Consider the following 70,831-nt stretch of genomic DNA (forward strand, 5'->3'; position numbering starts at 1 on the left):
CGTGCTTCCCATCGGACCATGCTAGGCGACCAAACGCATTTCGACTCTTCGGTGATGAACCTAGAGACGTAAACGTCACCGTATAAGATTTCTTCTCGTTTTCCTTGAAACCAAGCACTTCGGGTTCGACTGAGATCTTAACGGACGAGGTGTCCGAAGTCACCGAGGCATTGTACGCTCCAGCTGCCCCCACGTTCAAGAGAGTCCGCGTGTGTTTAACCACATTGGTCCTACCGCCCGATTTAAATACCACAGCAAATGAAGGGTAATTGAGGTCACTTACACTGTATTGTTTGGTTGCGTCGCACTGGAATTTTCTTCTTGCCACGGTGTTGATTTGTGCGTCTGTGTAGTTCAACGCGCAGAGGAAACCCAAATAATCATCGAATGCCACATCATACACGAGTCCTGGATTAAGGGCTGAAACTGGATCCACGTGTCCAGCGCCATGATCGAACGGTGTCGATGGTTTTTCTGTAGCACTGTCTAACATTTTATCACCGTTCTTGTAAGCTGTATAGGCGGTAGTCATGAGAGCCGATCGAATTATTGCCGGGCTCCACTCGGGGTGAGCCACCTTGATCAAAGCAGCTATCCCGCTCACGTGAGGACAGGACATGGACGTGCCTGATATGATATTGAAATCCACGCGCCGAGGATCGACGGTTAATCCGGTAGGACCCACGGATTTTGACCACCCTGCTAAGATGTTAACTCCTGGCGCGATGAGGTCGGGCTTCAGTATCTGAGGCGTGATGTCATTGGGACCCCGGGAGCTAAACGCTGCAACAACCGGTGATGGCTGAATTCCTAGCTTTGTTCCTTCAAATAAAATCTTCACCGTTGCGTTTGTATTGGACCCGATATAAGTCTTTATGGCGTCGCCGGCTTTTTTACCTACCGCCGTCGCAGGCAATAGATGGGCGTCGGCCACCAGTTCTTCGCCATTATCGTCGGTGTTAGCTAACACCATGCCCAACCCACCAGCTTTTTTCACCACAAATCCTTTCTGCACCCTAGCATTCTGTCCACGATCGCATAACACAATCTTTCCAGCAACTTTATCCGGCGTCAAGGTACCCATCAAGCACAAATTGCCATTGGTGGCATTGCTCACGTTGCCAGCGTATACAAAGGGTAGCGGAGAATCGGGTAAAGCATTACCTTTATAAAGAGAGACCCCTGAATAGTTCTTTCCGTTTCCCAAGCTGACGTAAGCCGGAAAATCTCGATCCAGTGTGCCAGCTCCTACAGTAGTAATCCATGGCGCTACATTGGAAAGACTAGATGTGCTGGGGCCAGCATTTCCCGCAGAACAGGAGATGAAAATCCCTTTCTGCATTGCCGCGAAAGCTCCAATTGCTATATTGTCTTGGTAATAATTGGCTACTCCGCCTCCGAGCGATAAAGAAAGCACGTCAACGTTGTCGTCAATGGCCTTGTCCATAGCAGCCAATATATCAGAACTGAAGCAACCTCCAAACCAACAAACTTTGTAGGCAGCTATTCTGGCATGGGTAGCCATACCACGCGCCGTTCCTGAAGCATAGCCAAATAAATTGGCACCTTCAACTGCCGAACCTGCAGCTGTAGTCGCAGTGTGGGTTCCATGGCCATCATCGTCTCGTGGCGATTTAGACTCCTGAGTTTCGTTGATTGGACCCATCGCGGCCTCATAGCCATTTGCAAAATACCGGGCCCCAATCAATTTCTTATTGCAATTTGAGGTAGTAAAATTAGTGCCCGTTTCACACTGGCCTTTCCAGCCGATTGGGATGGGTCCGAGTCCTGTATCGTCAAAGCTCTTGCTCTCGGGCCAAACACCAGTGTCTAGGACTCCAATGATTACATCAACATCCGATTTAGACTCAAGTAACAAGTCGGCGATTTTATCAATCCCGAGGAACTCAGGGGTTCGAGTTGTGTGTAGCTCGTACCTCGTCTCCGGCAACACGGCTAGAATCCCGGGTAGACTCTCGAGTAAGCGAGCTTCTTCAGGAGTCAGTCTGGTTGAAAATCCATGGATTGCGTTGTCGTAGATGTATAGCATTGCAGCTGATTGAGACACCGATTTCAGAGACGACTCGTACCAGGTTGAATGATGCTCGAAAGTCTGTGGCATTTCGGACTTGGCCAAGTGAACTATGTAAGTACTTCTCTGGTCCTCTTTCTTCTCCGTTTTTGCCAGGGACTCACCGCAGAGAACCTGAATAAGAACCAAGAGAATCACAACGAGATATTTTCTGAACGTCCTCATGCTAGCTTCTTTTTCAGGATCTCCGGAGAACTGAACGAGAGCAACGTAAGAGAGAACCTAGCTTAATTTACCAAAGGCCCTTTGCAACAGTAGAATCAATTTGTGCAGAGTGTGAGAAAAGGAAGAGGTAGGCGTTTGGTCTGCATGATGGAATTATTGCATTTGATCCCAAAGCAGAGGAAAGAGAGAGTGGAGGATAGTGGATCTTAAACAGCTAATTATCAGAAAGGAGATATTATTTTCCTTTCCTCTCGTGCGTTCCCACTCTTCTCCACTTTCTTATCTCCTGCCAGTGGACGAAAACTTTTTCATTTTTTCTTGTGTAGATTGGAGACCCACTACTATTCCTACCATAATATGTGTGTTTATATATACACATATATTATCAGAGCAGTTTCAAGCATCTTTTCAAGTGAACATGTTGTTCATACTCTCCTGACTGCACCAATCTAGTAACCTTCTACCTTTCAGTTGCAACAACAATGGTCCGTTACTTATCTTTATGTTCGAAATTTGTGCGAGCGAAAACTGAAAGAGGGGAGAGCCGCAAAAATATTGTGAAATACGCCTGCTGGTTCACGAGTATCAATCTGTTGCGGCAATTAGACAATCCATCACTCCATACTTTTTCCCTTTGTAACTTGCAGAAGGAGACCAACGTCTTCTTTCTGCACCTTCTCTGTGCAGACCTGCCAACAGATTATTTTACTATATTTTCTAATGTAATTTTCCTTAATTCTGTATAAGTTTTTATCAACTCCATGGCTTTTATTACTTCCCTTAGCTCTCGCTGTAGAAAATGATGAAAGTGGTCTGAATCTACTCACTTTTAATAGGTGGTTCAATTATAATTATTGGAGTTTATTAATATTTAAAAATTATTAATATATATTTTTTACAAAATTCAAATCAATCTATATTATTAGAACATTTCTTATATATAATATCTCCTCTTCGAATTTGAAATTTAATATGTTATAAATATTATATGACAAAATTTTTAATATGGCGATTGTTGTAGCACCTGAAATACCCATCCTTGAGTGTAAACATATCTCCATCCCAAATAAATAGTATTACTTCGTGACTTGGTGAAGTGGGGCTAGTATGTGGGCCACGCATCTCGAGCATTTTGTTTTTGCAATTTTTTTTTTTTACCAGCGCATCTTGGGCATTTGAGGCTTTGAGCAATAATTTGTTGATGGCCGATTGAATGGTTTAATGTCTCTTAGATGAGATGAACCAAAAGCGTCGGATTTAAATACTTCATCTCCATCCAGAGTTAAAAGCATCGATCAACGTTGTGCTGGAAAACGCCGCTGGTAGCGTCCTTTCGTCGGTTGTAAGAAATTTTTGGTATGCTTTGACTGTCAAAAATAGAGATTGCAAATAGATCCGATATGACTTCGTTGTTTGTTATCGGATAAAATTGAGTTTGAATAAAATTAATTTATAAACATAATTTTAAGTAAAATTAACATTTATAGTATAATAAAGTTGATTTAAAAATATGGTTTTATATAAAACTGAGTTTTAATTTGTTATAACTCAACATTCCCTCTATTTTTGTACTTCCCCATTTCAGTTTAGAAGATAATTTTAGAGGAGATTTACTGACTCAAAATATAACATAATTTGATGAAATAAATTTTCATTAAACATACTTTTCAATGTTGCTGTTTCCTTCTTATTATATTCCCTCTTTATTTAATGTTTATATTAAATTAAGGATGTTTTAAAAAATTAATATTTTTATCTTGAAAAAAGTTGTAGAGTGTATTTAATAGACTTTATTTTTATGCATGATTTTGTTTAAAATAACTTTATAAGTTATGATGGAGGAAGTATCGTTGCGAGCTTTTGGCTTTTACTTCATTATAACCAATGTGCATTTAACATTCACAGGGGTATACATTGATTTATAATTTAATCTTTCCTTTCTAGACTTTGCAATAAAAAAAAGGGAGAATCGTACTAAAGTCTCCTCAACTAACATATTTGCATTAAAAGCTCAGTAAAATCTAATATTATTCTACAAGTGCAAGAGCCTTTCTTGCAGTTAAGTATTTTGTGAAAAGACGAATTGCACTTTTATAAAATAAATAGATATTTTGTTAAAAATAAATAAACTTTGATTGTTATTTACAAATATTTTATTGTAAATTTTATTTACATAACTTGTAAATCTTTTCTTCTCTGACAAGTGTAAACTACGTGAATTATATAAAATAAATGAGCCTTTTGTTGTATAAATGGACTTTGAATATTATTTACAAAATTTTTGTTATAAATTTTTATTTGGATAATTTTTACATTTTCTCTTATTCAACAAGTATAAAGCACATGGACCATATAAAATAAATAGACGTTTTGTTATAAACAAATGAACTTTTAATGTTATTTATAAAGTTTTTTGTTATACATTTTATTTGGATAAATTGTAAATTTTCTCTCATTTAACAAATATAAACCACATGGATTATATGAAATGAAAAAAAAAATTTGTTGTTAATAAATGAACTTTAAATGTTATGTATGAAGTTTTTATTGTAAGTTGTGACATCCTGAAAATAAACCCCCCAATGATCAACTTAATTATGGGAAATTTAAGTAAGATTTGTAAGGTGTAGGGTCAGAGAAGGTCAATGAGTGTCTTGGTTGTAATTTTAGCCATAAATTTAAGCTAAAAATAAAGTTTCCCGCTTGGGCATCAAAGATGAAGAAAAGCAAGGAGAGAAGCCTCTGCGCCACATGTCGTGGCACATAAAACCAAAAAGCATGAAGTGACTTTCTCTGTACTATAAGTTGCGGCATGTGTGACATGCACCATGATGCATGGGTTATTTTTTGTAGAAAAGAGACGTGAACAAAATTAAAAATAAAAAGAGGAAATGAGAGAAAAATGAGAGAAGGAAAGGAGAGAGTTTGGGCTCTTATAGGGATGATATTGTAGAGGATTTGAGAGGGTTTGAAGCTCCCAATTGCTAAGGTAAGCCCTTCCCATCATTCCATTTCCTCTGTACACTAGTTTTTGGTTAGGGTTTGTAAGTGGGAGATGATTTTTATCCATATAGGTTATGGGTATAAACCCTTTGACTTAAATGGAGTTAATATAGGTTGTTTGTGGTATTTAAACTGATGATTGATGGTTTTACACACTATTGGTTGGTGAGGCATATTTATGTTTGAAAATAGGGCATTAATTGTGAATGTTTGGGGTTGTTGCTCGACATTAATGACACTAGAAATATTTTATAAAGTTAATGGGAGCTCAAGAGAATTAATAAACACAATAGATATGCCTAAATATAAGAAATAAGGATTTTCAGTATTTTAAAAATGAAAAATAAGAGTTAGGAGTGTATATTTAGTAATATTCATGAGGTGGGACTTGATTAATTATAGATTAATTGTCCGGGCACCATATTTGACATGGAAGCAAGTTATTATGGGGTAAATTTTTAACCTCTCAAAGGTTTGAGATAACTGAAGAGAAACTTATATTGGGTAACTAATTGTTAATTGAGTTATAATGTGAAAATTGATTTATTTACATGTATGTTTGAAATCGTGATTGTAAGTGCATGCCAAGATTCATGAGAAAGTGTATTGATTGTACTTTGATTAAACATGGAGTTGACATTAAAAGATGAACAAACTATAGTAATATGTTGGAATGAGGAGTTTACAGTATGTAATGTGATAAGTGTGTGTTGTGAAGAAAGCTGTGCTTAAGTAAAGTGGAAAGAGTATGTGATATGTGATAATTGATGATGCTCACATATGTCAATTGATGAAATAATTTTTAAAACAATAAGCTTGTTATAGTGAATTACAAGCTTATGTAAATATGTATGTAAGCATGAGACATTACATGATCATTCGACAGGTTTTACCCAGGGAAAGTAGTAGATAAAATTCATATGATATTTTTAGTTGCCTTCTAGTGCACGAAGGCTAGCTTTATTCTACTATTTATCGAGAAATAATCTCATAGTTTGTTAAGAGTCGAGCGGCTTAAACCTAATTATCTTTACTTGTTTGTCAAGAATACTAGTTTGTGTATATAACACCCTAGAGATTCAGGAATAGGAAAAGTTATAGTTTGAGAGTGAGTATATTAATCTTTGGTTGAATCACTCCTTACAATTAGTGAGCTTAAGTAATCTAGTCACACAGACAGAGTCCTTATTAATATTATAGCTCACGGTTTCAGTTAAGAAAATAGGAAGGATATAAGGAGAAATTGATCATATATATGTGTGTATTTGACATCTCACATGATTGATAAGCTTGTGATAAGTCGGGATAGTTATTGTGCCATTGTCATATGATTGTTTGTACTGTGCTAATGTGCATTGAGATTGTAAATTGGGTCATTATCATATGTTCGTTAGTACTGTGGCAATGTAACTTGTGATTTAAAGTGGGAAACATGAAAATGAGTTTAATTGTGAAAGTAGAACTCATGTCATGTGTAATCTCATATTTTTGAATATTCAACTCCCATTAATGTGATTTAAATCAATTGATATGCAACTGCATAGGGTAGATGTATTTTGGTTATTGAATGGCTATACTCACTTCTCTTTTTTAATATTTTATAGGCTCTATCTCTGTTGTGAAAGGGGAAAAGACTTTAAGGCTTAGGAATTTAAGTATTCCTATTATAATGCCTCACAACTTCATTTATTTTACATAATAGATAGTATATTGCCAATTAGAATGTATTTGAATACACTTGTTCTAAGTTGTTACTTATAATTTTAGGATGCATTTTGAGCCCTAAAATGTTGTTTATGAGATTATTAAGTGTTAATGGGGCCAAAATACTAGTATAAGTTTAAGAACTATTGTCATACTGTTGGAATTGACAATGATTGATTTATGCAATACTAAAACCTCTCCCTATTATTTTTGGTATTAAAAGGGTTGATGAGTGAAAATTTAGTATGAGTGAAATTATGTGTGTGTAGTGCGTTGTATAGGTAGTCCTAAGTTTATTGAGTATGTTCTAGGTGTTATAAATAATTTTTGACACATGTGTAGGGTTTTGAACACCTTTAAATTGTGAAAATTGTGGAAAAGTTTGAAAATATATTCGGATATCCATCTTCCTTGTATGACCTAATTTGAAAGTAAAACCTATGCCACTAATTAGTTTATAAAAAGAGTTTTTCATAAACACCTAAATCACCCCAAATAAATATTGAATGGAGAAGTAGGGTACGTCAAAAGTTGCCATAAGTTTATGTCATTTGATAGTAAAATGCTATCCAATATGTAAAACACGCCTTGACGCATGGCACTTACTCCGCAACATATGTCATGGAGAAGAACAGCCACAGCGCATGTGAATATGTTGTGATGTGTCCCCATGTTTTTCATGTCTTGATATTTTTCAATTGATGTTAAGTCTTTTCACTCTCATGAAATATCCCATACTTTTAAAACATTATTCTACTCTGATTTGATATTTTTTAAATGTTGTTTAAGTATTATGATTTATAAAAAAACTTGGGATTTCATTTATAATTATAAACTTAGTAATCTATTGAATTAGTCCAAAGATTGCCTTAAATTTTAGAGTTAAGTGTAAATTAGTAAAGGTAGTCTTACTAGTTTACTAGAGATTTTACATAAGTATCAACTAGGTAACTTATAAATTTCCTCACCTCTAACAAGTATAAATCACATGAAATATGTGAAATAAACGAACATATAGTTGTTAAGAAATGTACTTTAAATGTTATTTATGAATGTTTTGTTGTGTATTTTACAAAGGAACAATTTTATTTTTTTATCAAAACTTAATTGCAAGTAGAGTCTTTGCCTCTTTGGACCTCCAAAATTGTACTACATTCTATTCGGTCTTTTAGTGTGAATATATTGATTTTAAAAGTCTTGCAATTCTCCCATAAAAAATAGACTTTTATTCATCGATCACCATAAATAAAATAATTAATGCACATCCTGCTAAAATAACAAACTTAAGAAATTTTGACAATAGAGACCATGAAACTTTCAATTTCTTTCGGTTATTAATTTAGTTATATAAGTTTATTTTTTTGATTTAGTTTGTAATGTTTCCTTACATTATTATATTAATTATTTAATTTTTAAAATATAAATAGATTCTTAAATTATTGTTAAGTGTAAAGTATGTTGATTCGCGCGTGAACACATATATATAACTAAATGAGATAAATTAACCATTCTCAAATCAATTTGATTTTTATCAACTTAATCCATTACGTTATGCTTTGTTATTTTATTTTTATTTTAGATTTTTTAGTGTATTTTTTTCTTATCCAAATAATTGCACTTTTTTTCATTAATCTGTGTGATATTATATTAATTACTTATATCAGTAAATTTTATTGGTATTACATTCTCTTTAAACAATAAATCAGTAACTGAGACAAATTTAAAAAAACCAGCTACATAAAAATTTAATTTGAATATCCAAATCAATAACTAAAATAAATTAAGAGATTAAGACTTAAGAGTTTTATTAGCCTTTCAAAACATATCATTGGAGTTTGAGTTAAGAATGAAATGAAGCGGGTATGTTCAAGTGCACAAACTGGGGAATGCATCTAAGTTGTCTACTGTATTCTTGGTGTAAATATCTTTTAAAAAGGGTTTTTGATCACATTTAAATTGTTATCTCAGTTGCAATATACTATGCCTTTTTTCAGGAATAAATATGCCTGGACAAAAATAATTGTTGAAAGTGAGATTTTAAATTTAAAATCTAAATCCATCTAGTTAAATGCCACATCAATTCTTTTTCAGTGAAGATATGCATTTATCATAACTTTAACTTATTTTAGTAAATATAGTTTATTGATTTATCGATTTTAAATCTAGTTAGATCATACTTAAAATTTGGATTTAAACCTGCGCATTAGTTTGTAAAATTATTAGCTATAGCTTTAAATTTTAATAGAAGCTATCAACTTATGTAAATAGGTATAAAATTTACTCATTTCATTTAAAAATGTAAGACATTTTTTGAAAAGTTAAATATTTAAAAATATAAAATATTTTTAGTCTTTTGAGATGTAATCATTGTACTTTTTTAAAAATAAGTCTATTGATAATGACTTTATGTTTATGTAAAGTGTTTAATAGGAGTAAATATAAAAAAATAGAGTTAGTTTGAAAGTAAATAATTATTTTATTACGAGATAAAATTTAATTAAAAATATTTTATATTTTTAAATTGAAGGAGTAAGAATCAAGTGGCCAATTTTTTTTTTCTTATGCTACATCTCTGGTTAATTATTTGTGAAGAACGATTGGAACTTGCCAATTTTTCCAGCAGTGTCATTATCAGACGTGATGTGCCCATCTGAGTGGCTTAAATAGAAAGAGACATTTTTTGTTTTTTGATTTTGTTTTGTTTACTTAAATAGTTGGCACTCATAAGTCATAAATCCAAATCATTAGATGTCTAGAAGAAAAGGAGGTGGAACCAATGCAATAGTAGTGAAATGGAAGAAATGATAGAAGCCTATCATTCTTCTCGACTTGGCAGAACTTGCTTATTTTATCACTGCATCCCATTATAATCAAAATCCAAACCAAATTATCACTGCCATTATGCTTGGCGAGCACCTGATCATGGTGTCCGGAGTAGCCTTCGCTTAATCATACCAACTTTATATTATCCAGCCGGTCTTAACTCTTCATGGTAGTTACAGGCCTAATCTCATATATGTCTTGTTCTTATCCTGTAAAGAATCTTTTCCCCTTATATAGATGGACTAGAGAAATTAATTAAGGACGTATGATAATTAGGATCTCGATTGAGGAATGAGATTTTTTTTTTTTTTGCGGGGGGTGGGGGGAAGCAGAGAAAGGGGGAACATATGATGCACACGTGCTAATAAGGGGATACTTTAGTCTGAAAAAGTTTCAATTCCATCTATATAGATTTTGCTAGAGTTGGGAATAAGGGTCAGTTTATAGGCTCTGTTTAAATAAGTATTTGAGCGTTAAAAATTATTTTTTAAATGAACCGGGCTTGAGAGCTTAACCCTGATAAGTCCTGTAAAAAAAAGCTTGGGCCTGGGCGGCCTTCCAAACTCTGATAAGCCTGATTATTTTATATATATATAGATATATATATTTGATTGATAATGACACGATTTGGTTAATTTTTATTATAAATAATGAAGAAAAAGTTGTAAAGGTAATTGATATTGAATTTTCACCTCCATCTTTAACAAATACACTTACATCTGAGGGATCTAATATTTTATTTATAAATGACGAGGATGAGGAGGATTTGGGTTTTGATTGATGAATATATGTTGTTTAAATTTCTAAATATATTGTTTAATTTTTAAAATATTATATAGATTTTAATTTTTTTAATTTTAAAATATTTTAATTAATTTATAATATTTAATTTTATTTTAATTTTTTATTTTTTTAATAGGGCTTTCAGGTCCAGCCCTAAACCTTTTATATAAGGGCCAAGCCTAAAAAAAAAATAAGAATATATAATTGAGCTTAAAGACTTAGGTTCTTAAAGGCTAGGCTTGCCCGCATACTTATAAACTTATAAAGGTTAGGCTCGTTTATACTTTCAGCTATAGGTTTTGCTTTCAAGCGAATTTATCGTGCCAGGCACTATTAGTGTGTTTTCTCAACATTAATTCCAATTTTCCAATGCTTTCTACCAAACATGGTCTTAGCAAGTGATGTAGGGATGGATGGGGGTACACGCGTAATAAGAAAATGCTGAGACTTTTAGAATGTGGCCGTGCAATCTTGATCTATTCATTAAAACAAATGTTGATTACTAACGGGCGGGAACTAGGAAGGGCAGAGATGATCCTGCGTTATGGAAAACCCTCCTCCGGGAATTTTTTTTTATTTCTTTATTGTGTTAAGGAAATATTTTTTGAAGGAGAAAAATATTACTTTGACCCCTCAATTACTCTTAGTTATCTCTATTACCTAGTAGTAGATAAAATATAAATGCATTTTTTAATTTCTTTTAATATTTATTATCAACCATTTTTCTAAATCATGAAAAAGTTGATTTTTATAGGACAAAATTTAAATATTTACTCTTATATACTTAATATACTTCTATCTAATCAAACCAAAATAAGTAGATTCTATAATGATATTAATAACAAAAGTTTTTCATGAAATAAATAATTTATAAATAATATACATGTGTTGATTCAATTAGAATTAAATTGTCATGAGCATAAGCCCCAACGGGAAGCCTACTCCAAAAAATTAGTTCCTTAAGTGGGAGAGTTATTTGAACTTATAAACTCTAGTTATCTTGTGAGGCTCTCCAATATAGAACTCATAACATGAACACCCTAAGTTTTATTATTAAACTCTCGAGTTAACTTTTTGAGTTTATCATTTTTACGTTTTTAACTTATAAAATTGTATTAACTAACTTATAAACTTGGCTAAATATAAAATTGATTAAATTCATGAATTGACTTTACGAGTTTACTATTTTTATATTTATAGTTTACAAAATTATGTCAACTCATTTATAATCCTAGACTAAATGCAAACTTGCCAAACTCATTGATTTTTTTTTTTACTGAGTTGAGTGAATTAGGTATATGCAGTGTATAACTCAGCTTATAGAAGCAGTATGATCTTGTTTAAAGAAAAATTAAATTCAAGAAGAAAAAACTAATATTAGCAAAAAAGAAAATAAGAAATGCTAAAAATAAGTTTCCCTATTTTAAAATTTCTATATCAAGTATAATAATTCATTAATGAAAATTGAATTAATTTTAATAATTTATATCATATTTTATATTTTAATTATTTAATCATATACTTTTAATGTATATTTATTAATAGAAGTAACTCTTATGAGTTTACGTCTTTGTCATAAGTTTACTTAAACTCACAAATTTAACAACTTTGACCAAGTTTTTCCCTTTTTATATATTCTTTGCCAAGCTTTTTTTTTTTCTAAAGTTTTGAAAAATTTATTATCGAAAACTTTTCAAGTTAAAATATTGATCATGATAAAAATAATGATATTTTTACTTTTGATTTCTCAAGTTATATAAATTATTTGTTCTTAATTTTTTTTATCAAGTCTATTATAAAATCATTTTTAATTAATAATAAAAATTAAAATAAATTATTCTAGATATTATTACAAAATAAATTAAAATATCAACCCCTAAAAAATAATATATTTAAAAGAATATAAGAATAAAAATATATTTTAACACATTATATTTTAATCCCCTAATCCTATGGTATAAATTAATAATCTTTTTCATGCAAAAAAAAAGTTCCTTTTTGCTATAAATTGCGATGTGCAATTACATTTTTTTAACAGAGATACTGTAAACAGATAAAAAAAAAAAACTAAGATGCTATGCTATGAAAATTATTTTTCAAAATACTATATCTAAAATCATTATTATATTGAACAATTTTCAAAATTAATTACACCATGAACGATTTCTTTAATATAGAATCTCAAGTGCAGCAAAACTTATTCTTGACATGAACAATGTCTAAATCTCATCCTTGCAATAAATGATTTATTTAATGATTTAGTAATTATTTGAATAAAAATAACGAGTAAATAATTGAAGAGGAAAATGTTAATAATTACACGATGTTACTAATATAATTAAGAAATTATTATAAGGTGTATTTAATTAAAAATTACCAATAATAAATAAATAATTATTAGGTTTTACAAAAATTAATAATAAATGATTAAATTATGCAGTGGAAGAGTGGAAATTAATATACCTCATAAATAATGACTTTTGATACTACTTCTTTTTCTTCTTCTTCTCATAAATTGTGGCTATCGTTATTGTTGTTGTATATTACTCTCTTTTTAAAATTCAAGTGTTTCATTTATTTATAGAGTCAATATATTTAAATCAAACCAACATTATTCAACTAAAAAAATTGATCGTCCAGGGGTGACACATGTTTCATTTAATAGTATACTATATTTAAAAGTAGAAGTATTGTATTTAGCCAAAAAATAGTGTAGGAATTTCAAATAAAGGTATGAACGATTTAAAATGAGTAAGAGTGGGTGAGTTGAGAAGGGATGACAATGAAGGTAATATATAATAAGATTCAAATTGAATAAGTTTGAAAAGGGTGAAAAAGAGTGATGATAACAACGAGAGAAAATAAAAAATTATTATAATTAACTATAAATATTACGCCACGTCAATAAAAAAAAGTTGAAATCATTATTGACTTGAATAATTTTACTTTTAATTAAATAAAAAAATAATTGTTGATTAAAAAAATATTCTCGACTTAACTGACTTCCCTGCAACCATGAACTTATTTGCAGCCTGAATGATTTTTAATATAGTATTTTAATAAATATTTTTGAGGGTGATGGTTCAGCATTTAAATAATTTCTTTTAATATTTATAGTATATCAGTTAAAAAAGCCTGAAATTACAGTCACGGGATCCCCGTTGGCTGCAAAGTGCACAGGCATCTCAAAATAGCTAAAAGGCAAATATGGCCACCCTTTGCCTAGTGCACTTCTCGGTGATCGAATAATCGCATCCGGACGTTTTTCAGATAACGTAAACACTTCTTCCACTCCGCTCCCTGTTCATGAACTACGGGATGTGCAACATCTGCTCTTGGTACTAAAATTCGTTCACTTAACAGCGAAACCAAAGGAAGAAATCTGGCTTTCCTTGTCGGATATGATCGATCCGTCGGAATCAATCACTGGCGGCCAATTTCTCAAATATCATTAATACCACACTGCAATGAGTCAACGCATTATCGCATGTTCCTGTGTCCAATTTGTAGAGTTCAGGGTTTCAGTAGCAACTCAGAGTCAGCTGGGACCGATTTCGCGGCGGAAAATGCGTACGAGCTGTTAGGAGTGTCACAGACCAGTTCGTTTGCTGAGATCAAAGCGTCTTTTCGCAGATTGGCCAAGGAAACTCACCCTGACCTTGCTGAATCAAATAATGATTCATCTGCGTCGCGACGATTTGTGCAAATCCTGGCCGCCTACGAGGTGCCGTGTTAATATTTCAATTCAAAACTATTAAATTCCACCAGGCAACTTATTTAATTCTACGCCAAGCACAATTATTTCCCTTATGTGGTTGCGTAAGGTTATGCTCAGTTTTTTTTGGAGGACACCAAGGTTGTGCTCAGGGCCTCCTATGCTCAATTGAATTCGTCAGGAATGAACTAAATTCTTAAACTGATGAGGCCTTGGAAATTGTCGTGATAATTATAATATCCTTGGTTCGCACCCGTGCTTTGTTCACTTCGTTTGAAATGAATGTAATTCAACAAAATGTTATTGGGACATTTTTGGGTACAGTTCTTACTGGGAAATCTAAAAATGGAAGTGTTAGGTGTTACAATCCTAAGTTACTTGACATGTTGGTTTTCATTTTGGATATAAATATGCAAGTATATCAACATATGAATAAAATGCGCGCGCGTGTTACGACATGTATAGAAAATTGTAGAATTCATGAGTCATGGATGGTGCAGAATTTAAATTTCCTGTAATGCATGGAAAAACAAGTAAAATTCATGACCAAAGATTAAGCAAAGATGAAGCTTCTATCAAAGTTTAAAAATAAATTAGTAATAACGACCATCATGCAGTCTGTATTATTATTTCCATTAGATAACTAGTTTGATTAGATCTTAGAGACAGAAGAAAATCTATTAGCTGAACAATGCATCAGAACGAGCTCATCATGACATCAATACAATGTGAATAGCAGTCTATTGCTGATGCCCGTTTCATATCAATGTTACTGGAAAGCGTTGCAATGCCAGCAATGTTGTTCATTGTCTTGCAGATGTTGTATGCCTTGGTTTTGGCTCCTAATTTTTTTGGTTTTATCTATCTCATTAGCAAATGAACAACTATCTAGTGACTTTTACTATTAGCAATATTGCTTACCATTGATATCAAGGTCTGTGCACGATTGCACATAATAAGAATTGGATTTTCTTTGGTATAGGATTTATTCTTAATTAACAGAATACTGTATGATGTATTGCAGATTCTATCAGACTCCAAGAAGAGAGCTCATTATGACAGATACCTATTGTCTAAAAAAAAGCTTGTGGTGAAGCATACTAGGCAGGGTTCAAAATTGCACTTCTATAGATCACATGAAACAACATCCAAGGAGATGGAAGTTGTTGAGTGGCTAAAGTGGTACAGAGTAGCTATAAATGATATTTTGTCAGACAAGAGGGTAGTAGCTGGAACAGGCTATTTTGATGTACTTGAGAGAGATTTTTACTCAGCAATACATGCGGCTTACTTTGGCCCTCAAATTGAGTCAATGGAACTTCTCCCTGAGTGCTTTGAGGCTGAGGAAAGGTCCTCTTGTGAAACACCAGAGGTTTTGCACTTAGTTTCAGGTCGTGATCTTTTTGGGATGGTTTGCCTAGCCAACAAGAATCCAGAGATATCTTCCACTAATAATGAGAAGTTAACTTCTTTCAGATCCTTCTATCCTGGCCTATGTCAATCTGTAAAGGATGCAAACATCCACCTGAGTGCAGAAGTTCCACATGACTTTGGAATTCCACAAATTCATGACTCTAAAATATCAAGTCATGTATCAGATGCATACAGAGATCTAGAATTGCATGTCTCTGGAAGGGTGGTTGCTGTGGCCTCCAGGGTCCGTCCTGGCAGCTATTCTGACGCTGAAGTAGCAGAAGATCGCATTCATGTTTATCTTAATTCAGATGAATACACCAAGCATACTAACAGCTGTGATTCTAAAAGTTACTTCACAAGTAGTTCAGCTGTTGGACGAATTCATATAGGAACCATAGCTGGGCTTGGGACGAGTTCAGATGAAAGTTGCTGTGATGTCTATGACAATATAGGGGCCAAGACTCATGTGATTATGAAACACAGGACCTTGCTGGTTTGTAATGCTCCTGGCTTACCATAACTAGAAATGCTTTCTACTTCTACAATGCCACTACATCTTGTTGGTTATCATTACTAATTCTTTCATATATGAGAAGAAAGAGGTCTCTGTTTCAGACTCTTGCTATAAATGTACTATATGTATTTTCAGGTGAAGCATATGCACTGGTATCAAGTTGGAGAAAAAGTTTCCATTTGTGAGTGTAGATGCACTAGAGCGAAGTTACCACCAAGCAAGTAAATCTCTGTTACCTCGATTAGATCCAATTGATATCTGACTAATAACTATGATTATTGGTCAGTACAACATAATCTTTCTGTAACTCTTTGGAGTCTGCTAAATGAATATATTCTAAGGACGTCTGTTCTCTTAAGGTTATAAATTTTACTGAAGTATCTACAGAAGCATTTTTCTTTCTTTCTTTCTTTTTTTTTTTTGAGAACATACCAGGGTTTAACCATGCACATCAATCTTCCTCTTGCTGTGTTTGCTGGTCTGTTTGAGTTTGTTTTGATGTTGTTGGTTTCTAAACTCTTCTATAGGTCACCATCGATATAAAATATTTACTGTAGTTTTAATCAATTTTTATAGTTAAGTGAATTTGCTTTTACCATTTTCTTATTTCAGTTATATGGAAAATGGTTTTGCTATATACTGAGGTAAAAGGACCAATTTGTTCACACATATGGTAAACATTGCTGGTAATGTTATAAGTCCTAGTTCCATAATCCATTGTATGCTTTACACATCTCAATAATTGATGGAGTAATATTGTAGATATTGCTCACAACGTCTTTCTCTATGGTGATCGGTGATCCTAACTGTAATTGCAGCACCCTTGGCGCAGTCTCTAGCTCATATTCATTTGTTCTTGGCACCGCCAATTTCTATTTAATAGAGACTTTTTCATGCGCTTATATACTGTATAAAATCAAACTGAGAATTTTTTAACCCTTAATCGACAGATTTTGGCTATTTGAGCCTCGTTGTGGAATGCATGACATAGGGGGTTGGTATGTTGAAACATATGGCAAAGATAAGGAAGGCCGAATAGTCACATCACAAAGGCTATGGGATGGCTGGGATGATGGTCATCATTTTGAGAGGCGAGTCTTTTTGCTTCTGGCGTCCACTTTTTGCTATGACATTCTAAGTTACCACTAAATGGTACAAAACTTAAGGTTTTTCTTATAAAACTTTTTCATTCAATCATTGCTAGATAATGATTACTTATAAAGAAATGCTAAGATATTGATGGAAACACCATGGAGTTTCTTGAATTAATTAAATAGGGTGAAATCGGGTATTCTAGATTCAATCTCATTTATTGTCAAACAATTTGATGCCTATTTGACATGCTTTGTTTGGACTGGCACTTGCACACCCACAATTTTATTTCACATATTTATTACTGAAAATTCATTCAGAATTGTTAGTCTACTATTAAATAAACTTTAGCTTAGTGATGTTTAACCTTTGATATTTTGGCCTCTTCTTTTCTCAATAGCAGTAATACAAGTCATCTTCGCAAACCACATTCTGATTCGTCTTAGATATTTGAACTGGTTTATAAAAATTTTGGAAATCATGTACATTGTAAGTTACCGACTTTTTTGTTTCTTCTACCTGCAGGAGACTTCATCCAGCAATGTATCTACTTGCTCTTGCATATAGGACACTTGATCTAGAAAATGCCAAAGTAAGAAAACAAACATTTAGGAAAGCTGTAGAAGGACAACTGTTTAGAATCCTTCATTGGTGCAAGAGACTTGTTTAATGAAGAAACCTGTTGCTTGGGTAACGAATCTATTGCACTGCTAGATCATTGGATAGATTAATGGATTCACTACTAATGTTTATTTAATGATTTCAGAAGAGTTGACTCGTGAAGCAGAATTGATGCTTGATTCTGTTGCCAATGTTTACAAAATGACTCTTGGGCGGGGGGCTCTTTAAGTACTCTAAAAGGCAACTTACTGGATTCATCTGAGTTTTGTTTTCTTGAGATGTTTTTTTGTGATACCCGTGATGTTGGATATGTTGGTAAAATAACATGAATAGAGTCAAAGGATTGGCTGCTGGTGTTGCTTTAATGTTTCAGGAACTAATGTACTAAAGCCAAGTTACACTGGTGCTGATTTTTCGGAAACTAATAGTCTCTCATTGCCTGGAAATGTTGATGAAGAACGTCAGTGAAAATGGAAGATAAACATGTTCGGCATTTCTATTGGCTGGCATGGCACCTTGCTAGATTAAATATTCTTCTGCTTACATAGACATTGACCCCAAAGGTGGATCTGCCTTTACAGCTATGATTGGTCTTGCTTTTCTTGTTCACATTGTTCTTATAAATAAAGTATGTATTTCTTTTCCCCTGCACTGACTTCATTTGCAAGTAGTCGATATGGCATTCATTGATCCGTGTAATTGCAAAACTGGGCATTCTATTTCAACATATGGTTGCATTTATAATCTATCAAACGCCTTTAAATGGTTCTTTTTAACTAACGGAGTGAGAAATCATAAGCTGCTTTAACAAATTGAAATTGGTTGATGTGCATGTTATTTTTGGCTTCACTTGAGTAGATCCTCCCATTTGCAGTACTGGCCACCTGCCAATGCTCGATAAAATCTGTCCCTGCAGTAGACGGGTCTTCCATCAGCAGCCTCAGCAGCAGCAGCTGCTAGATCATCATCAGCTATCACCTCTACTGGCAGTTTCAGTAACTCGTCTTTTCTACAACATTTATTAGACAGTTGTTACGGGCACAGTAAGAATAAGCTGGATTGTTCAATAGGTTCTTCATTTGTCGTTCTTTACCTTAAGTTGAACTTTGTACTGACTTTTGGATCTCGAAAATTTGATGCATCTTCCTTTGTGGCAAAGGAGGTTTGTATTAAGTTTTCCACTGGTGTAGCAAAGATAAACAACGTGGCTCCAGTAACAAGTAATGCTCCTATCCCCACTAACGTTTGCTTCAGCAGTTTAATAACTGGTTTAACCTGTAGACATGTAATATCAAGTCCCTAGTCGATATAGAAACCTTTGACACTCTGTAACAACTTATTTTCAGAAAAGTTTCCCCACATCCTTCTCAAAAAAGCATTGCCCCTGCTTGCACATGGGTGGTAATATCGGTGGACACCCATGGGAGTTTAACTTTGAATGTAGTTTTGAAACACGCTTAAAATATCGATTGTTTTTAGGGCCTGAGCTGGAAAATATTAAGTTTAACATATAGCTTTTCTAGCATACAACCAAAATCTGTTTGCGTAATAACTAAATGGTAAATGCCATGACAATTTTTCATAAATTGGTACCTTGTAAGAGCCCAATAGTCTATCACGAGCCAGGATCTACAGAGAAGGGTAAGACAAGTTTTCAGCGAACCATGCATGGAATGAGATAAGTGACGTACGTCAGTGCTGCTTCTCGTTGGTGTCATGAAATTTGATATTATTTAATTTGTATATATATATATATATATATATATTTATTTATTTATAGAATGTATAAGATAAATAGATGCCCATGCTAACTAGATTTCCTTCCCTACTTTTCGTTTCTTGACAGCATGCGTTGATCCATCAAGAAATGTGTAATAATTGAAATGACTTAGTATATGTTTACTGTTTAGTTTCATATTGAAAGTAATCAAAACTATGAAACCATACACGCTGTAATTGCTTATCTTCCTTCAACTAGATCCCACTCTTAAGTCTAGCTTTTTATGAATGGGCAAGTTGGTATATACGCAAGTAGAGATACCATACCTCAGGCGGCTTCACCCACATTTGCCCATCATACCATCCACTTTCTTCATAAGGAATGACTGCTGAGAGAAGTCGGTCACCAACATAACTCCATCCCTGGAATTTTAAATATTAATTCAATGATCCGGACATTGTTAAAGATAACAAAGCGTTAGAGTCTAGCTACAGCCACCTTATGTATCAGCTATGGTCTATGATGTGAACTGTGAAGGCATTACTTTTTAGGATGAATAACTTGTTAAATTATAATTTGGCAATAATAAATACGATGTTCACTTCGACAATACATAAGGTTTACAGTTTTACTCCATGCTAGCAAGTCTAGGTTCCGATTTCATGATTCTTCCACCATGACAAGTGGGCGTTTGGTATAGTCCGTATGTGATGTTTGAAGTTGAATAGCATTAGCTGAAGTAATCACCCTCAAATAATTAAATCATTCGTCGGCCTTGCCCATGGTCGAAAGTAAAAGTATTGAGAGGATTTGGACTTACCAGATAAATCCTTAAGACAATCAATGATACAATGAAGAGTGTTCCTGTTCCAGAAGCTAGTATGAATCTTACAGGGTCCTGCACGGTTGTAAAACATTATCTAATGTCACAACAATCAGGTCGATATTATCTTGGCTTCTTCCTTACTTTAGAAGGATTAAAGCTCGCAGCAGCGATTGGCGCTCCAAGGACTGTGAACACCACTAGCCAGAGCCCTCCTAGGCGAAGGAAGAAGGACCCTGGTCCCAGTTCGCCCCATGAATACAGCACACTACTCTTCAGAGATGAATACTCGTTTACCTATTACACAGACAGTGAGAGCAGCGCTTTCATCATAGTACTGAAAACAATTTTAGCATATCGACTTACTCTTTTATCAACAACGAAGAGTTCTGGGGATTAAAACTTTCAGCTTTGCATGCACTGATGCACCAAACATCCGTGAAGGGACATGGTTGGTTTAATTGTTTTAGATGGTTTTGTGCCACAATGAAATTAATAAACATATATAAAAGGATGCTATATTTCTCTTTAATTGAAAAGAAAAAGTAAAGGACTACCACTTCCATACATACCGGTCTCTGCTCGAAAGGGACCTCAATTTCTAGCCCAGGATCCCAACTGCGTCCTGGAGATCTGCTTGTTTCTCCATCCATCTCATCTTTAATGGCCTTTATGGATATCAGCTGAGACAGCTTGGAAGCTCTGTGATTATGGATGATCAACGAGCCATAGCTGCTTCCTGGTCTGACTTGCCTCGCACTTGGTATTAAAGAGCAGTAAACATTGAGTCTGAGCATTTACTTCTATGGAATTTAAGCGATTGTAGTGTTGCAGGGTTGCGTTCTGGTACCAAATCTCATTCAATTCTTGTTAGGAAGGCGGAGGAAGACGATGTTAAGCTCACAAATTCATAGCGAAGATTTATTGATTTTAGAGTTTTCATTTGAGGACCACATATTATTTACGTGGAGGAGAACAACAACAACGAAATAAAAATTTGTACATTTTCCAGTTTTTCAGGCAGCTTCAGATTCATTGCGCGGACAAGCCATCCACGTGGACTTCTCCTTTACCGTTCATCTGATGGGCTTTGCGCTCATATTATCCGATCTAAAATTCATTACGGGCTTTATTTTTGCTTTTTCGTGATTTGAGAAAGGTTTTTTTTTCCCCTCGTGCCGTGGAGGGGAGAGGTCTGTTCGTTGAAGCAGCGTGGCAGCTGTTTCCTTGCACGCAGAATGGAACATTGTTTGAGTTGCTTGCACGCGCTTGGAACGAGCATCAACATTAGCAAATCTCTGAAATCTGAATAGCAATTCCACGGTGTGAATCTATGAAGTATGAACACTACCATTTTTTTTTTTTAAATCAAGTATGAACATTGAACACTACCTTCACGTATTTGTAAAACTAAAAACTAAACATACACATGAGCCCCATCGTTCTGTAATGTGGGTGTTTCTTTTACTCTTCTGGAAACTGAGGATTCCTTCGTGCTAGAAAAAAAAATTATACACATTGTAGGGCGCGGGAGCTTCCTCCGCAAATGAATACAAAGTTAGAAGATAAGAAATTGTATTCAATTATTCGATTCAAAAAGTAATATCTAATTGTATGTTAAAAAAATAATATCTGACCTTTTTTTAAGTAAAAAGTTTAACCTAACTTATCGATAATCAGCTAAAAAAAACTTCGAACTTTTGAGAGCTTGGACCATTTATAGATTCCCTAAACAAAGAACTTCAAGTTGTAGACGATGATATCAAACAATCATTATCTGCGAAAAGGATAGAAAGATAACTGGCACTAGTCGCTCATTTTAAATTGCCCACTATGATGAATGAATTCTTAAAAACCTAATTGCGCAGGTCCAACTAAACTATTTTTCTTTGAAAGCACGGATATCCCTGACAGGATAACCAGCGCAGAGTCCTCGGTTCCGTTATACTACACTTATACGGTATACCAGAGTAATTTATACCATGATTTTTCAAAAAAAAAAAATTATAAACCAGATCTTAAAACTAAGCACAGTGTACCAACCACTGGCTTGGTAGATATTCACTATAAAATGAATTTCGTTTTAAATTAAACATCATAGCTGCTATAGATCACATGCATTTGAAAAAAAAAAAATCTGAAAATGAAATACGCATTTTATGACTAATAATAATATTATTATTATTATAATTTCTCAAGAAATTATTATAACTGATTACAATTTTTATTTTATATAAAATATATTATTATAAAATATTTATCTTGATTAACAAGGACCAAGTATGATTTATCTTCTTTGGATTCTGGTCTTGAAAGTTTATAATGATTATACCAACCTGGGGAAATTTCAAAGGAAAAAAAAAAAAATTCCAATGGGGAAAAGTAGATAAGAAATCCTCATTTACAGTAAAAATAGCAAATATCAGGTAATCGGATCTCATCTTATTAAAAAAGGAGCTGAAAATGTGATTCGAGAAAGGGCGTCTCACTGGGGTCCAGCTGTCCAAGTCCAAGTCCAACGAATGAAAGAATACTAAGCTCGGCTCGGGTCGTCTCACGGGGATTCATCGTTGCCCAGGGAGACGATTTCATAACAAAAAATTCAAAGTCAGTGAGTCTATAGTCCTAGGTGTCAAGTCTTGAGAAGACTGGATTCATCTGACCCAGCCGATCAGCAAACCAGCACCCATCTGGATCTTCGTGGGAGCAAGAGAAGCAAACGGGACCTCTTCAGCCTTCGAATTTCGGAGGAGAACTCTCCAGAATCCAAATGAAAGCCAAAACTGTAAAAGGAAACTGGAGCTGGAGGACGAAGAAGTTCGCCTTGCCTTCTGTTTTCCTCATATGCATCTTCTTCTTTCTGGCTGGATTCTTTGGCTCTAGTCTCTTCCCTCATTCTAAGGTCTTTCTTCTAAATCATAATCATATTTTCTGCTTGCTTTGTTATACCTTCCTCTGATTTTCTTTTTTTTACTTGGAAAATATCTGAGTTACATATCAATGAGTATTGGCAGGAAGATCTATATGGCGTGAGGCCGAGGCCGAGGTTGCTTGAATCGACGACGGTGGAGACTGATAATTATTTGTTGCCTGCTGGAGAGTCCGGTGATGATTCTCTTACCTCAATTCCTTTCCAGGTGCGCAATTTTGTTTATCAAGCGTTCTCAAACTTTTTAGCTGAAATGTTTCATCGCGTGATTAGTTAAACATCTGAATTTCATCTGTTGAGTCGGTGCGGCATTTTTGATTTCTTACCGGCAAAAATATTTGTTTCAACAATTCAACGTGTTCAGGACTTCAGATGACTCTGACTTTGGTTAATTTAAATTATTATTTGATTTCATCGGTGTTAATGTGTAAGAGCAGAAATTTCCAAACTATTTCGTTATCTATTTTCTAAGATAATCGCAAACAGTAAGCATAGCTATATTTTCTGATGGATAATTGACTTCAATAACTTGAGTCATTAATGGATGAGTCCAAATATATATATATATATATATATATATATTTTCAGTCTTTCTTGACGTGGAAGTAGTTCGTCTGTATTGATTCTCAAATGAAGTATCTCGTGCTTTTATTCCTTAGGTTTTGAGCTGGAAACCGCGTGCTCTATATTTTCCTATTTTGCAAGTGCAGAAGAATGTGAAAGCATAATTGATACTGCAAAGTCAGGCCTCAAACCATCAACCCTGGCGTTACGCAAGGGAGAAACAGAGGAGAATACAAAAGGCATTAGAACAAGGTACCGTGTGTTTAAATGCAGGATAGTACATATAACATAGTTATAAACTGGACTGACAACAACAACAACAACAAGCCTTTATCCCACTAGGTGGGGTCGGCTACATGGATTGCAAGACGCCATTGTGCTCTATCATTTATTAAGCTTTTAGAAATATTATTAATTAAGAGATCACGTTCAACAACTTCCAAGAGTGTTCTCTTAGGCCTTCCTCTACCTCTCTTAATCGGACTCAAAGTTATATGTTCCACTCTTCTCACTGGTGCCTCCCTTGGTCTTCTTTGTACATGCCCAAACCATCTCAACCGATTTTCTACCATTTTTTCCTCAATAGGTGCCACCCTCACTTTTTCACGTATGTGCTCATTTCGAATTTTATCTTTACGTGTATGTCCGCACATCCATCGTAACATTCTCATCTCTGCTACTCCAACTTTATGCTCTTGCTGTCCCGTTAGAGCCCAGCATTCACTACTATATAACATTGCCGGTCTGATAGCAGTACGATAAAACTTTCCTTTAAGTTTATTAGGCACCTTACGGTCACAAATAACTCCTTTAGCTTTTCTCCAATTAAACCACCCAGCTTGAATTCTATGTGAAATATCTCCACTGATTTCGCCATCATTTTGAATAATGGCTCCCAAATATCTAAACTTTTCCACTTGAGGTATAATTTGATCTCCCAATTTCACTTCCAAATTATTTTCGAATAGTCCTTTACCAAATTTACAATATAAATATTCCGTCTTACTTCTACTCAGACGAAACCTTTCGACTCCAATGTCCTTCTCCATAACTCAAGTTTGCAATTAACCTCTTCTCTTGTCTCTGCTATAAGAACTATATCATCCGCGAAGAGCATACATTTCGGGATTTCCTCTTGAATATGTTCCGTCAAAACATTTAAAATCAAGTTGAACAAATAAGGACTCAGAGATGATCCCTGATGTAGTCCAATCTTTATAGGAAAATCCTTTGTTTGACCACTAGGCGTTCTTATACTAGTTTTTACCCCCTCATACATATCTTGTATGGCTTTAATATAAGCAATCCGTACTCCCTTTTTTTCCAACGCTTTCCAAAGCACTTCTCTTGATATATGGTCATAAGCTTTTTCCAAATCAATAAAAACCATGTGTAATCTTTATCTTTACAACGATACTTTTCCATTAATCCCCTTAGTAGATAAATTGCCTCTGTAGTTGATCTACCTGGCATAAAATCAAATTGATTCTCAGAAATACTTGTCTCCAATCTCAACCTGTGCTCAATTACTTTCTCCCACAATTTCATTGTGTGGCTCATGAGTTTAATCCCTCTATAGTTAGTACAATTCTGAATATCTCCTTTATTTTTATAAATAGGAATTAATGTACTTCTCCACTCATCAGGCATTTCTTGGACCGTAAAATCACATTAAATAACTTAGTTAACCATCTCACCCCTTCTTCACCTAAACATTTCCACGCTTCGATAGATATACAATCAGGTCCGTTAGCTCTACCATTTGCCATTTTCTTAAGAGCTTCCTTTACCTCCTTATCACGTATTTTTCGATAGAATGACAAATTTTGTTCTCCTTCACCAGTTACTAAATCCTCCAAGTTACTAGATGAATCCTCTCCATCATTGAAAAGTTTAGAAAAATAAGTCTCCCATCTATTTTTTTATTTCATCATCTGTAACTAAAATTCTTCCCTCTTCATCCTTAATACACCTTACCTGTTCTAGATCTCTTGATTTTCTTTCCCTACTCTTGGCAATCTTATAAATATTTTGCTCTCCTTCCTTCGTCTCAAGGTTCTTATAAAATTCTTCAAAAGCTTTGGAACGAGCTTCACCCACAGCTCTCTTAGTTTCCTTCTTAGCCATACGGTACCTCTCCCAATTTTCCTCATTGTTACACAAATGTATGGCTTTAAAACAGTTCTTCTTATACTTGATTTTGTCCTGTACACTATTATTCCACCACCAAGACTCCTTATCTCTCGGACCAGAACCTTTCGATTCTCCCAAAACTACTTTTGCAACCTCCCGTATCTTTTTAGCCATATCCTCCCATATGATGTTAGCACTTCCCTGAGAATCCCAAATTCCTTTATCCAAAAGATTTCGCTTGAAAATATCTTGCTTCTCACCTTTTAATTGCCACCACCTAATCTTTGGTGTTACTACTTGTCGACGTTTTTGGATTTTACTCATAATACACACATCAAGGACTAGGACCCTATGTTGTGTCGTTACAGCATCTCCAGGGATCACCTTACAATTTTTACAAAGTTTTCTATCTGTGTTCCTAACCAAAAGAAAATCAATCTGCGACCTTGAGGCTCCACTTTTGTAAGTGATGAGATGCTCATCTCTCTTCTTGAAACAAGTGTTGGCAATCTTAAAATCATACGCCAATGAGAAATCAAGAAGAGTTTGCCCTTCATTGTTTAGCTCTCCAAAACCAAAACCACCATGCACCCTCGCATACTGACCAGCTTCCCTCCCGACATGCCCATTAAAGTCTCCTCCAATAAAAATCTTTTCACTCTGTGGTATGTGTCGAATCAACCCCTCCAGATCCTCCCAAAATAATTCCTTAAGACTGGCTTCTGTCCCGACTTGCGGCGCATAAGCGCTAACAATATTAACAGTCTCACGTCCAATTATCATTTTTAAAGAAATAATTCTGTCTCCAATTCTGCTAACTTCTACAACGTTCTTCTTCCACTCCTTATCTATAATGATGCCTACTCCATTGCGTGCACTTACTTTTCCTGTATACCAAAGTTTGAAACCTTGAATATCCTTAGCTCCTTCTCCACGCCATTTTGTTTCTTGCAAGCAAAGGATATTGATTTTCCTTTGAATCATAACCCCTACAACCTCTACAGATTTACAATTTAATGTCCCAACATTCCAAGTACCAAATCTAATTTTGCTCTTATGGACTAACTTCTTTAGCCGCGTGCGTCCAGAATGACGCGGTAGCCCTTGCTCATTTAACACTACATCCGGGCGCCGATGCAGCGGCTCTAACTCACTTATCACTGTACTCGAGCCATGCAGCGCGTTACTTACGGGCAACGACCTAGCATTAACATTATAACGTCTATTGTCTATGTTCATGATAGATTCAACAAATTTTTACATTGGCTGTTGATGGCCTAACACAACCCTCCTCCTTTACCCGGGCTTGGGACCGGCTATAAACATAGGCGGAGTTTATAATACTTGTTCCATCCGCATTAGTATTAGTGAAAAAATCAAGATGCCAAACTTATGAAGCTTGTTTGGATGGCCCAAAAAATCAATTATGAAAGTTCAAAATGTGTTTTTCTAAAAGTTATCCAAATACCCATATTTTGATTAAATCAGTTATCTAGTTGCTCAACCAAACACCCATATTTTGATTAAATCAATTATCTAGTTGCTCAACCAAACACCCATATTTTGATTAAATCAATTATGAAAGCCTAACAATGGATTTTCTCGTAAGCAGCTCTCACATGCTTCTGCATTTTGATTAAATCAATTTTACCTAAAATGATGCTTATAAATAAATTTTATCCAAATTCTATTTTAACTAACGCTAATCCAAATGCTAAGACCAGAATTCACGATGATTCTGATGGGGATTATAGTTAAATGTAGGCTAATTCCAAAATGGTATTGCTGTAGGCTAGCCACATTAAAGGATTCTAGAGATTCTTAGTTAATTCCAAAATTCAAGATACTTCTGATGGGGATTATAGTTAAATCATAAATGTATCATGTATTTCAGCACCTAAAAAGCGAAGATGCTGTCAGATTAATTTTCCTAATGTTTACTCTTCCACATCTAGCTTTTAACTTAAATTATGGAGTTTTTGACCAAGATATGAGTGCATCTTGTTAGAAACTTCGTGAATTTTGACCTCGTATCTGGAAGACTAGGCCTTATAATGAGCAGTATGGAAGTTTTGAGATGTATGGAATTTTAGACCGCATGTAGATTTTGGATGACAAGTTTTATAAGTTCAGTGCATTTTAAACTGAGTCACAGTGCTCAAAATCATTACATTACACCATGACGTTCTGAACTCTAAAATTCCATCCAGGAAATCAAATCATATATGTTTTGTATGCGCTTGCTTGGAGGAATGAAGTATAAAAGGGATGCCCACAACTAATTTGGAGAGTTTCAATTCTGGAGGTTTTGGTATCATATTGATATTTTACATGCTTATTTATGGGGCAACTGCAATCTTATGTAAAAATCTATCCTGTGGAAGAATTTGTGATAGTTTGTAATTTTTTTATGACCCCTTAATATTCTTAACACATATTATGTCATGCAGTCAAAGCAATCATATCATAAACTTATAATTTCTTTTTTCTTTTGTAAACAGCACAGGTGTTTTTCTTAGTGCTTCTGATGATAAATCTGGGACTTTGGATGTCATAGAGGAAAAAATTGCCAGAGCAACTATGATTCCCAGGAGTCACGGAGAGGTAATGTCCTAAAATCTGTCTGGTTAATCTGATATATTTTGCTTGTGTTTTGCTTCAGTTAATGATTGTTTGACTTTGTATATGTGATTAGAGCTGTTAGTATATAATTCTTTCTTTCTTTCTTTCTTGCAACTGGCCTCATCAATCATGTCCATTACTTTGGAATGTAAATTTGCTTATATTGGGGAAAAGGACTAGGTCTTTTGGGCTGGGCTGATGGAAGGGCTATCTGGATTTTTCTTATTTCAAACTGGCATGTACCTCTTGTTTTTTTCTGTATCTTCTGCAAGACCTGTTCTTTGGTTTCGTTTTCCTCATCGTTTGTGGCTTCTGAGCTTTCCGTTGAGAACTCAATCTGGAGGGAAAGAATATGAGAAGAAAGGAAATGAGAGGAATCGAGATGTGGGAGTAGAATATAAATTCATTCTCTTATGTTTGGATGTCAAATAAATGAGGGGATGAAATTGTAGAGAAAAATTTAAAATTAAATATTTGTACATGACTAAGTTCTCTGAGGAGGTACTTAAGGAGAACATTTTTGTAATTCAGAACGCCATCACCATTTATTCTAACTTTTTCCTCCCTTGTTGGGGAAAATGACAATTATGAAGTTTACATGAACTGTTTTTCTCATTTGCATTCTTTTTCTTTTTCTTTTTCTTTTCCTAGGACAAGGTAGGATAACTTCCGCTGCTAATTTTCCTTTAACACATTCCAAATAAAGTTAGAAAATTTGCTAATGATTCCATTCTATATATGTTTTTCTTGCCTTTGTTATCATGGACTAAATATGAAAAATCTGCACAGAAAATTGTTATGGGATGGTGAACTTTTGTTTGGTTTATTGGTAGAACTGTTATGAGTCATTTGTTGCATTAGTGGGAGAATTGGGGCAGAGTTGAGACTGTTAAGGTAGTGATGTGGCGTTCACGATGAGGTCAGAATAATGCAGGCTTCTCTAAAATTATGCATTCTAACTTTCTATTTTTAGTTCTTTTGCTAATGTTCTAGAGATTATAAAGTTACGGAATTGAGCTCCTTTCTGCATTTGCTTTTGCAGAAAGTTACAGAATTGAGCACCCCAGCTGCCATGGGGCAGGGGGATTACAAAATTAGATGTTTGACATGACCTGAGTCAATTACTGTTTCTAATAACAATATCGTTGTTTTCCAGTGATATTATGTTTTTGGTTTTCAATATAAATTGGTCATTTCAGCTCCAGATATCTTCTCCCATGACTGTAAAGATTCATCTATTATGCTTTTTCTCTCGTTATTTTGCATAAAGTTACTGGTAAGGTTGGTGGGCTAATAGAATCATGTTTAAATTTAACTTTATATAAAATGGGAAATGACGGGGGTTCTAATCCAGGCGCGTCTATTGCTGGTAGAAACTATAAATACAAAAAGGGGGAAAAAAGGTAGTCATATCAAGACTTTTGTGTTTCTACTCTTAAACTACTTCGTTGCGTTGATTTGGCTAGCCTTCCTGGGCTTATATTATCTGCAACTCGGAGTTTTTTGCTTTTGTTGAGTTTGCAGAGGTTTTATTTTCAGGGTGATTTTTAAAATTGTCTGAGGAATCACCATGTTTTTTGCTTTTGTTGAGTTTGCAGAGGTTTTATTTTCAGGGTGATTTTTAAAATTGTCTGAGGAATCACCATGTTTCAGGCATTCAATATTTTGCGCTATGAGATTGGACAGAAATATAATTCTCATTATGACGCATTCAATCCGTCTGAATATGGCCCTCAAAAGAGCCAAAGGGTACGCTTTGAACTAAAATTCGTACATTCTCATTCATTAATGCAATTTCTGATTTAGTTGTTCTACGGAAAGTGGTCACGTTCATTCACCAATCAACAGAGGACTTATCAGTTTCTACCGACTGCCATTCATGGAAAACTACTTTTCATTTGTTAATGCTATCATGCCACCGGTCCCTTGATTGAACCGATCATATGGTGCTCTTTTATATAATTGATTTAGTGTGCCTAGGGTCCAATCACAGGTGCCTTAACTTTCCTACCTCCTGAACTGAGACCTGGATACTTCATCTTGCATATTGAGTGGACATCTGTTATCCGCATTATGACTACTACTCTTTAAGCTCGATGGTGCTCATTGGACCAAATATGGCTCTGTCGATTAAGTGCACTCGTGAGAAGCGTTAAGGAAAAGTTTTCAAAATAAAGTATTCTTACGTGTGTAACTAGTATTTGGCTAAAAAAAATTCATGCACTCGTAACCCAACTACTTTCTTGGAGGAATGACACCTAGATCCCAAAAATGACAGTTAGGTTCCAAATTTTTTGTCTAGGATACATTGTGAATATCAATTTTGACATTTGCAAGTATGGGAGTTTCAGTTCCAAATTAAGCATTGAAGTCTTATGTGTCAGTTCTAATGATTTGCAACCGAGACTCTAGTATTCACCGTCTATGTTTGCAACTCATCTGATAAAATATTTTTGGACCTAATTGTTATTAAATTTAAGTTTTCAGAACCTAACTATCATTCCTTTTCCTTTCTATCAATATCTAAGTTCCTCCTAATGTGACTTTTTAAAATTATATTCTATCTCTTAAAATCATTTCCTCTTTCCGCCTATTTTTACTCCTCTCTCCCTCCCTCCCCCCCCCCCCTGATTTTTTAACAAGTTAATTGTTTTTTTGCTCCCAGTCCCTTTCTTTTTTGTAATATGAAAATGCAAGCAAAAGCTTGACTAGTAGTTAACAGACCTAATAAGGTTCAAGCCTAGGTTAATAAAAACATCAGGAAATTCATCAAAAATGATAAGGCATTCCTCCTCCAAGTGAGCTGTCTTGGCTAAAAAGCCGGCGACCTGCAGACGTTCGCTACGGGCATAGTGCCAACTAGCATCCCGAGCTGCACACACAAGTATTCGTGTGTTTTGAATATCCATCTCAAAAGGATGATTTATCAGATTATCCCTCCAAATAAGGTTCAGTGCATCCAAGGAATCATTATACACTTGGATTTTATCAGGACCTTGTTGGTTACATATCTGTAATCTCGTCTGAATATCCAGCATCTCTGCAATTGTTATTGGGTATCGACCCAAGCTTCGTCTAAATCCCAAAACCCAGTTTCCTTGAGAACCTCGAACAGTACCACCACACACTACATGTTCATTGGCGACAACAGAGTCATCTACGTGGAGACGGAGCATTCCTTTAGGCGGGGGCTTCCAAATCCTGTTACTCATCACGTTGGGTATTGAGATGGTGTCCTTATGTAGCCTCATGGTTGAGTCTTCAACAAGTCTGTGGATGCATATGTGCTTGATCTGATTTGGATTTGTCTTTTGCCTTCAAAAAACTAGCTTACACCTTGCCAGCCACAATAACCAGCATGTGTAGGCGTAGACTTGGTGCCACTTCCATCTGTTAAACTCCCTGTTAGTCGCATGATTGTTCATGTTCCACTTGAGCCATTCCTGCAAGTCACAAGAAAAGAAACTAGAGGAAATGTTAGGATTTATAATAGATGACCACACATTTTTAGCTGTTTGACAATCTCTCAGAATATGAATGACAGACTCCTCACTACCAAACTCAAGGGGACAAATTGCCATTTTGTGAAAGACCTCTCCTGTCTCTTAGACTGTTCGTCATAATTCTCTCCAGTCCATTTCTGAATATATGTTTGGTTTGACCACGCAGGTGGCTTCTTTTTTGCTGTATTTAACCGATGTTGTGGAAGGCGGGGAGACCATGTTTCCATTTGAGGTAAAATCTAATTTGCCTGTGCATATTAAGTTCCATTTATTCCAATTTTAATGGGATACCTAGGCAGTAAGCGAATTATCCAATCTGCAGAATGGCCAGAATATGGATGGCAGCTACAACTACGAGGAATGTACAGGCTTACGAGTAAGGCCTCGCCAGGGAGATGGGCTCCTATTTTATTCACTGTTCCATAATGGTACAATTGACCCGGTTAGTATATTTATGTATCGGCTTTGATGCTCGATAGTCGATACATTCTCTCTCTATTTATGTCTTCTGGGTGAGGCAAATATGCCTGCTAAACATTTTTTTTTTAAATCATGCAAAAGATAACCCCCGCCAAAAAAGGGAGAATGACCAAAAAAAAATTCCCAAAATAGATAATTATTATTTAGTCCCAAGGGACTTGTTTAGCATTTTGATTTTTGACAAAATGATATATTTGCTCTCGGTAATTATTTTGTGTTGGGAATGACTACTTTGATTGGATTATTAACTAAAACTGAATAAAAAATGATTACTTTTTTCTGAAAATTTTGTTTATCAGTCAAGTATAAATACGAAAAATCAGTGACGACTATTATACATGAGCGAATGATTATTTTGGTTTAGCTATTGACTAAAATGAAATAGAAAATGACTACTTTTATGTAAATTTGTGGTTTATAAATGGATTAGAAAAATGACTACTTCCTTTCTGAAAATCACTACTTTAATTACATTAATTGATAAATAAATTTGCAAAAAAGTAGTCACTTTTTATTCTATTTTGATCATTTTCTTGATCAAAGCAGTCACTTTTCAATGCATAGTGGTTACTAATTGCAAATATGTCATTTCAAAAATTAAAATGTCATACAAGCCCCTCACATTTCGTGGTATTTAATTGTCATTTATATATTTTAAAGTTTTTTTTGTCATTTTCCCAAAAAATAAAGCACACCCAAAAAAGAAAAGAAGAAAAATCTTTCCATGGAGAAAAATAACCTAATTTGAAAAATAATTTGGAACTGAGTTTAATAAATTATACATGATTAAAATTGATTTCATAAATGATCAAATATTCATCTGTAAAGGCTGAAAGTGCTGAAGTGATTAATAGTGAATTTGAGAATGAAATGAATAAAATTAGATGTTGTATTCTACAATTAAGAACACAGCAAATAAAAAAAGATTATTGTCTAAGGCATTTCCCTAAAGCTGATGTTAACAAATCAGGTGTCAAGCGACTGGATATAAAAAGCTTCAGCAATACTAATTAATTATGGAAGAGAAAATAATCACTCTTTGCCAATGATAATATTTTTAATTCTGGTTATCGCGGTTCCAAGATATAACCCCATGAGGGTATTTGGGGAGGGGGGAATAAGTATATCAGGTCAAAAGATTTAGAAGATATTAAGTTCGACTATTTATAGGGACTCGTCTTTGCAAACTACTAATTTAGCGGCCTTCTTAATGATCACCTTTCTTTGAATGCTGGGACAGACATCACTTCACGGGAGCTGCCCTGTGATTAAAGGGGAGAAGTGGGTGGCAACGAAGTGGATAAGGGATCAAGAACAATTTGATTAGATGTATTGTACTTGAGATTGCGCTACAAAATTTTAAGTTGATCCTAGTTTTCATTTCTCTGCTTTGATTTAGGTTCATTTTTGACACTCTTGTAGGGTCATACTAATGAAAAGCTTTTGACGGTCTTTCGATTGTGCCGTTTGAATCTTTTGGGTCTGGTGCATTTATGGGGGGAAATGTCAACATGAGATGCTGAGAATGTACAGGCAGACTTCAGATGATCACCATGTTGCGCTTGAACTTTTACAACAGCTTGTGAAAAGCTTTATAGTTTTCGAATTCTTGCGAGATCTCCAAAATATATACACTGAAACATCTATGTACAATAACGGGTTTCCTCAATAATGCAATCTACAACGTTTTTTTTTTTGGGGGCAAATAATGCAGTCTATCTAATGCTAAATATAATCAAGACGATGCCTCTGCATCAAACAGAAGCCCATGACAACCTGAAGTCCCACTAATGCTTAAAATATTCTATTTATTTGTCACTATATGTATATCACGGTGGAAAAACAATTTCCCAAGTTTTCAAACCAACCGCCAACTAGCCAAAATTTTGGTGGGAGAAGTTCAAGTAGAACCACGAACTAAATTGTGGCTTCAGTTAATAAAAAACTCATGGCTGGCTGCTTAAATTTTTTTTAGCCAAGAGCTTCATAACAGTAATTGCGGCTTCAAATGCTTTACTTGGTCGGCTAGATCTCCATAAGCACAAGTCCAAACAGCAACATGCAGCAAAAGGAAACAAGCTACAACGATGAAGCCTCTACTCCTGCATACCTACTGATGGCCCACATGCTCCAGTGGACCATGGTCTTATGCACAAAGGATCTAGGGAAAATATCACTTGAGGACTACTAAAAATATTTTATATCAAAGAAGGGCCTTAAGATTTTAATATTTCACTGCACCTTTTGGTCCTTAGCTAAAAATAATTTTTTATAAGAAATGACTTAATTTTCCTTTTTAATGAAAGAGGTTAATATCCAAATGTGTTTTCAAGCATGAATTTATTGTTGTCAAAACCCAAATGACTTGTTTTATGAAACTCATGATATCAGTTTTTCAACCTTATTAAAATCCAAATATATTGTTGTCAAAATTTGAACAATTTGTTTATGTAAGATGAACACTTGTTCTATTAAACCTATGTTTTGTTAGTTTTTCAATCTTGTTGAATTCTAAATGTGTTGTTGTTAATTATGAATTGGTTATTGTCAAAATCTAAATGAATTATTTTTGTGCAAGGTGAACACTTGTTTCATTAAACTCATGTTGTTTTTTCAATTTTGTTAAATTTCAAATGTATTGTTAATTATGAATTAATTATTATCAAAACTCAAATGATTTGTTGCTTATGTAGGATGAACACTTGTTACTTTAAATTTTAGGGATAATTCGGTCATTTCCCATAAAAACTTATTGCAGCTAGGGACTAAGGGGGTGCAGTGAAAAATTATAATCTTAAAGCTCTTCTTTGATATAAAATAGCTCCAGTGGTCCTTTGGTGATATTCTCCTAAAGATCAAAGGGATGAAACAGACATTGAATTTGAAGTGTCAATCAGTTATCAGCAGGCCCTTACTTACCACAAGCCTGTCTAGTTCTGCACTGCCTAAAAGTTGAGCTTCATTGGTTCTGAAATGTATTTTCCTCCCTCCTGTACGGGTGTCACCGGTGGCTCCATCTTGTCGCTCCTTACTTCCCACGATGATGGCCTGAGAACCGTTATATTTTCCTTTTTTAATTCCATGCTAACATTTAATGAATGGAAGGAAGCCTAAAGAAGAAAGGAAAGCAAGCCAAGAAATTGTATGCAATAAAATACAGTTTCAATGTTTCAAGTATGTTCTTCATACACTATTATAACGGTGTTTAAATAGTTCTTTTAGGTTACAACATCCTACCACCACTGTAGGTTCCCAGAGGATCCGAAAAATTCTAACAGAAAAGTGAAGGCAAGATTGTGCCCAAGCCAACAACCATATCCTTTTATCCGTTAATTATAGAATAGTCATCAGCATGTTGTTTTCAGTAAACTACCACATTACATGGGGGAAAAAACAGAATTAACAAGAAAATTTCATTAGTAGAATCCAGCAAGTTCTTTAATCATTCTGTATGCATTTATGAGAATTTTCAGGATAATGTTAATATGAACATAATCATTTGGCCATAGCACAACTGTGTTAGTATAACAAAAAACGATCAATGACATATATAATCATTCCATAACTTCTTGCAAAGACATTTGACTATTAGCATGCACAGTTTGCTATATCGACTGACAACATGGCCAAGTTCCATTGAAAAGATTACAAGTACCAGAACCTTGCTATTTTTTAAGGAATAATGAATAGAAGTTTGCTATATGCAATCAGGAATTGCAACATATATCCCCATGCTGTTGGAGAACTTAGACATCAAATCCAAAAGTTCCTACTTAAAGTTTAAACCATTTGGACCTAGGGACAGATAACAACACCCCCCCCGGCCGAAAATAATAATAATAATAATAATAATAATAATAATAATATTATTATGCATTTTATATAACATCATTCATTTAAAAATGGCTAAATGTGCCTCCTTAAAATTTTTTATCTGTTCCCTGCTTCCCTTTAATATTTTCAAAACTTAAATATGTTTTTAAAAACATTATTACTTCTCCACTCTCTGATTTTCAATCTTTCGCAACATTACTTTTTTCTCTTTAACCATACTTTTTTTTAACTGTCAAATAGATTTTTTTAATAAAATGGAAGATGACTTTTTACAAATAATTTGACTAATTAAATTAGAATTTATTTAAAGAATGTCACTATAGAGAAGATTATAGATGGATTTTTTTGATAAAGAATCAAAGTATGCTTCTAATAACAAATGCACATTGTATCACTTCTAATATATGATTTCTTTCTGGCCAAAAAAATAAATAATAACCTATGATTTCTTTACATTGAAGTAATTTATTTATTTTGATAATATTATATTTATTTGATTTTTTAATTATTATATGCATCTATAATTTTAAATTTTAATTAATTTTATTATTATAGTAATTTAATAAATGTTGAAATTATATTAAAAATAATATGTGCATCGAACATAAGTTTTTGCCCCTCCTTGGCTCGTCCCCCCTAAAAATGCATCTCCTGCTCTAACATTTTGCAGTTGATTTCTTTCTGTTGCAGGTTCTTTTGCAACAAGAAAGAAGTAATTGGTGGTTAATAATAAAGAAAAAAGCTTTAGTAGGAGCAGAAAATGATTCAAAGACCAAGTGTTGGTCAAAGCTAGAGAAGATAATCAGGTACACAGCTAGATCAAAATGAAAAGAAGAAGAAATTAAAAGAAAGATATGTATTTTAAAAAATTTATAAAAAAATTACCAACAAAATTTTAAATGATATTGAACTGTTTGAAACAGGAGAAAAAACAAATGGCAAACAAGAACATAAAAAGCAAGTCTTACCACCAATTATATATGCATAGAAGGACATACTGCACTCCTTAAAAGATGCTCTTTGTGGGATTTCTGTCCATCCTCTAGAGAGAAAAGCAATTGATATTATTGCTAAGAAGATATCCCTCATGGAAGGAAAAGCAATGTTTCTCTCCGCATCATAGCCACGCAGCCAATTTGCTAACATTTGGGCAGCAATAGAACATGCAGACTCAAAGAAAGTCGTTAACCAAAATGCGTCATTAAGTGAATCTAACCTATGCCCTTGCTGCAACCAAAATACATGAGAGTCCACATTAATATTTCATCTCTATATTCTGTCATAGGAAATCACATACTTGCCAAATACAGTTAAAAATTCTGGATCAAGTGTTGTTTAATGGAATAAACCCCGATCTCAGTCACTGCCCATGGCAAAGTTATCTATACTAAAATCTGTGTCTCTGAAAATCAACATAACAGGAGAAAGTATTTTCTTTACCTCTTCATGTTTAGTGATAAACCAAGTCACGAAAGTAAATAAAAATACTGTATTGGTAAGTGATAGACACATCCGAGTCACAAAAATGCTTTGATTTTCCAACATCCTCTCCCATATGCCAACCAAGAAGTGTAGAACAAAAAGACCAGACAAACTTTCTTGTGACCTCTAAAAATATATTAACTAAGTCAGTTTCATCATGTCAGAACATCAGAACACCACCTTCTCTCTCTCTCTGTGTCTCTGTTTTATTTTTTTTGGGAAAAAAGAAAAATGAAAAAAACATGTACCTGTCTTGAAGATACAATAATTAGGAGGGTTCATGTCTAACATAGGGAGGGAGACATGCTTGAAAATTCAAATGACATGCAGGATGATATCTTGACCGAATCGGTGGAGACATCAAAAAGTAAAACAGTCCACTGGAATAAGAGCTAGACACCACAAAATATATAGTTCCAACTATATAACCATTCTAATTCCTAATAATTGGCCATGCAAAGACTGATGCAAGTTTGTTCTCTTTTAGTATCATCGTAATTAATGTCTACTGAAATACAACCGAAAATACTTCAATATATATTGCTAACTGCAAAGAAGCGCGCTAAAGAAGAAAATCACATTCACGGCAAAACAAATCATAATACAGCATTACTGCAATACAAATATGCATGCAGAAATTGGAACTTGTATTATTAAGCGCTGGATTACAAAGAAATATTTTAGGTGATCATCAGCGACTTCAACTAGATACTTGCATTAAATCCGCGAGCACGCCAAGGAAAGGGCCTGCTAAGGCGGCCGATGCATATCCCTAACAAAGAGACATGACCATTAGCTCCCTTCGGATTCCATTAGAGAAACTAACTCAAACTCTCCCAATGCTGACCACAGATCTTCCACCACTGACGACAGAGAGGTAAATGAAATCGGCATTCACATCATCAATCCGAAGCAAAATTGAATAATTAATAGCCGGAAAGAGAAAATAGCAACGAATTTCAATATTTGGTTACCAGGACGAAAGAAACGTATGTTAAAAACTACGGAGAAATTCGGATCTCAACTCAGAAAATAAGGACAACTAAGCTCTATTGAGGCTTCTGTTTTACTTTTTGTAAGTTGTGCTGCCATTAACAAAAGGAATTGAAACTCCAAGTTTCCTTTTCTGTTCGCACATTTTTTTTTTTTTTGGAAACCAAATAATCTTATAATAGCATGAATAGCCGACTGACCTGAAGCAAGAGAGTAAAGAAAGATGAAGTTTCCGTGGAAAGGAAGAAATTTCACGGTCGAATATTGTTGAAGGTCTGTTGAAGATCGAGGCACAAGGAAGAGGGAAGATTGAGATTTGAGAAGCAGCAACAGAAGAAAAGGAAGATGAACAAGAATGGATTCGGTTCCCAAACTGAGCTCTCAAAGATCACTCCCATTGGCTTTTTAATATCTCGTGCTTTAGATACAGAGGACGTGAATGCAAGAAGTTCCGCCATATGTTAGGATCCAGGATTGATCGTAGATCGTGACGGACAGATGAAGGTGAGGGAGCTGAAGAACACAGTCAAAGCGGAGAGGATTATTGGATCCACCCAAGGGATTTGCTCGGTTACGCCCATGCCATTATTCTGCTTACAAATCCGGACGAAATATAAAACAGTCCCGTTGCTAGGCTGAAGAGGCGGGGACAAATGCGTCCTTTGGTTCGCGCTTTTGGTCGTTTTCCTCGCTCCTCGCGCACGAGAATTAAAGTCGTTGTCGTTCCATATCAATTAGACAACTTGTGTGTATGCGTGTTTTGGGGGGTATCTGTGTGTGATAGAATATACTACTCCTGCACAAATGAACTAAGCAGAAAGAGGAAGGTTGCTGGGAGAATATCATTTCATATGATTTAATATCAGGTAAGGACTTGTAAGAAGTATACATTTGACAAGTGAAATTTTAAGTTTTAACAAGTATTTATTTTGACCAAATTCTTGTTTAATATTAAATTATTTCGTAGGCCCATTGATATTCTTCCTTAGTAAAATGCTTGCACGAATAAATTATGGACTTCTCCCAAGTGTTTTATTTTCTTTTTTTTTTTTACACCCATAGAATATTAGGGCATGTTTGGTTTTAATTCAAGACCAATTTATTTAAAACAAAAAAATTAAAAAAAATTATTTGGATAAGTGTTTTAACTCTAATTGTTTCTTAATTTTTTTTATTTTTATTTAAAAAAATTAAAGCTATTTTTTATTTTTCTTATTTTCAAAATTTTGATTATTAAAAATTATAGTTATTTTAATCAACAATTATCATAAACTATTACCATTAATTGCCAATGAGCGCGATCAAATTTTAAATTTTTAAATTATTTTTAAATTAACACAAACCAAATAATTGTTTTTATTTGTTTTGAAAAACGGTTTTGGAAAACTGAATTGCAAAACAATTTTTTTAAAAAAAAAATGAAAACGGAAGCCACCTTTAGATTTTCACTTTGGCTTCTTCAACATGATTAGCTTCTAACTTTGCAACTGTACTGGGAAACAATTTTTAAAAATAAAACTGAGAATGGAAACCACCCTTAGATATTCATTTTGACTTCTTTAACGTGATTAGCTCCTAATTTTGCTCTTCTATTTGGGTTCTACACAGTTACATTGGAGCGATTAAAATTATCTGGTGCTTATTTATTTATTTATTTATTTCCATAATATTACAGACGATGGAAGTTTTGAGTCGCGTAATGTTTACTCACATTATATTTTCCAGAAAAAAATTGTGTAAGCTTGTACTATTTCATATTTATTTCTTTATTTCTATTCTTAAGTATATTTGTATGCCTTCAACAACATTATATGACGGAACTCTTGCTCACATAGAAAAAAGAAATCAATTTTTAAATTAAATATATGGGGAAATTGTAAAATCCCTTGCAAAGAGAGAGAGTCAAGCTAAAAAATGCTGCGAAAAGAATATCATCATTTTATTAAATCATTCCCAAACTTGGTAAATGGCGTGCGCATGGCCTGACTGGCATTAGGCGAGGGCTAGAGAGGGAAAAGTTATCCAATAATACAATGCATTATTCACAAGTCACAACCCTACAACTACAACTGAAATCCGTATCCTTCCTCATTACCCATATACATGTATGTATCAATCTCAGAAGAACTACGTTGAAGCTGACGATAAGAAGCAGGCAGGAAATTACGGAAAGCGTGACTCCATTGCCATCATATGCTGTTCTGTTTCATATTTTCGAAATAGAAGGTATCAGTTCGCGCTTGGACATTCACAAAAGCCCGAATCTGCTACAAATTTGGGGATCTCTATTCTTTTCAATTTCTAAACCGTAAAAAAAAAAATGGAAAGTATCGCTTCAGAAATACCTTGTTATACAATTGTCTAGCTTGGCAGCTTATGCCCTCAAATTGTGGCTATTCAAATGCTTGGATCTCTGCACCACCCGATTTATTTATTGCCTGTAATGACCAATCCCAAATTCTCAGTGGTAAACTCCAAGATACAATCAATCCCAACCTCACTGATCAGTAATCAGTAGTCACTAGGGCCGAGTTGGTGAAGAAATGCGGAAAGTTTGACTCATTTGGAGTAAAAATATGGACTTACGATAAAATTTTCTGGCATCCAATCAGGAATGCTGTTTGAAAGAACAGTGATGTATTGCTCCATCGCCAGCTCTTGACTCATAATCCCAAGTTGCTGCCAAGCATTCCTTCCACACAAAAAGAGAGAGGGAGATTACTGATAACTATAACTAAGAGAGACCCAAAGGGCTTGGATTAAACATTGGGGGGGTGAAGGGAGAAAAAATTGCGAGGGAATGAATGGCTAAGTGAAGAAACGAACAAGCGATTACAGAACCTATAAAAGTTAACTAAATACCATTTAGCTCGAGCAGAGAAATTCAGTGCCATTGGCTGAGGTTTCTGGCAAGGCCCTTGAGTGGCGATCTTGTGAAATCCATATAGCTGCATCTTTACATCGTTGCCAAGATTCGCTATTCGATTAGCGTTGCTCTTAGACTCAACAAATAAAACTGCAGCACCAAAAAGCCTCTCCAATTCAGTACTTTCTATTCCCTCCCAATCATCCTCTTCCAACCATTCTTTCCTTTCTTCGTCATCCGTTCCCTTCTTATGAGACTCATCAATCTCATTGCAGCTCCCATCGTAAGCTGGGTTCAAGATCTCAACCTCTTTGTCCCCTTCGCTAATCTGACTCCTCTGGTTACTTTCATCAACGTGATCCTCTGTCAATTCAACAACTTCAATTTCACTGAAGACTCCGTTCTCATCAATCTTCTTTGCATTATGTATTTTGGGGGATCCGCAATTCGCCTCCAATAGCTTGCCGACAATTGATTCACCTCTAAATTCATCGAAGTTTCTGGCGATCAGAACAACCTCCTCTGTTTTGTGAATATCATCTGATGAAACCCCATGATCGCGAGAGGCTATGACTACTTTATCATCAGCGTCATCACTGGAAGCAACAGAGAAAAGCTTAAAGAAAATTGATGGAAGCAGAAAAGAAACAGCCAGTGTCAGAGCAAATTCCCACAAAAGTTCCATGAATTACAGGATTTTGGGGGGGGGGGGAGGGGAAGAGAAGGGGGTTAGGTGGTCTATAAACGAATGCGAACGAGTGTATAGAGATGATGGGAATCACCAAGAGAAGAAAAGAATTTTGCATTCAAGAGGAAGGTATATTCTGGGTTGCATCTCACAGTGCAATTAGGTGTCGGTCCGCAAACTTGTTTTACTCGGCGATTTATCGGTCGGTGTTAGAAAACGACCCTGCCACCGCCACCAAGATAGTGCTATATGGTAATACTTACTACGACAAGAGATAGGGCCTCTACTCTTCAGGTAAAGACAAATTACATCTGCACATTTGCGTGCGGAATGTCATGATTTAGGCGAGATCGTCCTGTAATAAGCGTGTATTCGAATGTACTAATGCTCATGATAGCTACATTTATCGTCACTACTTACTAGCATATTGATGCGAAAATATATATGTTTATGTTTTAATTCTAAAACCATGATAGCAAGAATAAAAAAATATTTTTTAGAAAATTGTATTATAAAAGTATATACATTTTGTAAATATATAAAAATTTAATTAAAATATGTTAAGCATGGTAATGAATATTGTCTACATAATCAAATATCTTTTTTTTTTTGTGAATACATATCTATATTTAGTTAGCCATCAACTCTACGGACTTACGTGTAGTTGTTCTAATTTTGTAAATGTCAACAGAAAAAACATACTATCTATAAATTATGAATAATTTTTAAATTTTTTTATATAAAATATGGGACTCACATTCCATTTTTTTCCTTAAAAGTCACAAATCTATATTATTTGGAATTTTTTTAGAAATTATTTCTTTAATATCAATTAATTCAAATACATACATAGATATATAAAGTTTTGAACAAACACCTAAATTATAAAATCCTATTATATCGTCTGGATTGCAAAAAAAAAAATGTTGTTCTTTGTTTTTTTAATTCGTTGCCAACCCTTTTTCTTCGTACAAACATTAGTTAAATTTGATGTATACTTGTATATACGTCAATGATTGTGGGGTATACAGACTAATTATCTAACACAAACTTTAAAAATTAGATTATTCCAATTATTATACATTCATGTTTTCACCTTTGCATCTGCTCGTAAGGTTCCTTAAAAAATTATCACAATAGCGCTCAAAATCGCTCCTCTTTGAGACTTCCTTTTGACAAGGTCGGTTAGGGTTTTTAGGGTTTCCTCTTATGCTACTGCTACCCAACATGGGGGCTGGTGATTGTCAAAAATCAAAGATGGCTTGGTAGATGAACATGGAGAAGAATAAGGCCCCAAAGGGTAATACTTCTTTTCTTCTCTTTCTCTTTCTCACCAGTGAAGTTGATAATTTTTCATTCATTGTATGTTTGGTCGTTAAGAATTGGTTTGGAAAGATTAATATTAGGATTGGAGCTTTTTACTTTAGAATTTGGAAAAATTTAATCTCCCTTTTTTTGTTCTTAGTAATTTGATATACTACTTTTTTTTCACATAGAAAGCCAGTTGAATTCAAACAAAAAAACAATGACCATTCAAGTAATCTGGCATTTATATCAGCTTTCCTATTACTCAGAATTATTCATGCATTCACCTCTTTCTTTGCTTTTGGTGCACATTAACTTAATTAACTAGACAGGTTCATTACTTTATCTCTATATAATAATGAAGTTCTATGGTTTTATATTAGGGTAAAGGTATATTTTTACTCTTAAAGTATTTTTCAATCAATACTCAACACCCTAACATTTTTATTAAAGTGGTTTTATTCTTAAAGTTATTAAAACAGAATATTTTTGTCATTTTTGTCAAATTTTTTAACGATCAACGTTTGATATCAACATTGAAATTTTGACGAAAAGGACAAAAATATTATGTTTTGATAACTTTAAGGATAAAATTATTCTAACAAAAATATTATGGTGCTAGATACTTCTTGAAAAATACTTTAAGAAAAAAAATGTACATTAACCCTTTATATTACATTGTCTGTTTTATTTTGGGACTGATATTGATATATAGAGTTCAACCTTTTATTCTCATTTTGAAAATATCCCATAATTGAGACATTGAATCACAACAATGTGCTGGTATCAATATTTGTTGTCTTGATTGTTTTTCTTCAAACATTTGTTGAGTATCTTCCTCATCTAAAGTCCCTATTCATCATGAATTTTTAAGAAGTGAAAGGGAGAACTACTCTCAGGTCCCCACAACATTATAAATTACTCATTTGCTGTAGTTGAGCTATAAATGGATTTTATGATATTTTAGAGTGTTCTATGGACTCTTAAGAGTAATTCTCTCAATGTAGTGCGATTATTATGTTTTGGCAGTTTATGTTGTATAAACATATAGTACAATCAAACTCCAGAAATGTTATTTATAATTCATCCAATATCATAACCAATTCTTTAAAGCTAGATATTATTTCTTTGGACTGAATTATTATATGCCCTATTACTTGGATTGTCACTAATAATTTTCTCAAAAAAAATTATCATTATATTGTCAAAATCTATGTGCTTCTGTAATATTTGAGCATATGGATGTATGACACAGTTTATATACAGTAATGTTTTGATGATTGAATGTAGGGCAGGGTGTGAATGCAAACATTTGGTCATGTTTGCTTACTAGAATAAAATGAAATGAAATGGATTAAAAAAATAAAAGGTAAAAATAAGATGATCAAAAGGAATGGATGATCATATTTATAAGGGAGAGGGGTAATTTAGTTTATGAGTTTGGAAATCATAATTCATGAAATTTTTAAAAGGTGTTATGATTTTTAAATTTATAATATATATTATTGAGTTTTATCATGTTTATTATGAAGAGAAGGATAATGTAACTCATGTTCATCTTAACTTTTTTAATTTATTTTATTCTTTTTTAATATCCAGGACTTTTATCTAGGCTTCACCTTTGTGCAACGAGCGTGCTAAAGCAAAACAACCAACGTCTGATCTTCATACATGCTTTCCTCATGTCTTAAAAAGTGAGCGTTCTAAAGACAGCTTGACATCATTATGGCCTCTTTATTTAAATTTATGAGTCTCTAAATATTGATGAACCTGTATGTCTGACTCTCGAGGAAACGAGGGGAAAACAAGGATTGGGAGGTATTGATTAACCTAACTATTTTTTTTTTTATACAGTTTTGAAATTATTTTTTAAAATATGTTCAAACATGATTTCAATTACAATACTTAATTTTTTTCACCAAACTTCAACTTAGCAAATACTCCCTCCCATTTTATTTGTACGACACTTTATAATAATTAAATTATTTTTCAAATTTTTTTAATTAACATAAAAATATTTAATATATTTGTATAATTATTTAAAGTTAAGAATAAAAAAAATCATATATTATTTTTTAATGATATTAAAAAATTAATTTTTTTAAAATACACGGTTAAAAATATTTTACAATAAAAATCAAAGAAAATGTACTCAACAAGGGAACTTATTGACAAATAGAAAGCTAAACATGCACCTGTACTTGCAAGAATGTGCCACAAATTAGGATTTTTTTTTTTTTTTTGGGTTAGTGAACATTTCCCCTTTTTTAACAGTCACCTTTTTTCATCTAAGAGTTTGAGTTGTAACTTAGGAGTAGGTTTTATAGTTCAGCATGAGGAACTATAATTTTTTTAAAATTGCACTCCAATAAGATTCTCTAGGATTTAAACTTGGGCATTTTTCATATTAAACTTTGTTAGAAGCAATAATCATTATGATCTATCGGCTTTTGATTCACAATCATTATAAGATTTTTTTCTACCTAAATTTCTCTGGTGGGACTCTGTTAACAGACCATCCTGTCAGTTTCACTTGTTGACATATTATGGGAACTTTGTTGGTACCGTAAGAAGGGATAGACAAAGGATTGGTTACAATCGACACTAAGGTCTTCATAACCTCAAAGCACAGAGAAGGCAGAGAGCGGTTTACTGGATCGATGCCCTGACATTCGACTTCCCAGCTCTAGAACCTTCCGACCATCTGGTCCGTCGATGGAGACTATGCACACCCTCTTGACCGGGTGGTGCCGGCCTGGATTGCGCCCTCTGGTCGTTGGCCCCACCCGCAATGGTGGACCGGAACTGAAACAGGGTATGATGTGTACTGAAGCATTCTCTGATTTACTTCTCTCCCCAGCCATCAACCCAACCCGCAACGGTGGACCAGAACGCAAACGGGTCATGGTGCGTACTGAAGCACTTTCTGATTCACATCTCTCCACTAAAATGTGCAGTTTATCTTTCTACATGTGATGATTTTTTCACTCACTAGCTTATCCATTCAAACAGGGGATTCTGAGGTTTGTTTTATCCCCATTGGGCATCAAGTAGTGATTTTTTTCCCTTTCCTGTTTTAAATTCATTTGACTTGAAAATATATGTCTATATTATATAGTTTTGCAAGAGTGTGCGGGGTGAGCTTCTACTTGAAGAGAATTGCCGACATTGACGGAGGAGGAGGTTTGATCGAGAGGGAGGAAACCCAAGTTTGCTTTGGACAAGACCACCATTTTTGTTCCGTGTGGTTCGGCTGTTCTGCTCTACAGATTCTGATGTTGCTGCGATTTTGGTAACGAGCGAAATAAATGAGGAGGAAATAGAAGAGCAATCGGTGATAATCACATGTGATAATTTTCTTATGTAAATGGTTTTCTTGCTTAATGTTTGATCTGTGAGACTGATAAGAGCTGAGGATTTTGTTGAGAGGATGAAGAAAATGGTCTACTGTTTGCTAATATACTAGTTTGACAGTCAAGGTAGGGAAAATTTAACGGGAGGGAGAGTTATGCCCTTGTTAAAAAAAGCTTGCGGCTATTCCCACACCTTTCTGGATGCTAGTGAGGGAAAAGTTCGTGGATATTTTTACTTATTTGCCCTAGCTTGAATGAAAAGAAGGACAAATGAAAAGGAAACGAATCATAGATTCCATTTGAGACTTGTCTGAGATGTACGAGCTGGATTTCTCAGCCAATTCAATGAAAAAAAGCTACGCAAGCTATTTTTTTTCCACTGTCTCATCAACAGAATGCCACCGTGCATCGCGAATCCATTTCACAATTGTTGGTGCATGGCAGCGCCTCGAGAACTTTCTCTGATTTCGCCAACCTTCCATTTGATGAGTGGCTTTCTAATAAACACTAACCTCGGCGCTACAGTGTTACCTGGAGAGCCACTTCTGGCATAATATGTCGGAAATTATGAGAGGCTAATCCAACTCCCCTTTTGTATCCAGGTTATCAACGGCTACAACCTCGTCAATGAAGCCATATATATCCATTGCCAGCCACACTCAGCGAATCTTTAATCTTTGTAACTATCTTAATAATGGGTGATTCTTGTAGATGTTCGCCTCAATCCTGTTCTTATTAAGCCTGGTGTGGTTGTCTTTTGTTTCCACCCGTGTGAACAACTTGACCGCTTGGATGAGCAGAGTTTGGCATTATCCGCAGATCTCTCAATAATCAAACTTCGAGATCAACACCAAGGCTTGGTTTGAATGGATGGAACAGTGGAAAGAAAATATAGGGAAGAAAAAACCTTTAAAAAGAAATTTATAAAAATAGTAATTTTTTTAATTACTATTTCTAGAATTTTTCTTTTAGCTTTCTTCTCTCTAGTTTTCCTTTCAAATGGAGGGTAAACGCGTTAACTGAAGGAAATCAATGCAATCAACGTTAAGGATCAAATATCCCTACCAATAGATCCTTCATAATCCTCCTACTCCGACATCCCCCGAGAAATTGAGGGCCGGGGTTTAAAGCGGGGCAACAGCCTGAAGAGTCCTCGAATCAGATTAGTTCACAGTCGTGATATATAACTTGAAATTTCAATTCCCAACAAATTAAAAATAACATTAATCTTCACATGAAACAAGATCATCATATTGTTGATGACCACCAGAAAATAAAACATCTATAACTAGCAGATGGCAGATAAAGCGCATGTTAGGGTATTATATTACAATCCCGAATCAAAATTTTAACATAGGTCTATAGAGATAATTACTGTGTCCTCATTCTGCTACTTTCCGCAGCCCTTACCTGAGAGAAATATGGATGTGCCTGAAGAATATACATCGAGATGCAGGAATAAATTAGTTCACTCAAAGTTCAATTAGAAAAGTTCACTAACCAAAATATAATTATCTAGCACCAATGAATCATCTCAACTTGTACACGCACACACACATGTATATGATTTGTATGTTAACTTATACTGCGAGGGGGGAAAACAAAAATGAGCTCTTCTACAGTTACCATAGCTTCTCTTGCAGTAAGCCTGTCCTGGTGATCATATCGAAGGAGCTTATCAAGAAAATCGATTGCCTGAATGTCATATATAGTGAAAGAATTCAACATCATTGTCAGATATAGGAGTTGTAGAATTGCCGCTTAAACAAAATAAAGGGCCCAATGCCAAATAGGAACGTAGTTAAATGACCTCTGGAGACACAAGATGCTGATTATCTGCATTAATAAATTTAGACCAGGGTTTCCGACTGTGCCTACAGAAGAAAACAGCAACAAATAAAACACATGCTAAAGCAGTAATACTTTTTTCTTTATCTATCAGGGAAATAAAAACAGAACAGAGGAAGCACATCTATAAAGAGCGAAAATACTACACATTGCAATGAAAGATATGATAAATGTTGTGAATCAAGTAAAATTTGCTATAAAAGGAAAGAAATTCATATATAGTACCTCCCAACAAGTGCGTCAAGTTGAGGATCAAGCTCCAGATGATACTTGCTCAGATACGCGTTCAATTCATCAGTTCCAAGCACCTGCAGATTACCCCAGAAAAGGAGTGCAAGTTACAAAGGTTCATTTGAAAGAGGGTCATATCTTTCAACTGTAAACAAGATATACATTAAAAAACCCCAAACTTAACAGAACTGTCTAATCTAAAAGATGCCCTTAAGTTTGCACTGAACTTGCACAACATACAGCCATGAATGTTTACCTTAGCTATCTTCACAAGCTGGTCATGGTTGTCATGCCCATAAAAGAACGGTTCCTTGCGGAATATCTACAAGTAGTATAAAAATCATAACACGGATTATGCCCCTCCATACATGAGCATTTCAGACTAGATTTTCCGCATTAATAACACCAAAGCCAAGCTATATGTAACCTAATAACAAACAGCTGTAGTTCTTACCATTCCAGCAAACATGCAGCCAAGGCTCCAAATGTCTAATGAGTAGTCATAGTCTTGCAAATCAACTAAAAGTTCAGGCCCCTTGAAATATCTGAAAACAAAAGGCACATGACCTTAAGAACCCAAGAAACAACAACAAATCCTCACAGTGAAATTCTCAAGTGTAAGAAATATTTGAATATCAGTCCCTACTTTCTCAGATTTTAATTTAATCAAAGATTCATATCAACAAATAGTCAAATACAAGTACAGTACAAGATAAGGATTATAAATCATTATAGTCACCCAGCAGAATCAGACATCAAAGTCATTTAATCCACACAAGATTGCAAGTATAAATTTATCTTCCAAAAGACAAGCACGATTTCTCTACATTATCAAAGTAGGATATCAAAACCTTCAGAAAAAATAGTCATGTAACTGGTCTTTTGATGGAGCACAGCTCTTTATATTTATATTCAAACGTGAGTTGCCATGGACCCACGCCCATCATCTTCTAATTGCATAATTTTTGTTTGTGATTGACATGAAAATGAACTGGGTGACATCTGTTATACATTTGTAATAATAGAAGAGAATAGAATAGGTGTAGAAAGAGAATAGGAGGAGAGAAGAACAGTTGAAGGTTCGGAGAAGATGAGAGACGAGAGGTTGAAAAGGAAGAGAGAAAGAGAGGCGAGAACTTTCTAAATAATACTGAAGTCTATTGATCAACAACCCAATACAATGAAACATAAAAGTATTTATATAATCGCTAAATACACCTAACGGCTAGTAACCAATAGTTATAACTAACTAATAAAATGTCAAAATTATAAAAACATAACAATACCCCCCCTCAAAAAAATACTTGCCCTCGAGGATCATTAATAACAAATTGAGGAAACTTTTGCTGTAACTGATGTAGAGCCATCTAAGATGCTTCTTCATCAGGTGGAAGCGCTTCCATTTGATTAGGACTTCAGTGATAATTCTTCCCCTCTTCCTACCAACTCTCTTTTGTAGAATACTTTTAGGTTCCACAGTTGGAGGTAATTCTGGCCAATCAAGAGGCGGATGCCTTTGCTTAACTTTAAGATTAGGACATAGCTTTAATAAAGAAACATGAAAAGTTGGATGTATTCTGGATTCAGCAAGTAGTTCCAACTTGTAGGCAACAGCACCTATTCGTTCAATGACCTTGTAAGGACTAAAATATCTAGGAGCCAACTTTTGTGTACTCCTTGCAGCTGCAGAAATTTGTCTATATGGCTGCAACTTAAGGAAAACCCATTGACCAACAGCAAACTCTCAGTCTATTCTATGAGAATCAGCTTTTTGCTTCATCAAATTGGCTGCCTGATGAAGGTGATGCTTCAACACAGCCAACACAGCTTCTCTAACTGAAAAAGTCCTGTCTAAAACATCTAAAACAGAACCATTAGGCAAATAAGGACAATGAATAGGAGCTTTCTGACCATGCAAAAGTTCATGTGGAGTCGCTTTAGTGGCTGCATGAAATGTGGTGTTATGCCACCATTCAGCTTGTGATAACCACTTGCTCCAATCCTTTGGTTGTTCCCAACACATACATCTAAGATAGGTTTCTAAGCACCTATTTAGGACTTCGGATTGCCCATCCGTTTGAGGGTGATATGCGGTTGAAAGTTCCTGTTTAATTCCCAAAACCTGCAAAAATTCCTTTCAAAATCCACTCACAAATATAGGGTCACAATCACTTATAATTTTAGCAGGTGCACCATGTAGTTTATACACATTATCCATAAAAAGTTGTGCTAAAGAGGAAGCTGAATAAGGATGAGTAAGAGGAATGAAATGAGCACACTTACTCATTCTATCAATTAGTACCCATATTGTGTCCTTACCATGTGATTTAGGCAGTCCTTCAATAAAATCCATTTTAATACTCTCCCAAACTCGACTAGAAATTGGAAGATGTTGCAACATCTTCATACTTACAACGAGTACACGTATCATAGTGTTTAATGAAATCTGTCACATCAATGATCAGTAAGTGGCCTGAATTCCAGAATGCCCTCCTCGAGGACTAGAATGCAACCACTCTAAAATCTGCTGTCCCAGAGTAGGATCATTTCCAATCACCAGCTTCCCTTCCTTCTTAACAATTCTCCATCCCAAGAAAAATGGCTCCAGAACCCATTATTTGCTTGAACCCTCTTCTGGATTTCTGTAATTATAGCATCATTCTAGCAACTTTCCTTGATTTTCGAAAGCATTTTAGGGGAGGAAGTGTCCAAAACAATATTTAATAATTGTTGTTTGGGTAATCTGGATAAAGCATCAGCTGGAGAATTTTCTTGCCCCTTCTTATACTGAATCTCATAGTCAAATCCGGCTAACTTGGCAATCCAAAACATCTGAAAGGATGTTTTTAACTTCTATCCAAGCAAGTATTTTAAGCTTTTCTAGTCTGATCGAATAACAAATTTCTGTCTCTCCAAATATTGGTGCCAATGAAGCACAGCCAACACTGCTGCCATCAATTCTTTTTCATAAATTGGCAGCCCTTGATGTCTCTCAGCCAATCCCTTGCTGAAATAAGCAATAGGCTGTCCTTCTTGCATTAAAATAGCTCCAATTCCTACTCCACAAGCATCTGCCTCAACAACAAATTGCTTTGAGAAATCTGGAAGTGTTAGTACAGGTGCAGAAATCAATGCTTTTTTAAGAGTATTAAATGCATCCAGGGCTGTTTGTGACCATACAAAACCATTCTTCTGAAGGAGAAGAGGTAAAGGTTTAGTTAAAACCCCATTCCCCTTAATGAAACGCCTATAATAACCTGCCAGCCCCAAAAATGCTCTTAGTTGTTTGATATTTTGGGGTTCAAGTCAATCGGCCATTGCTTGTATCTTCTTAAGATCAGTTCTAACCTTACCATTACCAATTAAACACCCCAAGTATTCCACCTCAGTGGCAGCAAAAGAACGTTTACTCTTTTTGACACAATAATGGTTTTCTCTTAGAATAGAGAAAACTTGCTTCAAGTGTTGCACATGATCAATAAGATTAGCACTATAAACCAATATATCATCAAAAAATACAAGAATAAACCTTCGCAAAAATGGTCAGAAGATGCTATTCATGGCCCCTTGAAATGTTGTTGGGGCATTTGTTAAGCCAAAAGGCATAACCAACCACTCGTAGTGCCCACTATGAGTCTTAAAGGCAGTTTTATGCACATCTTCTGGTACCATCCTAATTTGATGATATCCTGCACGCAAATCCAGCTTTGTAAACCATTTGTTGTGGTTAATTTATCGAATAAATCTTCCACAAGTGGAATGGGGTATTGGTTCTTAATTGTCCTTTTGTTCAGCTCTCTATAATCAATGCACATCCTCCAAGTGCCATCTTTCTTTTTAACTAAAATAATAGGGGCTGAGAAGGGAGATGAACTTTCTCGAATGACCCTGAATGTAGGAGATCACTAACTAATTTTTCAATGACATCCTTTTATCAAGCTGAATATCTATAAGGCTTAAGGTTTATTGGATTGGTACCCTTCTGGAAAATAATAGGATGATTATGACCATTCTTAAATGGTGGTAACTCCTTAGGTTCTCCAAAAAGGTCAGAGAATTATTCCAGAGTGGCTGTAATTGTTGCTAGAACTTCTCCCAGTGTGAAAAGGGAGAAATTTTGCAAAGTGCATTGCTGGTTTGTAATGGGTTGTAGTAAGTAGGCTTGATTTTCCTGGGAAACCTTTATTCCCAAATTTTTTGGCTATACCATTTTAAGCTGATTTGGAATGTTGGCTTGAAGTTGGCACAATTTTCCCTCATACCAAAAAAATCATTGTGAGAGTTTCATAGTTCCACAAAGCATTTTTAAGGCTTTTCAACTAGTGCAGCCCTAAAATCATGTCATAGGAATGCAGCTCTAAAATTCTAAAGTCAAAGATAAATTCCAAGCCTTGCATATGCCATCTAAAGCCCTTCCACATCCCTTGCACCTTTAATTTCTGGCCACCAGCAATCTCAACCCATGATTCACAAGTTTTATCTGCCTGCCACCCCATTTTTATTGCAAAACCCAGATCTAAAAAGGCATGTGTACTTCTACTGTCAATGAGGATTCGGAATTGTTTCCTGCCACAATACCCCATAACTCTCATTGAGGAAGCACCATCAATCCCTTCAATAGCGTATAATGAGACCTGAGGTGTTCCTTCCTTCATATTGTCATCTTTTTTTGGTTCTTCTATGAAAACCTGACCTTCAATATCCTCTGGAACTTCAATGAAGTGAAGTTGTAATTTTTGTCTTTAGGGACATTTATGATCCCTTGAGAATTTTCCATGGTAGTAAAAACAAAGGTTTTTACTTCGATACTCAGCTTCTTCCTCTGCAAAAAAGTGTTTTAGAAGTACTGCCAGCATTCTTAGTGGATGAAGGTTTTGAGGCTAAAGAAGTCATTTTCCCTTTGCTTTGGGTCCCACCACTTAACAAAGCATTTTTATAAGAGCCCCACGTATGCTGAACATTTTGGGATGACAAATTCGAAGAGCTAGCTACGTGCGAAGAAATCTTGCCACTCGTCTTCTTCTCGTTCTGGCACTGTAACGTGATTTCTTGCATCCGAGCCAAGGTTCGAGCTTTTTAAAGTGTATGTGGCTTGAAAAGTTTGACTGGGCTTGCGTATTCTTTTGCCAATCCTTCCATATAAGCTTCGACCATATAATCTTGTAGAAGATCCATCTTACAGGCTATGGTGTCGAAGGCATCGTTATAGTTCGACAGAGACCCATGTTGCTGAAGATGCATCAAGTTGGCCATAGGAGTCTCGTGCGTGGGACCAAACCGCTCTCGCAGGGACTAGGCATATTGTTCCCAGGTAGGTTTGATGCCATCCCATAATTTCTTGACCGCAACATGCCACGACCAAGCTTTCTCATCCAAATGAATACTTGCCATATGAATCTTGTCATCCTTTAGTGTGTTGTCAAGACTGAAGAATTCCTCATAGCGCATAAGCCAACCCACCACGTCAGAACGAGAGAATTTCGGAAACTCCATCTTCATAAATTGGGTTGGTCGCCTATAGTCTTCTCTGTAGCGTGGCCCATCGTCTCTGTTCCAGCACTCATCGTGTCTGTGATCGCGTTGACCTCTCCTATCATGGTTGGTTGAACCGTCTTCTCTATCACGCATGAGCAATTGGAGTTGATTAGAGATTCCTTTTACCATTTCTAACAATGTATCTACCCTTCCAAATCTTTCTTCCAGTCTTGCAACTCGCTCATCCATTTCTTGCTATTTCTGGGTGTGAGTTTTCACCATATACCATCAGACATGCAATAAGGGAATGCCAAGGACTATCTAGCTCTGATACCACTATTATACGTTTGTAATAATATAAGAGAATAGAATACGTGTAGAAAGAGAATGGGAGGAAAAAAGAACAGTTGAAGGTTTTGAGAAGTTGAGAGACGAGAGGTAGAAGAGGAAGAGAGAAAAGAGAGGCAAGAACTTTCTGAATAATACCGAAGTCTATTGATCAACAATCCAATGCAATAAAACATAAAAGTATTTATATAACTGCTGAATACACCCAATGGCTAGTAACCAACGGTTATAACTAACTAATAAAATGTCAAAATTATAAAAACATAACAACATCTTAAAAGAAGCAACACTTGCATCAACATAATAAAACACGCATATGGGTATTTTTCAAGATTTTAGTATTTTGTAGATCCAAAATAAAGATAGAAAGTAATGATTTGAATGATGATAACATTTTATGAAATATACATCAGGCATTTCATAAAATTGTCAGGTTTTCATGTTATTTGGCTTGACAAGCCAAACCACACTACTTCTGTGTCAATTTTTTTTTTTTTTTATAAATCCATCAATCCTTTGCACATAAGATTTAAACACCAACCAGCCATTTCATTATTTGTAAAGTCAAAATGCAAGCTTAAGTCTCTTCAAAGATCCCTTAATAGTTTTGGTAGATGTCACTTAGTATCATCTAGACATACACAACTATGCTTACTGTTTTACATATTTGTGTTTTTATCATTAGAATTGAGGATTGATACCACAGTTAAATGGTCATAGTACATTACCTAGAAGCCACACGAACATTATATTCCTTCCCAGGATGATAAAATTCAGCAAGGCCCCAATCTATTAAACGAAGCTTACGCAATTCGTGATCTATCATAACATTGTGAGGCTTGACATCTCTATGCATAATTCCTTGAGAATGACAGTAATCCAAGGCCTACAAAGCAAAATGAAAAATTCATGTATCAAGGTAAGGTTCTCGACACTTTCTTTGGAAACAAAATGGGGCCGAAAAGTTCCCTCAACATATGTTCATGGCAAATGTCAAGTAACCACTTTCATGGTGCGTATATAAAAGCCAACATGCTAATGGAAAATGCAAACTCAACACATCAAGCCCTATCCAAGACAAAGGACTGCTACTACTTTTGAGGGAAAACATAAAGTTCAATAGGGAGACAGCGCATAAAGTGGCAGTCCCATATAACCCAAAGGAAATTGAAGGAACACATTACCTTAAGGAGCTCGTAGATGTAATAGCGTATGTCGTAATCAGTCAAGGTTGGATACAAAACTTTAAAATCTGTACTGTTGACATACTCAAATACTAAGCTGGGGGTCTTTGAATGCTGATCTCTGACAATATCAAGAAGCTTGACAATATTTGGACCTCCACAAAGGTTCTGGAGTATTTTAATCTCTCTTTTAATCTGCACATGAATGTTGAATAAGCTTACAGGTAAGACAGACTTCTTAGGTGAATTCAAAAGATAGAGAACTTGAAGCACAGGATAACAGAAAAATCGAGGTTACTACATGAAACCAAATGATAATGCCCTCTATTAATAATTGTATCATAGTACCAACATGGATTACACTAATTTATCTCATGCCTTCTATAAATAATTTATATTTTTAAAAAGATGCCTTGTCATGCAAAATGTACTCATTTTGTGAATTTAAAGATATTTCCTTTTCTTTTCTTTTTTTTCTTGGTAATTTGTGCTGTAGATCATGACCTGACTGGTCATTTGACTACATGATAGGAAATTTATACAATGGAATTGTTTTGCAGCAGATTTTAGGCAAACAGCCTGTTGAGTTTAGTATAGGTTTATGCTTGGGCTCATCCATATCACCTAAACAGCTTAAGATACTTAGTCAGGGTTGCCACAAGCTTATACACTCTTCATCTTTCTTATCACTTTTAGATGTATGACTTCTATTCCAACACTGCTCCAAGTCACAACTTTCTTTTTCTTTTTTGGTTTAGGTTTGTTCTCTTGATTACCTCAGAGGTCCTAATGGGATTTTTGCAGCCATTTGGCTCTCATATCATGTTTCTTGTGCAGGCTTGTGCTTGGGCTCACCCATATCACCAAAATAGTTTATGTTACTTGGTTATGATTACCACAATCTTATATAGCCTTTATCTATCTCGTTACTTATAGATGTGGCAACATAGTCTGTAGAAGCAGCCAGGCCCAAGGTTGGGAGTTGATTCATGAATCGCACTGTGGCAGGACCTCAAGGAAAGGGAGAAAATAAAAAAGAACAGAAAATTTACCTTCTTCTTTTTGACTGGCTTCAGAATCTTAATTATACAGCGCTCATTGCTATTAACATTGATGCCTTCAAACACCTCACTATACTTTCCCCTTCCTACTTTCCGCACAACCTCATAATCATCTTGATCACTGTGATGAGCATAAAGCGGTTGTTCTTAAAATATGCATATAATACATAAATAAATAACATTGTAAATAGGGAAAATGCAAAAAAACAACAGGATTTGAGCGCTAAGGCATTGATCTCATAACCAGGAAAAGGATAGAAATCTGCAAAGGTCCCAAAATTACCCATTCCATTTCAATATAACTGAGCCAGGAACTCATACAACTCACGCAAGCAAACTTGGCTCAAAAGACTAAGGTATATAAGTAATTGAAATCAGACAACAAATATTATGAACCCGATCGAATTTTAATAAAAAGCCTGATCTTCTATCAACTCTCTTTTCTCATCATAAAAAGCAACAGCAAAAGATGCAATCAAAGACGTAACAGTATTTTTTTTTTTTTTACTAACAAAATAAAAGGCTTCCCATCCATCACTTGGCTGATAAGGAAACTAAAAATCAAATAAAATACGTCGATAATTTCTTGAACCTCTAGAAAATAAAAAATGAGGATGCACAACAGCTAAGAAACTAGATACAAAGAGATTCGTAACCTAAAAATATTCCTTCATTATGAATTGTATCTGATAACCAATGAAAGCAAGGGTAAAACAGGGCTGAACAAAACGAACTAGGATGAGAAATCAAGAACATGTCAAATAAACGAAGAAAAGAATGGATGCAATTAGGGTTTCCAATAATACCCCCATTGAACGGTGAGAGACTCGTAATCCCAATACTCCTTGGGGCGAAGGACATTGATATCCGCGTAAACGCGCGCCTTCGACATAGCTCGGCAATAGAAATCCGAGATCTCGCCCTTATGGCAATTGGGCTTGTTGCGCTGGTGGAGGATGGTAGCAGGGATGGCGATAGTATCGATGGGGAAGACGGGGGAGGAGGGGATGCGCGCGTTAGGAGGGTGCGCAACCGGCGCACACAAGGCGACGAGGGCGCACGCTAGCGATAAACGTATGAGTATGGCTGGTTCATGCGCACATATCATGTGCAGAATCCCCTGCCCAAGTCATCCTGCCTTTCGACGCTGGTTGCATCTGCTCCGATATCCGTTCGAATCATTTTAATTCTTTTGCACGTAAGATATCTCTCGGGTGGGGAATTCTTGCGTATGACCCCCACTGCGGGACTACGCCAAGAATATCATGACGTGGCAGTCACTGCTTAAAACTCAAGGAAGCCATTCGGCTTTGATAGGTAAGGGGTGGGGAGAATGATATTTAAGACTGGATTTATTATAATGTAAAAATATGTATATGTAAATATTGTTAAAAATTTAAACCTAACTTGTTAAATTTTAAAAAAATAACAAAAAATACAAGTTAATATTTAACTTTTAATAACAATATGTGTGTATTTTCATAAGATAATATCCAATGTGAAATTAATGTCTTTATTGTGATAAATTCATTTAAGAAAGCTTTAAATGTCATTCTCCCTAATGCCTTCCTTCGTACGTTAGAAGTAATTTTGATGAAAATGAAAATAAATATAGAATTAGAGATGGATATGAAAATAGAGATGAATGTATAATTTTAAATTATGTTTGATACGTTGGTAGAATAGAAAAATTATTTTTATTTAATATTGATATTTAAAATATAAAAAGACTAAAATGTCCTCGTCAAAAGAATTTGCTCCTACCCAAGTAATTGATGCTTGGCTGGGACCATTTAAGTAGGGCAAAGAAGAGATGTTGCCATCTTGCTATTGTCAAAACAACAATCAACCTTTCAAAAATTGCAAGAAATCAAAACTAAACCCTTCAAGTTTGTGAAGGAATGAAATAAAATCTAAATAAAAAAACAAATGAAATCACACAAAACCCAAAACCTAAATTTGAAGGTTGTGGCCATGGAGAAGAAATGAAATCACCCAAACTCCAAATGCACCATGGAGAAGAAATAAAATCAAATCTAAACAAGAAACAAAGATATATAGATCACAGCCCAACAATCAATTTACTAAAGAAAGGCAAAATATTGTAGGTCTAGGAGATAGAGGAGGGAAAGAAGATCGAACCAATACTTGTGCTTTCAAGGATTCGTTGATCTTGTCGTCGGTGATGATAATAGATGTTGGAGGTTGCCATAGAGATAAAGGCCGTGCACGGTTGAACGTCGATGATAATTTCTCCCTCTCCCATTGATGGAGGTCCTGACTGGCAATGAGAGTGATGAGGCGATGATGGGTATCAAGTTTTGAAGAAGGGAAGAAGATGGAGTCAAAGAGGGTCATCAATGATTGATGGTGAGGTAGTCGAGGGTGATTTGGAGGGGTAAAAGAGATAGATGATCTAGCTTCTATAGAATTTTAGCCATTTCCATAGGTCTCATGGTGTTTTGGTGGAATTGAGTTCTCCATGGGATCAAATTTGACATACCAAACGAGGTAAATTTGAATTTCATATATAATTCCATTTTCACATTATTAAGATTTTTCATACCAAACGGGCCTAAGCAATACTAATAAACATTACATTACATCAGAAAAGGAGCAGCTGCTTTGTTCCATTATGGTTTGTTGCTTTATTTCAAACTTCAAAACACGTGTTCGAGAGCTAGTATTTCAAAACAAAACATGAGAAAAGGAGTGAGAATGCCGATGTTACACGTTTGGGACCTAGTGAACATTTTCCATTAAACAGGGCAGGAATATGTTTTTATTAATAAATTTATGAGAGAATGACGTCAAGGAAAAAAAATTAATGACATTTAAATATTCAAAAAAATCTCTAAAAAAATGAGTTAAAAATATTGATATGGATAATTATAAATAGAAATCTCAATAATTGATTATTATATTTAGAATTTAAAGATTTTATTTGCAATTAAAACTCCATAATTCACAATTATTTAAATCACTAATAGTAACTCTCTTTTTTTTTTTGAGAAAAATGTCATAAGAACCTAATTGTTACTAGTTTTTTCTCTTAAGACTCAAGTATCAATTTTTAAGACTTAAAAGTTATAGGAGAATGATAAAGAGATTCTAAAAGGATTAATTAATTTAAATTAAGTCTCAAATATTAAATTTTAAAAATATAAATTGTAAATTTATTATAATAAAATTATAAAATTAAGAGATAAATTTATAAATTTGCAGGATTGTATCAAAAGGCCTCGGAAGAGAATAGGACCAGTCTAGTGGGAGTCTGGTAGACTCCGCATATTCTCTGCGACATAGTGGATGGCTTTTCCGTGTTAGAGTAGATTTCACTTGTATTTACAATGGACCAAGCTTGTCCTATTTTGCCAACTGATTCGAAATATCCAGCCACTTCTTGTCCCGGTCTTTTGCCAAATGGGAGGGTATGGTGAACGAGTGGGGATGCCGAAGACAAATAACAAATAAGCTGTAAGCCGACAGACTTTGAATGTAGAACCTAAAACTTTCTAGCTTCGTCTCTGATACAATTTCGACTGGCGCATATACTGAGCCCCTCGATCACAAATACCGATGTGTCACGAGTGATCATATGGGGAGGATGATCAATTTTCAGATTTTTTATTTGTTTATGCGAAGAAAATGGAGAGAATGATAAATAAATTCTTCTAAAATTTAAAAAGATAATTTAATCTCATAAAATATGATAATCACATTCAGGTCCCACAAGACTTCTTTAAAATTAAATTCTTGTGTGGAAATTATTTTAATATCCCTTTGCAATTAATTTTATATGATTCACAAGTTTAATGTAAGTATTTATTAATTTGACTTCATCAATAATTAAAATAAATTAGGAAAGCATAATTTTCTATCAACAAAATCTAACTAATTTTATATAATTCGTACACATATTTACTAGTTTAATTTTACTAATAACTAAAATGATTTAAAAAATTATAACTTTTTATCAACAAAGTCCAACAAATTTTATATCATTTATAAATTTAATATTCACAAGTTTGATTCCACTAATGATTAAAATAATTTAAAAAGTCACAATTTTCTAAATTGTAAAGAGGTATAAAAATAATTTCACACAGAAATTTAATATCAAAGAAATCATTTAAAATCTTATCGTAATTATCACACTACAAAAGGCTAAATTGTCATTTTCCTATTTCAAAAGGAATTTATCAATCATTCTCCCAAGAAGACACTACTGGATAAGCACCTCATGCACACTAACGGCAACCATCATAACTTAAGACAACCCGAGAGTTCAATTTAATCTAATACATCACTCGTTAAAAGAGTCCAAAATCGACGGATTGTTTCAGTGTATATTTCATGGGACACGCCATGAACATGAAGAGCGGACAAGTGCATGAAGATACTCATATTTACAAGCCACGCATTGTTAAACAAGGGAGAACTGAATCCAAATCCAAAGTACAGTGTAAAAGAGAAGGGGATTGAACGATTCTGGAGGAAGAAGAGAAATGACATCTTTTAAGTAATTCTTTTCCCTACATTCATACAGCTTTAGGTTGAATCTGCTCAAAGTCAAAAACTTCAAACATTAAACGTCTTACATCACGTTTCCCATAAACAGCATATGCAAGCCCATGAATGGCTTGTTGAACAGCCGTCGTGGCAGGGTTTCTCATTCTCCGGTTGTGCTCGTAACGGTCCTGTACCTGTTCAGAATATATGATGAAACGGTGGAGATGTTTGTCCCTCAAATATCTTCCACAGTACTTGTTCATAAGAAGGCGACGGTGTCTCTCCTGTAGCCACAAACCTGGAGCATCTAAATGCTTCATCAACAATCTTTCAGCCATCACCAAATCCTACAGAAATTTGTAAACACTGTGAGTACATAATATCCAATGAAGAAGTCAGCAGATTTAGATTCTTGAGCCACTTGAAAAATAAATATTATCTATATAAATCAACTTGTGCTTCGTTGGGTTGCCTCGAAGTACTGTTCATATGGGAATGGAATGAAGACCACAGCCCATGCGTGTCTGGCAGATAGAATGAATCTCACATTCCATTCCTTTAGGAATGCTCATTTCCTATAAATTTGGAAATGGGTATTCTCTAGTGATTTGGATGGAATGGTGCTTCATCTGTGGGAATGAGATGATTAATTCCTATCTCTCCCTTTTATCATATATGCATTGAATTACAAAATAAAACAAAACTATTTTTTATTGTTCGTGGTACTTAGAAATTATATTCGTTTAATTATTAAAAATTTATTGTTTCGTTACTCGTATACAAATGTTTTTACAAATTTAAAAATAACAAATAAATATGTTTTAATCAAATATTTTTTTTGATGAAATGCTTTAATCAAATATTAAATAAACGTATTTTAAATTAAATTAAAATAATGAATATTATACAGCTTTACACTACTTCCAATTTTATTCTTATCCTATTTTCATCCAGCCAAACACAAGTACGAGGTAGAAAATCCATCTCTTTCCATAACATGAAACATTATTACTCCCATTTATCAAAATTCATTCTCATCTCCATTCTTCATTGAGTAACTATTATCAACTAGAGTCATTCCACAAATACAGGTAAATTATCCGGTAGAGAACAGAAAGGTTAGCTGTACCTGTATCTTTTGGCCAAGGTATTCTAGTCTCTCATAGCAAAATCGAGGATGCTCAAATTTGTGTTTCGATGGATGCAAGAAACAAAGCTGCAATTAAGTAGGATATTCAACTGGACATCACCATCTAGGAGAAGCAAAAACATATTTCAATACTGCTAGCTACAGAATGCACCTTCCATGAAAGGCTCCATGAAAATTCAATAAGGTTGACTTCGTAGATGAAAACTATGACTATTGCCAAACAATTGATTAATGTGCTTAAATTCGGGTGGATCTAAGATGTATTTTCATTATAATTTGGTAAGCTCTGCAGTACAAAATGCAGTATAGCACTAACTAGAGCAAATAACGGACATCATGTCACCACCATTTTAGTATCAATCTTCAGATATGCTGCCATGCAATGATTAATGAAATCAGAACCAATGAAAAGGAACCGAGAAGAATCACCAGTCTCAGCAAAAATCAATGATAGAAGAGTGAGATCTTTAGATAATATGCTGTTATCAAGGTGACTCTGATACGAAAAATAATAAATAGCACGTTCATAGGTAGCTATTGGTTGTTGAGGGTAATAATGTCTTTTATGGCATTTAATTGTTTTACCCAGCATCTCCTAGAGTCCTATAAATACTAGGACATTCCCTCTTGTAATCTGGTCTATGGATGTTAATGGAGATTAGTTTATCAGAATTTATTTCTTTTGTCTCTCTCTGGTTATCTCGTTCCCCCCCCCCCCCCTTTTTCTAATTTCTGCATCAGATTCATACAATTCTGATACCACAAGGACAAGCAATCTAGTAAGTTGAGACACGAGAAATCTCAATTCAGATTAGGAAATAAAACACTATTTCATTACATTAACAACCAAAGACGCAGAAATATACCATTAATTCCCACATTACAAATAAGCAAGCACAAATGCTAAATTTGAATCACAACATCATTTAATCGAGATATCAGAAGAACTATCTTCTAGAACAGCACCATCATGCCTGATAATTTTTCATTCATTTATATTCGCCTTTCTTAATCATCACAGAAAAATACATGATCACTAATAACGACTACTTAATTGGAGTTTTATAATAACAAGATGCATCTGACCAAAACAAACTATACATTTTATAAAAGTATGCATTGCAATGTCTCTGTGACACGGTAGGAAACAGAATGAGAGGCAATATTAGAGCTACCTGTAAACCAAGTCCTAGTTCTATATTCCGAGCTTCAGTAATTTCTTGAATGCTATCTGTCAATTCTAAGGGATATCCAAGAGCTTGCATAACCTGTGGTCTGCTATCATAATCCCAAACATTTCCTCTGAACCGGTGCATTCCTGGAGGAACACAAGCTCTGAAGAGCCTAGGATGTGCAAACAGAGCATCTGCAGGAGGCTGAATGAAGAACAGTAAACATCATTGCTGTACTTCTCTCTAATGGTGAAAAGATTCATGAAATTAACTATACAACAACAAACCTTATCCTACTAGGTGGGGTCTACTACATGAATTGCACGCCCTCATATTCTACCATCAACCAATCTTCTAAGAATATTGTTAACTAAGAAGTCTCATTCAATAAAATTAATTATAAAGTTAACAAAATTAATGAGATAGGAGCCTTATTTTAGGGCATAGGCTTGCAATTTTTACTTTTACATTCACAGAAAAACGTTCAAATATGATTATGCATCACTCAGAACCTTCTGTGTGAACTCATTAATCAAATATCACTTTAGCAGAAGACATATGGAGCTTGCCTTGTATGTAGCCACGTCTTGCCAGCTTAGCTTGCCTTCAAACTCAGCAGATACATAATCTACATCTTCAAGTTGTCTACGTAATCTAGGTTGGCAATCCTCAGCATCTGGATCCATTCCAAAGGCTTCAAAAAGAACGCGATATACTTCTGGCATACCAAAACACAGATAGATAGCACCAAACAAAGCCCAAAATACAAACCTGTGATAGATTAACAAATTTGTGAATACAAGTCAATAAATACTTTTTCATCAACTGATCAAGGACAAGACCGTCTCCATTGATGACAGTTCTGCAATAAATTGATTATTATAGAATGCATTAAAAACATTTTATGAAAGCTATTACTAGAGATATCATGGAATACATTGAAAGCATTTTGTTAAAAGCCAATAGAAAAGATACCTTGGAATGCTAGCATAAAAGCATTTTATTGAATAGCAACTGTGTATGTATATAGAAGATAGAAGGAAAGTGGACTCATACTCCATCTAAAAGACGTAAACTTAATCTTATTCCAATAAAAGCAGGACACCTAGACAAATTTTATCCCAAAGGGGAAAAAAAACAAAACAAAACACCTGAGCTAATCCAAAATGCATAGAAGCCTCGTCCAAAATGAATAAAAAGACAAATAAGCCCCAAATAAAACAAATAAAAGAATTAAAGCAGATGTAAATTTAACAAGTTCATTGGATTCAAACAGACAAATAAGCCCTAAATAAAACAAATAAAATAATTAAAACACATGTAAATCTAACAAGGTCATTGGATTCAGAGCTAAGTAACAAAACTTAGAGTAGATAGTGGAGACAGTTAGCTTATGATTCACACTAAGGCTAGCTAACCATATTGGCCATCAACATACGTATCCCAAGCCAGGAAGAGAATACTAGATCACCACAGCAGAGCTTCCCGTAGAATATGGGCCAATTGTAATTAATTGGCACAGAAAGTGCAGTATATAATGGAAAAATTGCAACTAGTAGCAGACTAGCAACTGCAGCATGCTTGCAGAACTATTGCTACCGCAGTTCACTGGAATTATTTCAAATTATGATGCAACTTCAAAAAGAGATAACGTGACAAACTAATTGAAAACCTAAGTCATTCAGCAAGTCAGGATCATATCACAGAATCAATTATTCAGAGTAGCAGCATTACTAATTGATACGAAAATCCTAAGAAAAGAATAAGAAAGAGAAAAGAGCCGTATTGAAGTTGAAATGAATAGAAAAGCTTACTTTACCGGTCCTTCCCTCTCCTTTCTCACCAATTTGTCCATATCATCGTACGGGAAGATCAAATTCTGTAAGCTAGCAGCTTTAATCCACTTGGGCAAGTTTCTCTTTCCAATTAACCCGAATACCCTCTCCCGCATTGGACCAGGGGACTCCCTCGGATATCTCTGCAAGAAATATTCTGCAAGTGCCAACTCAAGAACATACTGCCCCAAAAACAATAGCCTTGTATGGCCGGATCTCACGTGCCTTGCCTTTGTTCTCTCACACGATGGATGTTGAAACGCCAAGTATAACAATGTATCGAATTGTTTAGCCGGATTATCATCCCCGAGGTTTTCTGACGGCTCGAGTGAGTATCCCAGAGCTTGCTTCGCTTCAAGCAAGTACTCGTCCATCCATGTCTTATCAGCATTGTTGAGCCGAGAAGAAGGTAAGCAAGAACTCAATAAAGGAAACGATTTAAGGGACAATTGAGGGCTATTGAGAAACCTCTGAGCTAATTTATTGTCATCTAAAGGAGGCCGTAAAATGAACTTCCTTGGCGGTGCCTTTTTCTTCGGAGATGTTACTTTCTTACGTTCAGCAAGCTCCTTAAGAAGTCGTTGAGGACTATTTTTAGGAAGTTCTTGTGGCGGGTCTAAGGCCACGGCCAAAATACGAAAGCTTTGTGAGGTAGGATTTTGGATTCTGAGGTTTCTGATGAGAGTTTGAAAACGAAATGGAGAAAGTGATGATAAGAAAGAGTAATTAGAACCCAGGGATGGTTTTGGGGAAAGGGTGAATGAAGAAGAAAGTTCCATTATCAAAAGCTAATTGTAGGGTTTTGGTCTCAACAGTCGACAGAGAGAATGAACGATACAGGATAAGGCGAAGCAGCGTGGAACAGCCATGGGCAGGGTTGGCTTGAGGACGGTAGATATTTTGCGTGAATATTTTGTTTGTTCGCAGTCAAACGGCGACGCATCGGTGAACCTTTTTAATTTTTTCTGCCAAAGCAAACGAGCAATTCGATCCCTCTAAATATAGTTGTTAATCTCTCAAGTTCACTTTTTAAATTTAATATTTTTATCAAAACCTGCCAACTCAAGTCAGATATAAATTTAATTAAATTAAAAAATTTATATTTAAATTTATTATTTTTACATTTCTAACTTACAAAATCATATTAACTAATTTATAAATTTATACTATATGTAAGTTTAGTTAAATTTATTAAACTTCTTAATTTTTTAATTAAATAAATTAAGCATATATTATGAAGAATTGATTTATAAAAATTATAGGATCCAGTTCAAATAAAAAAAACTTAAAATGCAAAAACTAATATTAATAAAAATGAAAATAAATAACATGAAAAATAAGTTTCCTATTTTAAATTTTATATGTTTTATATATAATAATTTATCAATATAAATGAGTTTAATTTCAATTATTTATATTTTAAATATATTTAAATTAAATTACGATCATATTTTAATAGTTATTTATTAATTGAGGCAAATTTTTATTAATTTATGATCTAAGTTAGCAATCTAAATTTACAATCTTGTCACGCATTTACTTAAAATCAAAAGTTTAATAATTTTGCGTGTAGAGGCAGAACAGGTAGGTCTGTTCATGTCGACTTAGGTCCACAAATTTGATTATTTTAAAATTAGCTATTTTTTAAAGTCAAGTTATTATCTAATTGGCTTAGGTCAAGCCCATAAATTCTTTTTTTTTTTAAAAATTTTTAAAATTAAATTTTTATATTATAATATTATATACTTTTTTATCTAAAATATAAATAATTATTTTTAAAAATGGAAAATAAATAATATAAATTTTAATTTTAAAGTATAAGCATATATTTAAAAGTTTAAATTTAATTTAAAAAATATTTTATGTTTTACAAATAAAACAAAAAATGAGGTGCTCAGGCCTTTTTCATAGTGCCTAAAAAGGAGCCAAGCTTAAAAGTCAAGTTAAATTAAAATTGCTCATTTTTCAAGTTCAATCCTTAAAAAAAAGCCTAAATGGATAGTCAACTAAACTCGATTTGTGTTCTTAACTCTGTAAGTTATGAATATCTATCAAACATGTGAAATATTAAACATGCATCTAAAATCGAGAATAAAGGCCCAAAGGGCTAGGCTTGGAAGTCTTATTTAAATAAAAGTTTAAATTTTGAAAATTAGATCTTTTTTAAGTAACAAAGCTTGAGAGCCCGATCCTAATAAATTCAATAAAAAAAAGGCTTAGACTCGAGTGGCTCTTTAAGTCTTGTTATCTTATTATCATTTTTTAAAAATTTTCATGGAGCACACATTTGATTGGTTTAAAGAAGGGATCTTGTTGCTGAACCATAATCACTCAACTCTCTAAACCTTATAGGAGCTTGTGATTGCCTCTTGCTTTTCCTTACTCGTCTCTCCCTCATCGCCTCACGCCCTCAGCCACAGCCAGTTGACCATTCAACCTCACGCCTCTCATTCCTTATCTCTCCCTCACTAAACATCAATTGAATTACAAAAGGGAAGCAAGTTGGTTCAAGTTGGGAATTGGACTTATGGTCTTTCAAAGATTTTGGACTTTGCTTTCACACGAGGTTGTTATGTCATCCCCTTTTCAATCACTATATTTTGAATTGTTTGTGAGAGGGATCGGTTTAATAGTGAACTTCGATAGTGCTATTATCATTTTAAGTTTGTTCAATTAGTATTTTTGAGATGACGTAGATATTGATTTTAAGATTAATTGTGTGGGATCCTGGAACTTAATTCTTGATGTTGTTTTGCTTAAAATTTCAAGCTTACTTTTCAATTGATTTGCATTATATTTTTAAATGATAATAAGGAGGATTTAGATTTACATTGATGAAGATTTCAATCTTCATCTTAATTTTAAACTTTAAATTTTTATTGAATTTTATGCAAGACTTTCATTTGTTTTATTTTGAATTTAGATTTTTAAATCTTTGCTGAATTACAATGTTGGATTTTTTCCTGAAACAGGGCTTATGGGCCAGGTCCTGAGCCTATTGGTAAGAGTCGAGCTTTAAAATTAGATTAAATTTTAGATAATTGGACTTTAAAACTTAAGCTCTTAAGGGCAGATTCACCTGGATTCCTATATCTACATGCATTAATGTGTTTGGATTTTAAATGAAAAAATTGATTATGAAAAAAATAATTAATTGAATGCGATGGTATTTGAATAACATTTTCCAAAATCAATTTATCAAAAAAGGGGAAAATTAGCTTCTACAAATTGTGCTTTCAGAGATCAAATGGAATTTCAAAAAATTATAAATGGTTGGATAACTTTTTCCAAAACCATGATTTTGAACCCTATACTTGATTTTAGAAGGATATTCAAATAGGCTTAGCAAAAAAAATATCATTTTCAACAACACATTAGTTATTAAAAAAAAACAAAGAAAGAAAGAAACATAACACATCTACTCTTTCAATCTTTTGCTAGTGAGATTAAAATCACTTTCTTATTATCCAAGTACACTTAGTTAATTAATTGAGAGAGTTGAATTAATTTATCATGAAATCTCGAATCTAAATACTAGAACATACAATCACATTAAATGAATATGTTAAAAGTATTCATATGACATCCATGAGACTGCAGTTAACAGCTTCGTACAATAAGATTCGAAAGTTTGGATGAGAAGTGATAATACCTTGATATTTCCCAAACTATCGACAGATGGATCAAAAAAAGAAAAAAAGAAACCCCATACACACGCACGCACGCACAAAACTTGAAAAATTAAATGGGGCCTAATATGAACTTGACCATCAAACTAGAATGACATGTATATATCTAAATTTTAAATACTACTTCCTCTATTTTTATTTATAAAATAATTATTTTTTTATTTTTTTATATAAACAAAATCACATATTTCAATAAGCACTGATTACACATTTTTAAATTATCTCTCATAATTTACATTAACGATAAATAATTAACGGATACTTATATTGATTAACATAGGGCATTTTAGTCTAATTTTTTTTATTTTTAGACATAATTATTATGTTAATCAACTTTTTCAAACTGTGTGTTATAGTTTTTTTCTCTTATATATAGAAACAGAAGGAATATTACTTATCATCCTCTGGGAGGGAAACTTGCCCCTGCCAATAATTGCACTATGCACATAGAAGTAGTCATCTTTCAATACAATGTCCTCTTCTCATAAAGGGTAGTTACAAATTTGAAGCCAAATGGATCTCCTTATAAATTAAGATGGGATTAGACTTGACATTGACGGATTAATCAACATTAACGGGACAATAACATGTGGTGATATCATTCAAGATAACCAAGGATAATGAATTATGAGATTTTCTGGATGTCTTGATTACCATTTTTGCACTACTGTTGATAGAGGCGAGCATTAGTCTTTTCAGTGCCAAAATGTGCAAAATCGACTAACCAAACAATACTAAAAATATGAACCAAATTGAATTAAAATTTGATAATTCAGTTCAGTCGATTAATTCGATCTAGGCTTCATGTTGGGCTACTTAAACTTGGGCCAATTTTGTTATTTTTTTTTCTACTAAAATAGACAAGATTTATATATAAAATTAGGCTTGTAAAATGATAGTAACCCATTTTAATTAGGGGTTAAGGTTTCAACTTATTAGATTATATATTAATAAAATAAAACAAAGTAATTAATAAGCTAAATATAATTTATAAATAATAATATATATATATATATATAATGATTCAATTAGTTCAATCTATTCAATTTTAAATATTACTAATTGAATTGAAGAATCAAATAGATTGAATCAAATAATAAAAA

The 70,831-nt window shown here is 34.4% G+C and overlaps 6 protein-coding genes, 2 long non-coding RNA genes and 1 pseudogene across 13 annotated transcripts in view; 3 read left to right on the forward strand and 6 right to left on the reverse strand.

The window, feature by feature from the left end:
- Nucleotides 1-2,671, reverse strand: part of LOC129321220 (subtilisin-like protease SBT1.7) — a 2,935-nt gene extending 264 nt beyond the window's left edge. Inside the window, exon 1 of the mRNA XM_054966916.1 lies at nt 1-2,671. This exon is cut by the window's left edge and continues 264 nt beyond it. Coding sequence (XP_054822891.1) covers nt 1-2,257 — 2,257 coding nt within the window. The 5' untranslated portion in view covers nt 2,258-2,671.
- Nucleotides 2,672-13,735: 11,064 nt separating this feature from the next.
- Nucleotides 13,736-19,747, forward strand: LOC129322194 (uncharacterized). Of its 3 annotated transcripts, none has more exons than XM_054968334.1 (7): nt 13,736-14,294; nt 15,310-16,194; nt 16,351-16,436; nt 17,166-17,306; nt 17,833-17,997; nt 18,074-18,556; nt 18,803-19,747. In XM_054968334.1, exons 1-5 carry the CDS (start codon nt 14,058-14,060, stop codon nt 17,975-17,977), a joined length of 1,494 nt encoding a protein of 497 aa, XP_054824309.1. In that variant the 5' UTR covers nt 13,736-14,057; the 3' UTR covers nt 17,978-17,997; nt 18,074-18,556; nt 18,803-19,747. The 3 variants fall into 3 exon arrangements, with proteins under 3 accessions (XP_054824309.1, XP_054824310.1, XP_054824311.1); XM_054968335.1 differs by having other exon boundaries at nt 18,074-18,491; XM_054968336.1 differs by lacking the exons at nt 17,166-17,306; nt 17,833-17,997; nt 18,074-18,556; nt 18,803-19,747 and adding an exon at nt 16,828-17,154.
- Nucleotides 18,628-21,418, reverse strand: LOC129322195 (protein CONSERVED IN THE GREEN LINEAGE AND DIATOMS 27, chloroplastic). Its single transcript, XM_054968337.1, has 7 exons — nt 21,044-21,418; nt 20,616-20,768; nt 20,469-20,546; nt 19,975-20,070; nt 19,522-19,557; nt 19,022-19,203; nt 18,628-18,937 (listed from the first exon to the last, which is right to left on the reverse strand). The coding sequence occupies exons 1-7, from the start codon at nt 21,266-21,268 to the stop codon at nt 18,775-18,777; spliced, it is 933 nt and encodes a 310-aa protein (XP_054824312.1). The 5' UTR covers nt 21,269-21,418; the 3' UTR covers nt 18,628-18,774.
- A 1,540-nt stretch (nt 21,419-22,958) lies between these two features.
- LOC129322981 (probable prolyl 4-hydroxylase 9) lies at nt 22,959-34,396 on the forward strand (annotated as a pseudogene).
- LOC129322983 (uncharacterized) lies at nt 28,708-29,977 on the forward strand. The gene is made up of 2 exons (XR_008596331.1): nt 28,708-29,638; nt 29,762-29,977. It is a non-coding gene; the product is annotated as an uncharacterized LOC129322983 (long non-coding RNA).
- Nucleotides 34,271-39,687, reverse strand: LOC129322982 (uncharacterized). 2 transcript variants are annotated; one of them, XR_008596329.1, is made up of 3 exons: nt 39,212-39,687; nt 37,505-38,881; nt 34,271-35,750 (listed from the first exon to the last, which is right to left on the reverse strand). It is a non-coding gene; the product is annotated as an uncharacterized LOC129322982 (long non-coding RNA). The 2 variants fall into 2 exon arrangements; XR_008596330.1 differs by having other exon boundaries at nt 37,505-37,763; nt 39,212-39,667.
- Nucleotides 39,688-40,926: 1,239 nt separating this feature from the next.
- LOC129323164 (acyl-CoA-binding domain-containing protein 3-like) lies at nt 40,927-42,810 on the reverse strand. Of its 2 annotated transcripts, XM_054969749.1 has the most exons (5): nt 42,660-42,810; nt 41,874-42,473; nt 41,598-41,703; nt 41,357-41,449; nt 40,927-41,212 (listed from the first exon to the last, which is right to left on the reverse strand). In XM_054969749.1, exons 1-4 carry the CDS (start codon nt 42,710-42,712, stop codon nt 41,405-41,407), a joined length of 804 nt encoding a protein of 267 aa, XP_054825724.1. In that variant the 5' UTR covers nt 42,713-42,810; the 3' UTR covers nt 40,927-41,212; nt 41,357-41,404. The 2 variants fall into 2 exon arrangements, with proteins under 2 accessions (XP_054825724.1, XP_054825723.1); XM_054969748.1 differs by lacking the exon at nt 42,660-42,810 and having other exon boundaries at nt 41,874-42,621.
- Nucleotides 42,811-48,386: 5,576 nt separating this feature from the next.
- On the reverse strand, nt 48,387-58,578 carry LOC129322103 (casein kinase II subunit alpha-2-like). The gene is made up of 10 exons (XM_054968151.1): nt 58,177-58,578; nt 57,362-57,491; nt 56,310-56,504; nt 55,854-56,011; nt 49,757-49,847; nt 49,559-49,624; nt 49,297-49,379; nt 49,034-49,097; nt 48,850-48,918; nt 48,387-48,654 (listed from the first exon to the last, which is right to left on the reverse strand). The coding sequence occupies exons 1-10, from the start codon at nt 58,476-58,478 to the stop codon at nt 48,595-48,597; spliced, it is 1,218 nt and encodes a 405-aa protein (XP_054824126.1). The 5' UTR covers nt 58,479-58,578; the 3' UTR covers nt 48,387-48,594.
- A 3,180-nt stretch (nt 58,579-61,758) lies between these two features.
- LOC129284333 (ribonuclease III domain-containing protein RNC1, chloroplastic) lies at nt 61,759-66,933 on the reverse strand. 2 transcript variants are annotated; one of them, XM_054919771.1, is made up of 5 exons: nt 66,019-66,933; nt 64,774-64,975; nt 64,208-64,408; nt 63,012-63,098; nt 61,759-62,229 (listed from the first exon to the last, which is right to left on the reverse strand). In XM_054919771.1, exons 1-5 carry the CDS (start codon nt 66,816-66,818, stop codon nt 61,912-61,914), a joined length of 1,608 nt encoding a protein of 535 aa, XP_054775746.1. In that variant the 5' UTR covers nt 66,819-66,933; the 3' UTR covers nt 61,759-61,911. The 2 variants fall into 2 exon arrangements, with proteins under 2 accessions (XP_054775746.1, XP_054775748.1); XM_054919773.1 differs by lacking the exon at nt 66,019-66,933 and having other exon boundaries at nt 64,208-64,398; nt 64,774-64,915.
- Nucleotides 66,934-70,831: the final 3,898 nt, after the last annotated feature.

This window comes from Prosopis cineraria, unplaced genomic scaffold, assembly GCF_029017545.1.
Source record: "Prosopis cineraria cultivar Desert tree isolate PC_DT_omini unplaced genomic scaffold, ASM2901754v1 PC10, whole genome shotgun sequence".
In the NCBI taxonomy this organism is placed as follows: domain Eukaryota; kingdom Viridiplantae; phylum Streptophyta; class Magnoliopsida; order Fabales; family Fabaceae; genus Prosopis; species Prosopis cineraria.

What these genes read in the sequence shown, in the direction of transcription:
- LOC129322195 (XM_054968337.1), bottom strand. Translation starts at nt 21,268, where the DNA reads ATGCTCAGACTCAATGTTTACTGCTCTTTAATACCAAGTGCGAGGCAA. An exon ending in TCCCTTTCGAGCAGAGACCG is followed by an intron (nt 20,769 to 21,043) that starts GTATGTATGGAA and finishes TCTGTGTAATAG; the next exon opens with GTAAACGAGTATTCATCTCT. An exon ending in TTGTCTTAAGGATTTATCTG is followed by an intron (nt 20,071 to 20,468) that starts GTAAGTCCAAAT and finishes TTAAAATTCCAG; the next exon opens with GGATGGAGTTATGTTGGTGA.
- LOC129323164 (XM_054969748.1), bottom strand. Translation starts at nt 42,562, where the DNA reads ATGGAACTTTTGTGGGAATTTGCTCTGACACTGGCTGTTTCTTTTCTG. An exon ending in TTCTCTGCTCGAGCTAAATG is followed by an intron (nt 41,704 to 41,873) that starts GTATTTAGTTAA and finishes TTTGTGTGGAAG; the next exon opens with GAATGCTTGGCAGCAACTTG. An exon ending in GGATGCCAGAAAATTTTATC is followed by an intron (nt 41,450 to 41,597) that starts GTAAGTCCATAT and finishes TGGTCATTACAG; the next exon opens with GCAATAAATAAATCGGGTGG.
- LOC129322194 (XM_054968334.1), top strand. Translation starts at nt 14,058, where the DNA reads ATGTTCCTGTGTCCAATTTGTAGAGTTCAGGGTTTCAGTAGCAACTCA. An exon ending in TGAAACACAGGACCTTGCTG is followed by an intron (nt 16,195 to 16,350) that starts GTTTGTAATGCT and finishes ATGTATTTTCAG; the next exon opens with GTGAAGCATATGCACTGGTA. An exon ending in GCGAAGTTACCACCAAGCAA is followed by an intron (nt 16,437 to 17,165) that starts GTAAATCTCTGT and finishes CTTAATCGACAG; the next exon opens with ATTTTGGCTATTTGAGCCTC.
- LOC129284333 (XM_054919771.1), bottom strand. Translation starts at nt 66,818, where the DNA reads ATGGAACTTTCTTCTTCATTCACCCTTTCCCCAAAACCATCCCTGGGT. An exon ending in GAGAGGGAAGGACCGGTAAA is followed by an intron (nt 64,976 to 66,018) that starts GTAAGCTTTTCT and finishes AATCTATCACAG; the next exon opens with GTTTGTATTTTGGGCTTTGT. An exon ending in AACTAGGACTTGGTTTACAG is followed by an intron (nt 63,099 to 64,207) that starts GTAGCTCTAATA and finishes ACTTAATTGCAG; the next exon opens with CTTTGTTTCTTGCATCCATC.
- LOC129322103 (XM_054968151.1), bottom strand. Translation starts at nt 58,478, where the DNA reads ATGATATGTGCGCATGAACCAGCCATACTCATACGTTTATCGCTAGCG. An exon ending in AATGTTCGTGTGGCTTCTAG is followed by an intron (nt 49,848 to 55,853) that starts GTAATGTACTAT and finishes TTTTGTTTTCAG; the next exon opens with ATATTTCAAGGGGCCTGAAC. An exon ending in AGCTTGTGAAGATAGCTAAG is followed by an intron (nt 49,380 to 49,558) that starts GTAAACATTCAT and finishes GGTAATCTGCAG; the next exon opens with GTGCTTGGAACTGATGAATT.